General features: G+C 40.0%; 1 protein-coding gene across 1 annotated transcript; it reads right to left on the reverse strand.

Moving 5' to 3' along the window:
* Positions 1 to 17,359: 17,359 nt before the first annotated feature.
* Positions 17,360 to 47,794, reverse strand: LOC115052461 (E3 ubiquitin-protein ligase Midline-1-like). Its single transcript, XM_029516574.1, has 10 exons — positions 47,556 to 47,794; positions 37,335 to 38,128; positions 29,234 to 29,329; positions 25,808 to 25,915; positions 24,030 to 24,178; positions 23,137 to 23,264; positions 21,997 to 22,140; positions 19,579 to 19,740; positions 19,160 to 19,367; positions 17,360 to 19,071 (listed from the first exon to the last, which is right to left on the reverse strand). The coding sequence occupies exons 2-10, from the start codon at positions 38,058 to 38,060 to the stop codon at positions 18,723 to 18,725; spliced, it is 2,070 nt and encodes a 689-aa protein (XP_029372434.1). The 5' UTR covers positions 38,061 to 38,128; positions 47,556 to 47,794; the 3' UTR covers positions 17,360 to 18,722.
* Between the last annotated feature and the right edge of the window lie 15,642 nt (positions 47,795 to 63,436).

Raw genomic sequence — 63,436 nt, forward strand, 5'->3', positions numbered from 1 at the left:
TCAATATTTCTTTATTTATTTTCTATTCTAAGTGTTGGGAGAAATGACCTAGACTTGGGTAGAGAAATTGTAATTACCTTTGGAGCATGACGTTTATCTCATTTTTACACCTTGCCTGCATTATACATCCTTGAGACAAAGCAAATTAAAAATGCATGCTGGTCTGGCACCTACGTACAGTTCAGGAAGATGTTACACAAAACAAACAGTTTGCAGCAGGGGTAGAAATGCAGCCACAGAGGCGGTCTGGTTCACTTCCGTTTTTTTCAGTGTTTTCATCCTAATGATATGATTTCTTACCTGAGGAATTTAACGTACAGCCTGGTTTGTTCATGTGTTTTCGGAGTTTTCACATCATTTGCCTTTTCGATTTACTTGAGATCCGAACAATGTCATCGGAAATGATGGGGCGTGAGTCTTTAAGCTGATGAACTCAGGGAGAAATCCAGGTTTGCTTCTTAGATGTGAAAGAGGCTGAATCAAAATATGATTAAAAGCTAATTAAACACACCATTACATCTGCAATGAATGTGGTTGCTGGTCGTGTACAATGAGGTTCATGCATCACGGTAAGCTGTCCAGCTAAGCGTGGGCTGCTTCATTTGTCTCCGCTGTGTGCTTCAGTGTGGTGTCAGCATTCACAAAAATAGTTTGCTTTGCTGATCCACTTTCTGCACATGTGCAGAACTCTGTTTTTCTGATTCACGACAAAAACCCAACAAAGCAGAAACTGTACACATTGCATGCGTACGTACAGTATATACAATATACAAGTTTAAAACACAGCTGCCCACTGGATGACTGGAATAAAACTTGGAAATAGCTCTCACATTTCACAGTAGAACTCAGCTGTCTTTTGAGCATTTTCAAACTCTCTTGAAAACCCATCTCTTCTCGTTTGTGTTCAGTCCCAGCTAGGCGAGTCTTGGTTTTATTTATTGTCTTTAACTGTATTTTATGAGGCCTTTATTTACTTATTGTTTATATCTACATATAATTATGTCTTAGATTTTAGAAGTGTTTATGGTCCGTAAATCATTTTCTATCGTGAGATTGTACAGTACTTTTGCCAAATAAGGTTGTTTTCTAAAGGGGTGATATACAAAGACTTTGACTTTGATGTTCATGTTGTCTTTCGCCAGTGATTTCCCTTTAATCAGCTGTCTTGGTGAAAGCAACTTTGTTTCTCGTGAAAAGATTGAAATTAACCTTCACTTCACCGCAACATAACTAGATCCTTTCTAAGGCCAAAAAAACTCCTCTGTTCAAGAAATGCCTTTGTAAGAGTGGCTTTGCGGCAGCCTTGAGCCATACACTGTTGATGTGAACGGGCTGTTTTGGGCTGTAATGTCTAACACTGTGGCAAGCTTCCTTTAAAAAAAATTAATAAGATACAGCGCAAGACATTGTACAACCCTCCCTCGATGCATGTAATCAGCATCTTTCCTGCATGAACAAGGGCTACAAGAGACAGCTCCTTTGATGATGTAATAATCTTGCAAAATTGTATCTTTTATGTTATCATACATTTATATTTAGGACTTAATGGAGTCAAACTCGGGCAAAAAAACAAAAAACTGTGTGCAACTACACATCTATTTTTTGAAAAAGTCTAGTTTTAATGATATCTTTCCTCAGAATGCTGTCATATTTTTTTTGTTTTTTCTGCACTTTTGGTACCTTTTTAATCTAGTTTCAAACTTGAGCTGTTGATAAGGAAGCTCTGAATATTTAGAGTAAAAATAAGGTCCACTTACTTACCTTATGTCAGTTCAACGATAGAAAGAGATAGATTGTGGCAAACAAAGCTAAACCGATCTGCAAAAGGCTTTGTTTTTGTATGACCGAGGGTTTTAAATACCTTTGACTGTATTTACTGTACCCGTAAATGTTCTTTTGGTGAGGCATGACACAAATCTGTGGGGTCGGTCAACTCCACCAGTTTCTCAGTTTGTGCTGACCATTTTCTAATCTTCACATAATCTCTGTATCACCATTTCTGTTCCAATAGAGTCATATCTCACAGTATCCAACTGTGACACTTAACCTGTTGAAAGGCAAGATGTTAAAGTCTTTTTATGCTCCTAAATAAATCACTGGAGTGCAGCATATTAACAAAGAAGCAAAAGGTAGACAGAGAAAATTTCCCCTGCATTTAATCTCCCTGAAAAGTGATGTACTTACTTCTTTGCATACTAAAATGGTCACTTCTTCCCTTGATATGCCATGTATCAAATTCACCCTGCCATCCACACATCATTATCGTTCTGGATAGAGTCCTGAGAGCCGTGTCAGTCTGGCTGTGACAATCTGCTTCTTGGAGTGATGTGATGTAAACATCATATTCAGAGCTGGCTAGCCATGACTGCAAACACATTTCTACAGCACATATCAGTGCCCACTGATGTTGTCTGTGGTAGTGGAGGATCTGTGTAACATGCTTACATGGCATGAAGAGAGATAAGATTTTGCTCCATCCATCTCCTACTTTAGGTGGGCAATTACAGGAGGCACCATCAGAAGGATGCTGACATTGTTCCTACAGCAACACATACTGATCGGTAAAATAGTAAATGAAACCGTCATCAATCTAACCCGATTAGAGCAAAGCTTCTCCTGCAGTCCAACTATTGTTTCTGAATGGATTACAATGTCTTAACTTTAATAGATGCTGTAGCCTTCAAATAGTATGTTTATCTGGACGCCCGCTGTATATTAACTACATGGAATTAGATCAATCTGCTGTAGTTGTGCAATTGATCTCCGGTTATTTCCTTTGTGTGGAAGATCACAGCGATCCCTCAACTCATTAGCTTGCAAAAACATGTTTTGGTATACATGATGTTCTTTGTCCAGTTGCTGTCCTGCATCATTTGGGTTGTCTCTCTGGGGGTTAAAAAAAAAAAAAAAAAAAAGGGCAACTAACACACACATGCACTTTTCTTTCATCACATCTGTTAAGGTATATTTAAAAACCATCTATTCTTTACTTCTGTTTTGGAAAAGATACATAATGTATAAGACCAAGTAATGCTAATTAACCGTTATGATGGCCTTTTACAGAATGTATGAATAAAATCAATACTAATGCTAACTCTTGACTCGCACATTCAAGTCATATACACATTATGAATGTTATTAGCTGGTATTTTTGTGTGTGGCTCAGAGGGATCTTGTAATTCACAGCACAGGACTGAATAACAAGTACTCAAGCTCTCTCTGATTGTACTCTGAGGTCTTTCTTCTGCAGTTATACCTTTTGCAAAAAAGAAAAGTGGTAGAGAGAGGGAGGAAATATTTCAAAACTACAAAGAGCTATTTAATGCATCAAGGAAATAATGTTGGTGTCAGCATAATGCCAGAAACTCGTCATAAATCCATCGTAAAGGGTAATGACCTTGACACACCCTTCTGTCAAGCAAAATAAAAGTACCGCTTCATCAGTCTGTTCTTTTTATTATCACTTTTTGGCATCAAGGTGTGTTTACAAGACAGCTCCTTATTGTGTTTCCTGATCTTATCCTCTGTCCCCTTTCATTTCCGTCTGGCGCCTTTCATTTAGACGCCACAACGTAGCACCTCTCTTTGCCAAGTTTTCCCAAAGCCTAGTGCTAAATATGCAGTGGTATCAAAGGTACCCCCCCCCCCCCCCCCCAAAAAAAAAAAAAAAAAAAAAAAAATCACTGCTTCTCTCTTTCGCACTCACTCGTTTCTCCCTATCTTTCCTTTCCCATCGCCTTTTCACTCAAAGCTCAAGAGCAACTGGTGCTCTCTGAGGAAATACAGACCCTGCCAAAGAATTCATTGAATTTGTTGTACAATTGATCCCTTGGAGGCAAGCTGGGGTTGAGAGTGGGATGAGGGGATGCAGGGCTTGAGGAATGGAGGGAGTCAGGAGACCATGGAAGGAGGGTTAATGTGAAGGGCTAGCAGGTGCTCAGGGGAGTCTGATTGAAAATAGCACGGTTTAGTCTCAATTGGAACAGATCCTGTTCAGATTTACTCCACCCTTACCTATGTCCCAGCACTGTGCAGTAAGCAAGACAGAGGCCTGAAACAACGGAGGCAGGTGTGTGTTCTTTTTGTTTTGTTGATCTTTCATTTGTGACCCATTATCAAATCCGTCACAGTGATTGAAGCTGTAATTCTTTCAGAGAACAGAGCATCTATTCATTGTAGTTTTGAGTATTTTGTTCTGGTTGTGTATCTGTCTCATCCTTGTTTTTCTGGGTTTATCACTTTTAATTTGACTTTCCAACAAAAAAAATGTTGCCTTCAGTGCAGCGGCTGAGTGGCACCTTGGGCCCTTTGTCTGTGTCCTCTGTCTGTTCAGTAATACATCAATGGGTTGGCAATATCAGCTAGTCTGTTGGACAACTTTGGTCTAGCTTCTCCGTATTGGATTGATTGATTATGGATTCATTTTAATGTGTTACTACCGACAAACATCATCACCATATGGTAGTTAGCTTGTGAAAAATAAAATGTAATCATATTTTACTTGGATAAATTATCCAGATTCTTAATATTTTGCCCTCTAAATATATCATCATTATGAACAGATACCTTTAAATAAGACTTGTGGCTACAACCTTTTGTATCTCATTCTTATGTATTATAAAATGATGCATGGCTTGTCATGATGAGACTATAAAAGTAGAACTTATAACCAAAATGTATGCACAAAGACATTTCAGCTGTTATCCAATTGTTCAACATGTCTAACCAGAATCAGAGAAATCATATTATTCAGGGGATTGGCAGGGTTTTTAATGGAGTTTCAGTAGAATAGCAGGCTAATGGTTTCCACATAGATTTGATCATTAGAGAGAATGAAGGCTAGCTTTTGAAGGGTGGCGGTGATTATCCACCTGCTCCCTTCTGAGCTGAAGAGAAATTGGACTTCCTATTCCAGGCTGCAAAGCTCACACTTGTGTTGGGATCCACGATGGCATCAAAGAGGGTAGAGTGGTGCTTGTTCTCCTGTGAGGAGATGCAAGAAAGCCAATTGTATTACGACACAAAGCATAATGATAGTAGCTGATGTAAACACAGGTTCTTCATTACAGTGCCATTCATTCATTGGCATCAAATTAGCTCCAGTTTCAAATATTTTCAGATTTCTTTAATGTCGCTAATACATAGAGTGAATACTATCACAATGACCGAACCTGAGAGCGACATGATGGTATTGTATGGTAAAGCCTTGAAATAATACTCAGCATTTTTTTTAAGCATCCCCCCCCCCCCCCCCACCGCCACCCTCCTATTCAGGGAGAAAGAGAAAGCAGGATAAATGATCTATCCCAACAAGAAGTAGATTCCAAAACTTAAGTTCTAAGGCTTCCAAACTCACAGTGGTCTGTGTTTGGAGAATAACCAAGAGCAGTGGCTAGCTTCTTGTCTTCAAAGAAGCAACAAGAAAGGGAGCAGTGAATAAACTCAAATCCAGGCTGTTTGCAGCATTGTTTTCTTTTCTTTTCCTCGTCCTTTTTTTCACATTAATTGTCACATTCTGTGCTTATCGTGTCTCATAAGAATTCTACAGGTAGCATAGTCTGGCAGGTTTTACAAGCTGCGAGGTATCCATGAGGGGCTGAAATCCCTCTGTTTTTCTGGCTCTGTACAGGGGAATATAGCAGCGCCTTCCCATCCGCCAGGCTGATTGGAGTATTGGAGCTGATTCCCCCTGTTTCACTCACAGCCTAACTAGTTCTCAGAGCTCTTTGAAGTGCTTCACCCGGAGCTCTGGCAATCTGCAGGAGACAAATCTCTAGACATGCCGAAGTAGGAGGAGCTGAAGAGCTGAGACGCACGTACGGCACACGCTCACACATTCAGCGTGAAAGCTGTCTGTGCATCCAAGCACATGCCACACTGTATTTATGATTGAATTTCGACACTCAGGTACTTGCAGGTTTCAAATGCAGGTGATTCCTTCAAGCTGAATCCCAGATGTCTAGAAATGTGGAAGAAACTCGGCTTATAATGATGTTGATCATAATGATGACATTATATATGTCATTACGTATTTTCAACTTATTTTAGTTGAATTACCTGAAATGACTTTTAATTGACTTCAGTGTGCTGCATGTAAAATTTTAAAGTGAAGTGAAATTCTTGAATTTCACTTTGAGTTAGCCCGGCTGCAATTTAGCCCCATTTCCCTCAGAAATAATGTTACCACCATTACTCAGATGACTATTCCTTCCACATGCTCTGAAAATCCCCAAACCTTCACCTTGAAATGCACAGAGCTGTGAGCTTTATGCCCCAAGCTACAATCCATCCAGGCAATAATTCCATTTTCATACAGACAATGACATAAGGGCATATGCGTTTCCTTCAAAACACACTGACACTCACCAGACTGATGTGTCCACAGTCTGCAGTACAGCCTCAGCCTCCCATAGGCTGCGCAGACAAACACCAACCACTGCGTTGCGACTTTAACATTTAAATTTACAGAGCAGTTATTATAAATAAATGACTAAGTGTACCATCGAAAATGAACTGAATCTGAGTTTGACATTTTCGGTAGATTTATGTGCATGTGAGACGTGTTTGGGAATTTGAGCGTTATCTTGCTTTTATTTACCGTGACCTTGTTTATGGAGGCAGGTTCCCACCACTTACACCCCTCAGATAGGATCATTTGGCATTAATTGCACACTCGAGTGCTGTCAACAGGTATTGCTTTCATGAGAATTGTTTGCAAAAACAGCTCTATTTGAAATGCCACTTTATTTCTTTATTCGAGCGATCTGATTTCCCCAACTAAAAAAATAATAAAGAAAACCTCCACAAACATTCAGTTTAACCTCAGACTGGAAATCACAAGTAGTACAGGTGGCTCTTTCAATAACCCAATCTACAAAGGACATATAGACTGACAAGTTATCTGTGAATGTTATTTGTGTTTTAAAAAAACAGAGAGAATTCACAGCTGATGGAGGAAAAATATGCTGCATATAAAGCAGAAATACATAAGTGACCATGTTTAGCGTTTGAGCCAAGTTAAAAGGACCATAATTTCAAGAATGCTGTTGTCCATGATAATTTAAAGACGGCTAAGTGCAGAGTAGGAGTCGTTTTGTCGAAAGAACATATTTATCACTAGTTCATGGAAGTGTTGGACGTTTTCATTCCGAGGTTGTGGGTGTATCGGGCAGCAGCAGTGCTTTTTAAAGCTTATGTTTGTATTTAAGTTTGCCAAGAAATCTTGAAATAAGGCCCTGGTCAAAATTGTGCTGTCGCACACGCTGATAAGGCAAATCTAATCGTTGTTGGAAGCAATTATTAACTCAACTGTTCGGCAGAAATGAACTGGAAGACTTTTAACCTTGAGTGTGGCGAGTCCATCTCGCAATGGGCTGCAGTTCCACCTCAAAATTATCCCATCTATACTGAACTCTTTTACTTCCAAATATGACTCTGCTGAAGCTGTAACTTATTTTTTAATCCTGCATGGCAGTATTTTCAAAGTTTCCTGGAGAAATGGCGAGCTGCTGCAACTTCACTCGCACACGTGCCCACGTGCATACATGTATACAAATGTGAACCCAAAAGACGAGCACTTCTGTTCAAGGTGCTGCCAGAGTGCTTACACCCTTCCTCTGGTGTGCAGTTTAAAAATTACTAAGCCAAATGAATGTTTGACTCATAGAACAGCCCTAGGATGTTTATTGTGCACTGCAAAACACATTCAGCTTTAGATCAACCCACAGTAATTGCAGGGTTTAAAAAAAAAAAAAAACTAAACTAAAACAAAACACACATAACAAAACATGACTTGCACTCATAAGCTGCAGCTCAAACAGGGATCATTTGTGGTTGAGATATAAAGGTTTTGATTGTGAGATGATTTGGTAAGAGGATGGTTGGAAAGCTATCTGCGTGGTTACATAAATCCACACCTTGGGCGATATCTTATGTTGGAGGGAGGAAGGGGTGGGTGGTAGGACCAGGGGCTTTGCAAGCTGTTGCACACGGGGACGGGGAAAAGATCCCAGGCATCTTGTTTGCATTGTCTTGCATGGCCATTGTTTGTGAATGTCAGGCAGCAGCTTCCAGCTCTCAGTGTGCTGGAGAGGGTTGAAGCTTAGCACTGTGACAGATACGCACACGTATGGATGTGCGCGAAAACACACAAATTCTCTCTCAATCACAAACACACAGTTCCCAAAAGTGTTGCAGAGGGTAGAGGGGTAGTTTACAGCTTTTCCCTAAAGCTGCAGTCTTAAAAAGCTCCATTGTAGTGTGTGTATCGCTCTCTGCTGGCTCACTGCCTGAACTGCACCCACACAGATACACCAGCTCACTCCCGGTGTACTTTTACTCTTTTTCTACCATTGTCACACATAATGTACACCAAGTTTGGAAAAGTACATCCTTTTTTTTTTTTTTTAAATCAAAAAGTACAAACTCGTGCCTGTATTAATTCATAGTATCAGTCAAACAGAGTAAAAGAAAACAAAAAACATTTCATCCACATGCCTTGTCTCTCCCCAGACTATGCAGCAGGGACTATTAAGCATTAACAGTAGTTTCAAAGTATTCATATATGACTTAACATGAAATAAAATGAAGATGAGAATATATAGATCTTGTGACAGTTTAAAGAGCTTTGCTGCTGTGCAGTTGAATCACTAATGCCCTTGGGTCAATAAAGTAGTCCAAGGGATCTTTTGCCGAAATAGAATAGAATAAAATGCCTTTTATAGTCACTATACAGCTGTACAACGAGATTGGAGAGCTTCTCCCCTTTCAGTGCAAAAAAGGGCATAATTACAAATATAACAAACATAAAAATAGAATTATAAAAGTACAAAATAGAAGGCCAAATGTAATATAAAACAATAGATTAAATATAAAGTGTCGATGTTGGGTGAACCAAAATGTATAATAATAATAAATAAATTGCACAGGTGGCAGTAAACAGTATTTTGCAGATTAAATGTTATATTAATGGTTGAAGTATCTTGTGAGAGTTTATGGTGGTGATGACTCTTCGAAAGAAGCTGTTTCTCAGTCTGTTTGTTCTTGCTTTGACGCACCTGTAGCACCTCCCAGAAGGATGAGAGCCGGGATGAGATGTTCGAGGAATCAATAGAAAGGCTGTGGAATTATCTCCTTCATCTCATGAAAAGATTTGGGAATTTATAAACATAAACCTTATATTTATAATAGGAGTGGCCATTGTTTAAGCAGGCAACTTTGAAGCTATAACAATGAAAAGCCAACACTGTTGTCAGAAACCAGACAAGCACAGTGTAACTGCTTGTAAAAGTACAAGGACCACTGAGTTTTGAGCTGATCCCTGTCACCCCTCATCTGCTTCAGGCACACCATGGTTCAATGCGTTTTGTGTGTAGAAGGGTATGTAATTGAAAGTTACCTATACCTTTCACTGTGCGCAGGGTCAGAGTGAGATTGAAACTCTATCAAATACTCACTCAACAACAGCCTTCTAGGGTCTGAAAGCATCGATGAGTCTAAAGTGAGAGCTGTGTGCTTCACGGATTCATGCGCTAAAGAATGAAAGATGATGAGGTAATTTATATATAAAAATATATTTTCCTGTGTAACAGGTTTCCCTATGTATGCTGTGTATAATTTGACAGCAGGCTCGTTCAACGAGCAAGACTCACAAAACGGGGATTGTTGAGTTTAATACGGGGTCTTTTTACCTGATTGCTTTCAGGTCGATGTCATTGTTTTTGACTGATGCGTCAATTTTAGAAAGATGTTTTTGGAGCGGTTTTCTGAAGGGATTTCTGCCAGAGTGCCTGTGCTTTTATGCTATAATAAAAACATTTGTTCATCACCCTTTCTTTGTCTCAGAAACCACCATTTCAATCTGATTTTTCTCCTCCCCCTCCTCTGTTTATACTGTACACCATGTAAGTCCTGGATTTCTCTTCAGAGTATATTCAAATAAAGGAGGGTTGGTGTTTAATATAATGTGTGACCTCGGGGACAACCTTGGTGAGGAATTACACATTGTCATTCACTTCTTTCTCTTACCTTGCAGTTAAGGTACATTTATTTAAGTCCAGGCAATTACAAGGAAAGTGCTTGCGAGAGGACATATTTCACTATCAAATCAATAAAGTGTTCCTCCAAAGAGGACTTAGACTTTCCACTTTCATACCAATTTGTGTGTGTATCTGTCTCTTTATCTATCCATCTCTATAGATAGATAAAGAGACTATTTCAATCTATCTATCTATATAGATACACACACACACACACACGAGTAGGGACAACTCTCTGCATTACTATGCATGGGGATATTGAAGCAGTTATTGACAGTTAGTCAGAGTTATTGACAGAGGAAACTGTCACTGTTTGAAATCCTAATTTGCAATAAAACGGCAACCAACCTTATCTCCAACTGAGAAAATCATAAAAGACATTATTTTTTTATGTGTTGGATATTTTGGGGTTTTTTTTTCTCCCTCCAATGACCACAAATGACAGTTGTGGTATAGAGAAGCTAAAAATATGTGCTGAATTTGAGCCATTGCTGTAATTTGCTAATATCCATACCCTGAGTGGAAGTCCCTCTATTGTGGATGTCTCCAGGCTTAATGGGACAGCATCATTAAGAATTAATTTATTGCCCAAAGCTAACATCAATGGGTGGAAGAAAAGAGTAGCATAGCATTGTAAAGTTATCCTCAAGAATGATTTTGCTCGTTTTCTTTTAACTAATAGCTTTGCAATTCTCTGCAGACTATTTCAATCAGAGAGAAACATTTGCAGTATGGACTTTGTATCAGTAATTTATCTCTCACGACTACAGCACTAGCTTCAATGAGCTAATTGTGATGCTATTCACTACTTCACTAACTGTCTCAACACTAATAGTAGCCATTGTTTGTTATTTGTCAATTTTAATGATACATGTAAAGCTTTATTGTGTATATTTTCCAGCCAGGCGGACACACTTTTAAGTCAGCTGGCGTGAAAAGCATTTACCCTGACAGCCATTTAAACACACTCATTCTGAAACTGGTGTTACTTCAGTTTGACGCTCAGGGTCTCCTGAAAACAACACAGCAGCCATCTTCCAGGACCCCTGCTCATATCAGACAGGCATTACCTTTCTACCGTGCCCCCTTTGAAAACTTTTGACATTACGTAGACTGATTCAGTGCAGTGTTATTGAACTGTTTCTAGCCTTGATGTACTTTGCTAACGCAGTGGACATGTTGAATATAAACACACTGAAGGGCCAAATATTGTTGTGACTGATGATTGATTTGGAGGAAGTATGTTTTTGGTGCGTGTCTATAAATACCTGTGGTATCTTACTTTTGTTCTCCTTTATGTAATTGCACTTTGGCAAGAACAAGCTCTGCCATGAGTGTGTACACACTTGGCACCTTCTCTTCATCCTCCTCACACATATACATCTTATCTCTATCAAGCACTCTCTTATTGATGCTCATGCAAACATTCAGATCTTCCTTTTCCTCACCTTTTCTCCATGCATACTCACACAGGAATCGCATTCAAATTAATGACATCTGCCCACTGGCCACTTTCATTCCTCTATCACGAACCAAGAAGAGGGTTTTTGACAAAAGAGAGTTTACTTTCCTGAGGGAACCACTTAATGTGTGCAAACAGCCCCAAAATGTCTTCTGTCACTGCAAAGGAAATCCAAGATTCTGTGTTTATGGAATAAGACCAATTACCTCTCGCTGAACTTCAATTCTAAATTCTAGTTCAGTGTGGTCTAATTAAATTAAATCACACACGGTGAAGTAAACATTTGTTTATTCTTCCACCTGAGCAGGTCAGAGACCCTCCCCAGGGCTTTACTTCAGAAAATTAAAGGTGTTGTGTTGCTATACGAGCGACAGTCCCTAGAATTTTGATAAGAGACATGAAACACACCAGCGTCCTTAGACAACCTGAGTTGATAGCTGCCCCACTGGCACTCTTTTAGAAAAACGTCCGCCTCTTAGTTTGGACTAAGTCAAGGGAGAAATGAGCAAAGTGGCTCAAACACCTAACTAACACTCTGCCCGTGTCGGCTACCCTTTAATTCACACCCTTATCGTTTCTCGTCGCTTGGTTGCTCCCCTCTCTTTTCTCCCTTATATATTTTTTTCCAATTACTTGAGTGCACAAAGGCCTTCACCCTTTTGGAGTGCAGTAAATTATCGTCTCTTAATTAGGCAGCGAAACAGTAAAAGCATGTCTGCCAAAGTTTGTTTCAACGTGACTGAAGATTTTATGATTGAGAGGGGCAAACTAATTGGATTCTTCACTGCCTGTCTGGATAAAATTGCTAGTCTATCAAAGAGGGATTGAGTGAGTGATTGAGAGGGTGGGGAAGAATGTAAGGTATAAGTGTGTTTGAAGAGGAGAAACAAGAAAAAGAGAGAAGAGCTGAGCAAGATGGGCTGTGACAAGATAGTGGCTGAAAGGAAGGGGGAGGCAAGAAAGACATTTAATGCAGAACTACAGTCAATATAAAGTGAGATTTCTTCTTTTCAAAATCTGCTTCACACAGATTGTATTGTTTTTAATGGTGCCTTCAGCATTCTGAAGACTGGAGTTTAACTGTAATTCTTCCAAAAGTCTTCAACAGTCCTTAACATTAGTAAACTACCCATTCCTTCCCTTAGCTTAAACTGTGCTTTGGGCTTCGTCTGATCAATAGTCTGAATTGAAAAGCTTCTGGTGTGGTGTGCCACAGATTAGATTTTAAGACAGTAGAGCAGACATAACAAGCTCCTGATTCAAATTAAATAGAAGATGAAATGATGGGTCTAATTTATAATGATATGGAACATATAATAAAATATGCAAACATTCAAAATGGGTTGTGGCAAACAGGGGTAGATAGGTGCTTTATTTGGGAAATAGCTGCAGTCTGTACATCAATTGAAAGCAAAATTATATTGAGTGGAAAGTAAGCCAGAGAGTCTTAACTATTGCTATTAAGTCATAGTCATCAAAAGAAAAAGACAAATTTCTATTTCTAACAATTGTTGACAAAGCCAAGTCGTGCTGAGGGCGAGGATCAACAGGTAACAGTGGAATATGTGCACGCAAATCCCTCAACTGCTGTCCTGCAATTAGCACCGATTGTGGAAAGGCTAATTGCAAGCTATAGGAGTGAACCACCCACCGTCTTAGCTTTCTAACCTCAGTATCTCCAGAGTAAGGCCAGGCAAGAAGCTCTGGGTCGTCTTGAAGAATTTTCCCAAGGTCAGCAGTGTGACTGGCCAGGAAATTCCTGCAGCTACTCCACCTCTGTGCAGGTGGGGAGGAGAACCATTCGAGACCCCGATGAAACCCCAGGGCACCAGCTCTAGAGCCAGGAGCCTGGCCTTCACGGACATTAGCCAAGCTCTCGCTGGCAGCAAACTGTACAGCTTTAGTGGTTTTGAAGTAGCTCTACCAGAAGGTGGAACAGTGTGGCAGAAGCGTATCAACTGAGACGGTCGACTGCCCTCAGCAGTAAATCTCTGCTGAAGTCATATTACCTTCCCTTCGCTGTCAGTTAGACAATAAAAGCCAGGTGGAGAAGCCTGCAGCTGCCCGGTGCTCTCACCGCTCTCACCGCCTGACCTGAAACCTGTTAACCACAATAGCTAATAACCTTCCCATTATGATGGTTATTCTAAACAGTCTATATATTTACCATGTAGTGTTTAATGAAAGTCCAACGATTACCAAAGCATAAACAGCACAAACCATAGAGCAGGATCTGTGGTGACTGCGCTGGTTCAAAAGGCCACTTCCATTGTTGTCGATGGCCATCAGTCTGAGTATGCTTCATTCTGCTGGAAGGACAGGCTGAAAACTATTCTTTCAACCACTGGCTTTCACATCGATGGCAAATAATAATGAAATGAAAAAGAAAGTTCGACCTTAGTGTCACAGAGTTCTCCATTTTTATGAGTTATGATGATGGCAATGACTCCACCACACATTTGCAGTTTGCACATTCATTCAGTACATTCTGTGTCCTGAGGATTTAACAGTGAATAAAGAGTTTAGTAACTCATAACAATGTGCTACTTGGCTATCCATCTGCCTCTTCATGAAAAAAAGGAATAAAGCCATCTTTTATCATACCTTTTTAAGATTTGAAGCAGGTATTTTGTTTACAGCCCTAATTTATCTTTTATTTGTACCAAGAACACCACATGCAGTTATTTATACTGAACTACTGAACATTTTATTTGGGAGGAAAAAAAACATTTTTTAAATTCTTCAATGATCAGGGTTTCTGACTCTTTCACAATGAACTAGACTTTCTTTTTTTTTCAGGAAATACAATATTTTCTTTCCTAAAGTTAGTGTTAAAATTAATACAGACAGGCATTGAATAGTGAAACTGAATCCCCTTTACAAATAAGCCAAATGACTGACAAGCTCCTGATTGCATATCGATCTCTTCAAAGCACTAATGGAACATTTTGACTGAACCTGACTTATTGTTGCACATTTTCTCTGCCTGATCCTTAAAATAGACACCACTGTGCTCCTTAAAAGTACAGTCAGTTGTGAATTATGTCCAAAAAATCTAGCAAATTGAAGATTTCATAGGTGGTGAAAGAGTCGGATAATGGAGATTTTAATAAGTTACAGATACTTCTGATAGTTAATGGATTGCATTTAATTCATGGATTTTTTCCATGAACTGATATGAAGGTGTATAACGATATTGAGATATAATGTGAAAAATGTGCAAAGATGGACCAAAAGCCATTAGTCACTTATGGTTTATAATCCAGTGATAATTTTCTCTTGGCTATGTGCATTAGTTCTCTGAAATCCTAACAGTGACATCTGCTGGATATTTAAAGGATTGAGTTCCCTTCGAAAAAGGACAGAAGAGTTATTTAATTTGCATAAACACCCAAAAATATGGGTGCAGAATTAATAATTGAACAAGTAAAGCACACATTATTCCATTTGAAAGGAGTTATTTCAGTGTCATTGAACTTACATCCACCATGATTAGTTTTCTACACTGCTGGATATGGATTATAACAGCTGATCAGAATTGCATAAATCCAGTGTCTGAAGAGCATGGGCACAGTTTCATCATCCTCTTCTCTAAAACTCAGCTTTATTTCATCTTTGCTCTCTTTGTTTCTGCACCAAAGTCTGTCCCAATTTTCCCCATCTGCTCCTTGGAGGTTTGCTATTATAGCTTCTCTGCTAATGTCTGAAAATACTGCCGTTGCCTGCTTGGTTGAAATGGCAGTTGTCACCAGCAAGCACTTCATCACATACACACCTATATAAACACTGGAATGGTTGGAGTCTATAGAGTACATCCACAGTCCCCCTGGAGAGCAGGGACTGTCTCTTTTGGTGTCTTGTCGCTGTCTGTGCTCTGGCTTGGCTTTTAAAATCCTCCTGGGACTGCAGAGCCCCAAGACTGTTCATACAAGTGCAGTTGTGAGGTAGCAGCCCAAACAGAAACACACTGAACCAACTCTTGGCTAGATGATCTGTGCAAGTGTGGCAGTATTTGCCGAAAGCAGAGTGAAGTGGTCTTTTGAAGGAAGGTCAGAGGTTCAAATCCCAAGGCCAACGGGGAAGAACATTAGTTTCTAGCTAAAGTATACTTAAAGCCTGAGCTGTTGACGATACTGGACCTCAACACCAGGTCTTAAGTGTGAATATAGTGACATCTCACGACTTGGGGCCAAAAAAAAAATAAAAAAATCTACGTGCAACCTCAGCAAATCCTTCCCTTGATAAAGGTTAATAAAATAGGTGGTCCTCAACCTTTGCGCTACATTTCAGCCGAGCAACAAAATCCAGAGACACATTAAGTTACTGTATCGATTGTTTGAAATGTCACATAAAGTCTTGTATGAGAACACAAAAGGGTCAGTACACACATTTAACTGCTGATCTTAGCTCAAATTGTATCAAGCTGGAGGAAAAGGTCAAAATTCACGGCCAGTAAATTTTATTTTTCAAATATTAAATGCAGACAATCTCAAACCCGAGCTCCAGTGCAGGACACTAAATGAATTTTTTGCAGGTAACTACTATCACTTTAAAATAATGGATATGCAGAATTCTCAGAGGCAGGATTTTGGAAGATATTTGCAATATATGGACAAACAGATTTCCAGAAATGGCACAGTTAATGCACAGAAGCACGGATGAACAGATTGTGTCTCATGATTTTTATACTTTTAATATACAGTTGTGTCTTGGATATAACACACTCACTGTAGCCTGCTCACACCAGTTAACCATCTGAATGGCACACAGAAATCAACAACTTTCTTTTCCACGAGAACCTCAAGTGAACTTGATAAGTTAACAGTAAACTTAGGTTTGACGTTAGCATCTACCTAAACGATTCATCTGTACAGATACAGTCATGATCTTTGAATCCTATTGCATCATCTGTTTCTACGGTCAATGTGGCGACCGTTGTGTCGTCAAGAAGATTCAAATAAGTCCAGCTTAATTTAGCCACTGCTGATCGTCATTGTACAATCAGAGCAGTGGTTTCCAATGAAACGTCTCTACTGCACAAAATCAGCCTTTTTGTTTTGCGACTTATCTAAACCTGTTGAAAGTGGGACTACCTGAGTTTGTGTGTACGTCACCCAGAGAGACTGAAATCACTACTGCTATTTCACCTGCTGCTGCTTTATGGAAACTGCTCTTGACATTCTTGCACTGCTATATTTCGTCCTCTGGAGAGAGAAAAATCACTTTATATGTGAAAAGCAACGTTTATTTTTGACCTTTTCATGGACAGATCTTGGATGAGCGTGATGCAAGCGCTCATATCCTGTTGCCCATAAAAATGCCCACAGACACAAAACATATAACAGGTGGAGTTCAAATGGAAACCTTAAATTAAGCTCTATTTATTTTTATGTGATACAATAAAACATAAAGTTCAATTTATTTGCTCAGGAAACACACTATTAAAGAACACATCGTATTTGTCCTCCATATTTTAAGTGTAATTGATTTGAACACATTGTGAAACACATGAACACATGAAAAATACAACCATCATTGCATTTCCACATGGGAGCTCCATTTTTGTCACTTTTAAACATTACAACACATAGAACAGACGATTTAGGATGTAGAACAGACAGTATGCTTCGGACGTTTTGCTGACCTGCTGGCCTTTTCCTTGGAATATCAAAGCGACTCAGCCAGGGGCTGAAATGAAAACGAGTGAACCTTTCTGATAAAACCATTATGGAGTCAGTCCAAGGACAGTCCCAGGTGATGTCTTGTATTGATAAAGAGTAACTGTACTTAATGTATTTAAACAATCTGCTGTGTGTGGATTTGATAAAATAAGACCTCAGTGTGGCATTGATTGTGTTGCTTTTTTTTTTTTTTTTTTTTTAATATAAGATATGTGGGAAGACACTTCATGAAAAGCTATTTAATGGAGTATTGGCACACAAGAACAATAGCTCTCTCTGAACAGCTTGTTTTTGGGAAAAGTGACAAAAATGACATTTTACCCATCAACTCCAATAAATGCATGGGGCTACAACTGCAGCAGGACTCAAAACATATACCACACAAAAGTAACATGTAGGACTTGTCTGGCAGCCACATAGAGGAAAGACAAAAATCAATTATAACACAACACTTTATCAATATGAATGCATGTTAATTGCACCAAAATGATTAAAACTTAGACCGTACAAAACCATAGTATGAACAATGTGCAAAAACACATCTATATTTAGAGGAATTATTTGCTCTTTATATTATCATAATTCTATTTTCTTTTTCACTTTTTGAAAATAGTTCAGCATTTATTAAAAGTAAAATTTTATGCAAAGACTGGAATGGGCAGCAATGGCTACTTTGGGTCCTTTTTAATGAACAAGGGAACAATAAGGGATAAAACCTATGAATTTACAAAATATACCACTTCTGCTCTTGCAGCAAATGTGATTGATTTAAAGTAAAGGTTGCACTGTATGTGTGAATGCACTGATGCTTTGTAGGTGTGTATGTTGTGTTGAACTTGTGTAAAATAGATTTTCAAAGTGCTAAATCTGGTCAAATGGTGTTTAAAAAAAAAAAAAAGCTGATTTGTGGCTTATTTCCTTGTTGCCATGGTACAAATATGCCCAAAGTGCCTTAGAGCAGGATTTTCTGATACAGCAGGGTCCCTTTCATTCCTCTGCATATACACATCCTTATTGTCATTGATTGTGGAATAGTTTTTCTTTTCAATTGAAATGCAACATGAACCAGCATTGTATTTACTTTCAACTAACAATAATTAACATGGGAAATTGCTTTTGAGAAGCTTGATGAAGTTGCACCTCATTTAAATAGTTTACATTTTGTCTTTTCACACTAAAGTTGCATTAAACAACTTTCAACAAATGCTAACAACGTATAATTTGATGAAGGGCGTAACGTACCTCACAGAATTAGCCAGAAAATTTAATGTAAAAAGAAGAACTTGTGAATTTATTTATTTATTTTTTGGAACAAAGTTCTGCTGTTTAGCTGCTGTTTAGGAGGAAATGTGTATTTCACTCTGTGTTTTGCTGCATCAGTGTAATCAGAATTGAATTTGGGCAAGTGCAGCAAATGTTCGTGAGGATGGAACATCTTTCTGTTGTCATGGGAAGCCTGAGTATTTTCACAAATCTTGCCCATTGCAGCTTGAGAATATTGAGGCCAGCTAATGCTGATTCACTTGTGTCGGTCTGGAGCTTTCAGATGTTAGGTTCCAGTCCCTCTAGGTGGTCAGGTATGGGTAGACCAGTAAGCACTGTCAGACACTTATTCCACACATTGAACACAGGACACACAGGCTGGATGAAGGAGACATGAAATGTGTGCAGGTGCTGGGAGCCCACAGCATCATAGAAGGTCAGGTATCCGGCATCGTAGTCCAAAAGGATCCCGACGCGTCGCAGGTGGGGTGAGGGCTCAATGGCCAGCTCTTTGCTGTTGTGGCGAACTACCCAGGAGTTGTTGCAGCGGCAGAGCACCCAGGAGGCCGAGTTCTTACCGATCCACTCATGCTTAGGGGCTGATTTGTAGGCTATACCCACGGCGTACCTGAGTGGGAGTGGATGACTGTTATCTCCAAGTTAACACTGCAAATTTTGAACCTGGAATGAAACAGACAGCAGAAATTGCAACTCACCATGTGCTCCCCCCAATCAGAGCCTCCCAGTAGTGACGCCCGCTGTCGATAAAGACGTTTCCGACCACACCATAGCTGCTCTGGCTGGTGAACCGGTCTTGGCTGTGGCCTTTCTTGGATGTGCTTTCATCCCGCTCCACAGTTAGATTATCGTGGGATACCTTCAGCTTCTTGTGAGCAGATTTTGGGTCCAGTTTGAATGGCTGACCTGGGAGAGCAGCAAGAACAATAAAAAATAAATTTCTAATGATGCACAGAGGGCCACAACTGTCCATTCTTATTTTTAGTTGATTAAATTTTGTGAAATAAAACAATTACTGCAAGCAACATAAAAAAGACAACAAGCTCCTTCTGTGCAAATTCTTCCTGAAAAAATAGGTCTGGTTTGAAGTGCTCAATTTCATTCATCAGGTTCTTACTGTTGGTCTTCAAAGTTCCCGGTTCACTGCTCCTGCTTCCCGCCTGGTTTATGGCCTTGACAACAAAGATATACTTGGTGCCACTCTGCAGGCCATGCACCGTGTAGTGGTTCTGCTTGATGTTGGGAACAATCATCCAGCTCTCCAATGAGTTGCAGAGACCTGGGAGGAGAGGCAATGCAGAGTAAGATAAGGAGGGGAAAGCACAGAGAGAGCGGAATCATTTCATTCAACTACATGCCATTTAAATTTAACTTTGTCTTTGAAACTTGAACGAATTTAAACTTTTACAGATACTCTATGGTGTTATCAAGGGAGAAGGAAATTATATCGGTTTAAATAAACATTTAATTTTCACAGCAGGCACTTTCAACATAGGAAAACAAATCCAAGCAGGAGAAAACTATTCACTTTTAAGTTCCTGTGAGAGCAGTGATGTACAGCTCTGTGAAGAGTGGTGTACTAAATTGCCGGTTGTGTGCGAGCCTGTGGCAGTGGGAAGAGGTAGAAGGGTGTGAAAAGGCACATCAGGAAAGCATTTACACTGAGTCGGCTTCATCGTTCTCAAATGCTGCTCTGCTGTGTGTTTTTTAGTTGAACTTTAGTACTTCACTCATCATAGCTGGGCTCGGTCCATGTAATTTTTCCTTTTTTTTTTTTGAGGAGTTTAGCATAGAAAGTAACTCTTCAGTTCTCTGCAGCACGTTCCAAAGTCAGATCAAGATGACACCATCTCCTGAAAACTGTCACCTTCACCAAAATTATGCATGAGATTAAGACTTTCTGCCTGTCTTCTGTAATCACACCACATATCTTTGTTCCACCTGACCCCAACAATAAGTAAATGTAGGACACAGATAAATCCTATAGAGGACGCTATTATTAAAACCTGACAATCAGAGTAATATACACATTATACACATTGCAAATTAATTTGATCAGGCTCATTGTTACATATTAACCTGAAACAGCAGATGAGAAATTGAGTTACTCTCTATCATATTGACAGCCATTTCCCTCAGGAAGTTCAAACCAGAAGGCTGCATAAAATAATTACATGCGGGAGTTAAAGATGTTTTTTTTTTGTGTGCTGTTATTATATTAACATTACAAGACTGTTTCCCTTCTTGCACAGTGATCAATCTGAATTGGGCCTTGGGACATTTTCTGGCATGTGATTTAGTTTAGACGCCAACAGAAACACCTCTGACATTATTGGATGTGAAAACCAGAGGAGAGAGGAACTGCCCCATGTTGGTGCACAGAAGGATGCTGCGATGTGAGAGCAAAAGAAATAATAAAATAGAGAATTACACTGTCACATTGGTTTATCAGGCTTTGCTGTCCCTTCTAAACATGCTTCTGTAAATTAATGAAAAAGCAAAGACAAGGTGCAACTTTGGGTCGTAACAGCAAATTGAGTTTAAAAGGGAGGAACAGGGAGGAAGAAAAGAAAGCAAGTCGAAAAAATTAAATTTGTTCTCTGGTAGGTACATCTGTAGCTGAAAGACAGAAAAATGCAGTGATTAAAAAGGAGTAGGGGAGCTCAAAGTCAGATGCCTTGACCCCATTTTCTTCCTCATAATTGTTGCACACTTGAGTGTGCTTGGGATTTTCTGGGACTTGTGTGTCTTCAACTGTGTGTGAATGACAGCATGAACAGTGTGCGTTGTCATGTATTAAAAGCTGTATTAAAAGACATTTTGTCACCAAGTGATCATCTGAGATGTTTCCTCAGTGGCCATCTCTCCCCTTACGACATCTTACACCTACTGCACCAGTTAAAGTTCTTACATGTGTCGATGCTGAAATATCTCCAAATGTTGATCCGCTTTGCTGCACTGTTGTCAAATTTCCACTCTTCACATTGTAGTCATTTGAGTGATAGCTGCATAAAGACTTGAGGGTTCACTTCAGGAGATTCCACTTTTCCGCAGTTTTCACAAAAGCACTTCAATGTGCTGTTGCCTAAAGCGAGCTAGAAGCCCCCATGAAGCAGTATGATTGTGTATAGAGCATATTGCAGGTAAATTCTTGAAAGGAAAGAATGCATAATAAGCACTTTGGAAATGTTTGCATGCAGATGTGGGCAAATAGTCAGCACCATAGATAAGATTGGACTGCGCACAACAGCAGTTGAATGTTCCCCCTAAAATTCAAAATTATATTTCCATAGCTGCTTGTTTGATGGCTGAATTCAGCCACTCATCCTGTGGGCTACAACTTGAATCCCAATTTTAGATTATATGTGGGAAGCAGGTACCAAACTTCCCGTTTGCAGCATTTGAATGTATGGACAACTAGCACTGGCTGGACATTTAAAGTCTTGATGATTTTCAGGCACAATAGGAATCCCATATACCTTTTCTCTTTTTTTCTTGTGCAGCATTCTCTATTTTGTATTTTATTGCTACTTACTGGCAATGTTGGACTGTCCAGTGAAGATGGCGTACTGTAGCTCATAGGACACCACTGTGAATTCATCATCAGACGTCCAGTGGACAGTGATGGTGTCGTAGGAGGCCGTGCACAACTCTTCTCTGATGCAGGGAGCACTTGGAGCTAGGTGGGGGGAGAGGAAATACATTTCAAGCACATCATCCCAATGTTAAGTTGCAAATTTATTGATATAATATTCTATCATAACACACTCAAACAGTAACTTCAGTTAATCTGGCATGCTTTGGATTCATGAGTGTAAAGGCACCATTATACGGAGGAGTGAAGATGCTCTTTCCAGCAGAGTGCCAGGCTGAGCGTTAAAAACAATTCAGAGGAGGAATAATAACCCCAAAAGGAAAAAAAAAAAAAAAAAACAGAGCTCAGATTAACGTAGCAAAAAGAGTACATTTTCTTTTTGCAGTAACAAATGTAACTTATTACATAACCACAGATATTGGCTATTTTAAACTCATGCACTTTTATGGGTGAACTTGCTTTTATTCCATGAAAACATAAATAAAATAAAACTCCTTTGTATTCGTGCCATGAAGCCTCGAGTAGAAAGGATGGACTGAGGTACAAAGATAAACAAAGATACAAAGGCACAGCTTAAATTGATTTTAAAGCCATTTCCTCTCTCTTTTTGTGTCACTCTCTCCTTCTCCCAAGCCTTCTGTCATGAGTGGATGCACATAATGGAGTGATTCAGACTGATTCACTTAGTGAAAAGGCCCTCCAGCGAAACTCTCATGCATCGCAGGGAATAAATTTGAGCCAGCCATTTTCACAGAACTTCAAAATCCACGACACATGATGCCTTGTTTTTTGTCCTCAGCGCACTTGTAATTCTCAGGGTGACATTTTGATGGGTCCACACAAAGAAAAAATCTGAAATGGATGTTGAAAACTAATTTTTGAATTAACAGGCTAGGGGGCCCTGTTTCTTCCAAAGCAGTTCCCAGAGAAAGCAGACTTCAAAAGAAGAAAAGAAATTGCAAAAATCACAATTTGCAACTGAAGAAAAGTCATAATTCCAGGAAACTTTGAATTCTGACTCAAAGCTCAAATCCTTTAAACTATGATCCACTGATGATAAAATCCCCAAAGAACATTTACCAGTTAGGTAATCCAGATTCTCCAGCAGCTTCTTCTCTCTGGTGAAGTCCAAGGCGAAAGTGTCGAAGGTGTCAGTTAGGTGTATCTCAGGGATCAGCACTTGGGTTGATGCAGTTGCCATGGAAACCCTAAGTCATTACCAATCAAAATTAAATGTCATTTTCATCTTCTTTATAGCTGCACAAGTGGTTATATTGGGAGAGTAACTAATAAAAATGGATCTCCAGTTTGAAAGGAGACTTTTTAAGATATTTAATTTGGATGTCCTAATTTCTGTGGCATGGATCACTTTCAATAGACTACAAATGTAGCTCTAAAATAGGAGTCATGGGAGCAGCAAAGTGTTTCTCTAAAACAGGAGCTCAGGAGGATATACGACAGTTCAGAAGTTTTACTGCAAGATGTAGAAACAAGAAATTTAAGCAGTTGCACCAGATTAGATTAGTTTATGGGTTAGCACAGAGTTGCATTATTAACACATTGCTCAACAACAATTACTGCTAAATTAAAAAATACAAAGCTTCAAATCTAAATAAAATCAGCCCCATAATTAGCGAAGGTGTGCAGATTAGATTCTAATTGAAACCTTTTTTTTGTTTGATGGACTAAAGGGGAATTGTTTTCTTTTATATTACTCTCTCTCCTAAGGATACACTCATTGGACAGCAGGTTTTGTTCTCATTTACCACATCAATTAGTCAGACAGCTTAAGCAGGAGGAGAATGAGACGGAGCTAAATAAAAGACCCTGCTTTACTTGTTATCAAGGACACAAAGTCTCACTTTCATTTTCCAGATCTTTGTGTGCAGTCTCTAGCATTTCCCTTGCCACAGACATTATGATATCGAGCTGAATAACTCTAGCATGTTTGTTCAGTTTGCGGGTCGTCTAACCTCTCATTGATGCTCTTGGCAGTCTGCAGGAAGCGAGCATGATCAGTTTCTTTCAGGGTCTGATCGGCCTGTGTGATGAGGGCTGAAGACCTCTCGATGCATTGCTTGCAGTTGGAGATCTGTTGGGCGAGCTTCCGAAGCCTTTGTGCCTGAGAACAACAACAAACGCACAGAGGGATCAGAGGATAGTGTCACGAAGATAGAGCATCTGCTCTGATACAGAGCAGATGAGAATGTCCTCATCCAGTGTGACAGATCATTAGGGATGAAAACATAATCACAACAGACAGCTGGACATGACCCAAAACATTGTGCTTTATGGTTACCAGAGAATGACGCGATTTTGAAATTAGTCAAATCTGGTTTCGACCTTTTCATGTCTGACATGGCAGTCATTCATTTCTCGATGACTGCCTTGTCAATAAATTGATGTTATTTTAATTGGCATGAATATGGCAATGGATGGGGGACAGGGGCACAGCGGCATAGTGGTCAGTGCTTATTGTCCCAAAACAATAACGTTGCGGGTTCGGTTCTTGTGTGGGTTTCCTCCCACCGTCCAAAATCATTCATGCTTAGGTTAATTGGTGACTACATTGTCTGTAGGTCTCAGTGTGAGTCGTGAGTCTGTCTCTGTATGTTGGCCCTGCACAATGACACAATGTGAGCTGGGATTGGCTCCAGCAGGCCCTGTGACCTGGAAATGGTTAAGTGCTGGAAGATGAATGAATGAATGGCAGTGGATAAAAAGGAGGAAGATCCTGGTTCCCAGGAGAGAGAGAGGATTTGTTTTATCCTCAGTCATTGTTTCTTGCTTTAAAGGTAAATTTAAACCAAATAAAACAAACTTTGGGTCTGATTTTTACAACTAAGCCTCACGAGGCGGTTAATTTCGAATAAACGGACAAAAATGTTTCAAATGAATGTGATGCTTCTCACATGTCCCTACTGACACTAAATTAGTTCAAAGCTAAGGTCAGTGATTCAATTGCACACAAATCTGCGATTCCATTTACTGTTTGACCGTCAGTGTCGTTCCCTCTGTGTGTGTGCAGAGATTTTAAGAGACAGATTGAGGTCAGTGACTGGATTGAGGTCAAAGGATATTTGATCAGCAGTTGGATTTATAAAAGTCAAGACAGTGTAATCTCAGCCCAGAGCCACAGAAATTTGCTATGTCATCACCATGCGAACAAAAAGGACAGAGGTTAAACAGAGCAACTTGGTCTTTAAGGTGCTACTGGTCGTGATTTATTCCTCCACGAAAAGGCAAGAAATCTGTTGGCCTAAAAATATCTGCACATGCAATCCCTCATGTGTTCCAAGCATCGCGATCTGAAAAACTCTGAGGCTAAAAAAGGGCTTAGAGAAGAAGTAAATGTGCCTGCCCATATGCTCTGGGATCTGCTGCTGGCCAGTTGGACTGTTTTCACCGTCTGTTTGGAATCTGTGAAGGGTTTGTGCTTCAGGCAGATGAACAGTTTACCGTTTTTTCACGGTGTAAGGTTCAAGTCAAGTGGTCATGATCTAGTCCTGCATTTGGCACCAAATGAGGTCGGATGTTCGCTTAAATTGTCTTCATTGTGTTTAAATAGCGTGGAGTAAAGGTGATGGTGTCAGCATTTTGCAGTGGAAGAACGAAATTACAATTGGCTGTAGGCAAAAACTTTTATCTTACTCAGTGCTACTAGAAATGATGTAAGACCAGTGAGAGGAAGGAACACATGCATACAGCACAGCAGAAGAAATCCTCTCTATCGCACTCCTTGGCACCTCACCTTTCCCTCCTTAATTTTGCTGCCAATGATCTGTCTTCGCTGCTGAATAATGTCAATCAGGACATCACACTCCTCCATGAGCTTTCCTTCCTGGTGGGATGCGTTCACCTGAGAACCAAATCACACACAGTATGAGATAAACAAAGGCAGTGATGGAGGGTAGGAGGGGCAGGCTATTTAAAGGGATATATGATAAGTGACTGCACATAATGCCAACTGTGAGACATGATGTTATTTTCATCCATCAGCCGGTGCTCCTCTGTGGAAGCAAACACTTCAGGGAGATGAAGCTTATTCCGGCAATTTCCTTCTTGCAAGGTTGAGAGCTGAGTGACAAGTAAAATAAGCAAGAAGCCTTGTGGTCATTAGGTAGACATGACACTCCAGGCCCAAGGGCCTTGTCCAGAATCAGTCCCTTTTTACTATGTAGTGCACACTGTTTTCTTTCTGCTGTGATAAATACATCTTCAAATTGTGAGTGCAATTTATTATATGTGCAGTATATTACATACGGAATCACATTATCAAGACACTGCCAAGAAGAGGCCTTCATTCTCTGCATGGCAGCCATTAGAAAGGTTATAAATATTATCAGACAATATGGAAAGCAGACATTTAATGTAGGTCACATTTCCAGGCTGAACCACCTCCTGTGTAGTAAATTTGTAACAAAACTGGAGAGGCAGTGGCAAAGACAAAAAACATGCCAGTTCTTTCATCAGGGTCTGATTTTGTGTGCTTCAGAGGCACAATTGGTCATGCTTGACCGACACTAAATGGGGCAAAATTACTGATTGTTGTGCCAGGGCGCTCATTTTGTTCATCAAATCAGGACATTTTGGGGCTGATGTCATGTAGCCTGATCTGTGCTTGAAAGATGCCCAGATATAAAAGTTCAAACCAAGTGCAAGCGTGCCCTTAACATCTTGCACAGATAATCTTCCTTTGTTTTAAACCACCAGTCTGTGCGACACTTGGGTTGGAAGGCGTGAAAGAAGGTCTGTGTAATTTATGTAGGTTGCATTGTGGAGTTGCTGTGTGTCATGACTTTATATACACACATTTATGTGGCAGAAATTTTAAAGATCTGCAATTCAGCTGGAGAATAATGACTTCAGTGGGCATATAGTACGACTGGAAACTTCTGCTGATTTCTTTCAGGGTTGTTCTGCCATTAGACGTCCAGCTCCTTTCTCTCTCCTTTTTTATACACTTTGCTCTTGTACTAGTTACATTCTCAGCAGGCTATAAAAGTTGTCCATTTCTAGGACTGGAGGTTCAACATTCTGTGTAATTTCTCATTGTGGTAATTTCCTTGTGTTGCTTTCGCACCTTGTAAAGTGTTTTCTGGCCGCAGCAAAGCGATAGCACAGGGACTAATGAAAAGGAAGTCTGTGTTGAGTTATTCATACACACATAGATGCAGACTTACACATACAGACTGACAGGTATTTTAGCAATGACATCATGGAAAGTCAGTTGCCTTTCCTCTGTAGAGCCAAACAAAGCTGGAAAGGACTTTCTCAATATCCTCAATGTCACTTCCTAAATAGCATTTATGTGATTTTTTTCAGGGATCACGCTGCCAACAGAAACAATTTGCCACCTGGACTACATCTTAGAGTTTATGTGAAACATGCCGAGTTGAACACTTCAGCAGTGCCGCCTAGTGTTGCTTCACCTGGTGCTGTCATTTCAACACTAATTGTTTTTTGTTATTTTGTTTGTTTGTTTGTTTGTTTTTCACATCAGTGTGACAGCTCAGGGGACGCTTAAGGTTTCAGGCTGTTGACGCAGAGAAAAGCATGTATCCTGGATGTTATCTCGTTCTGGTATTCTCTACACCAATTAGTGGAGCTTTGTGAATGAAAACACAATGAGATTTCTTTGTGTAAGAAGCCTCTTTCCATCTAATCACCCCCCCACCTAGCATTTAATGACAGTTGTTTAAATGCAATATTTGGGCTCACTATTTTATTAGCAAAAAATAATATGAACCAGATGGCAAATTATGTTGCGAGATCATTGATGAGGGAAGGTTTAGGAAGTTTCATACCACTTCCTCTGCAGAACATAAACTTTTAAGTATGCTTGTACAGTACATGTACCGTGTACAGTCTCTCCACAACATCACTGTCTCAAAGATGTCTCTCCGGAAAGCTGCAGAATGAATTCAGCTAATGTGAAATACTCAAAGCTTTATTAATGGCTTAATTCACAGTGGTTTTCCTCTCTGACCATTTTATTTTATTTATTATCTTCATGATGTGTTCATTCTTCTCATACCAACTTTATACATGAGTATCTGCATTTACTTCTGGTTCATTATCACCCACTTAGCACATATTTAATGTGAATTTACATCTTCTGGGTGTGTATTATAACCCTGTATTGAAACCCCCCATATGCATTAGTGCAGCAGTAACCATAAGACTCAGTGGAAAAATAGGTCAATCCTTTTTTTGCGCTTTATATGTATCATTTATGAATTTCAGATTTTTAGAGTGGAATGGTTGCCTTTTTTTGGTCCTTTTATGTTGATTGAATGGGTCAAATGTGGATTTTTGCTGTTTCTGCATCAGCAAAATTTGCCCTCCAGCTTAAATCTTGATGATACTAACAATCGAAACTTCCAAAATATCCACTCAGCACTGAAGAAAAAAAGTCCCAGTCCATCTTAATAAATCCCATTTCATTCCCTCGTAGTTTGTGTAGGTCTTACCAGACAGAGGCTGTTCTTTGCTAACCTAAGATGTCACTGCCTTTAACCCTCTGGCATTTCTCCATTCAGAGCTTCATAGCGTGCCAGCGTAACATGGACAGGCAGCTTAGCACAGATTTGCCTTCTTTAGAGCTAAACTCAGACATTCAAATAGTTGGCTCTTACAATGTGATACACATATTAGACAAAACAGATGTTATTAAGACAACTCAGAGGCTGTGCTGTTCAATCCACTAAAGCCTTTAAACTTAGACACATTCATTTCAAGACAGTTTTTCTCAAAACCCTATTTTTCTCTTTTCTTTCTCCTGAATTGACACCTTAAGATGAGAAACTGCGATAGAAAACAGACAAAATATAAAGTCATAAAACCTCTTAAATTTTTGCCAAATGACTTACATGATTACTGATTTACTTTCAGTTAGATTTATTCAGCTCTTTGTATTAAGTTTACATGCTTGCAACGGGACATTTTCTTCCTGTATAGTGTCTTCTCATGTCACAATGGACACGGCTCAGCAGCAGAGAAAACTACTTTTTATTTATTTATTTATTTTTTATTTATTTTTTTAAGAAAAAAAAGTACAAATCATCTTAAACTTATCGCATATTAGAATAGGAATGGGCAGCTCAACAAATATTGCATTCAAATTGAAGTACTTACTTGGCAGTATGACACACATCCCAAAGACCAGAGGACTCACCTCGACATGTTGACAGGTCTGGATTAGTTTCCCCATAAGTGACTCAAGTTCATTGTTCCTCTTGATCAAATTACTCAGGTTGGAGTCCAGGGCTTGCTGTAGCAAACACAACAAAGACACAGCAGAGTGAACACATGAAAATAATGTCTGGGCCAAAAACAAAGAAACTGAAATGCCCAGCAGAGCTGGGAATGAGGGCAAGATAAAAGCATGTAATAGATATTTCCGCTTTCTTTTGTCTGCTTCCAGGAGCCACAACATAATTAAGACAACCTCAGGCGCTGCAACTAAAAACTAAAAAGTATCCAAAAAAAAAAAAAAAATCAAGAAAATGCAAGAGCAAGGGAACAAAAATTCCTTAGTGTGAGCCACCAAAGAAAAGCAAAGAGAAGCAGTTTTCTTATCTTCTGTACTAACATCCCCAAGTATTGCACAGGCTTCTCTTTGAAGGGGTGTGTTTACCCTCCACGAACCTCTGAGCGAGGGTGATACCTCTCATCCCTGTACTGCCTTCTCATCCTGCCCAGCCTGAGCCTCTGACAGAGGAGTCTACACTAGGAGAGGATGTGAGTGGGACAGCCACTCCACTGAGCACCAACCCATGCGCAAACTCAGCCAAGCGACAAATTAGGCATCAAAAGCTTTCCCTATGAGAGCACACAGCAGCGCTCTTGGCTAACGAACCGGCAAACAGGTGACAGCACGTCAGTGCTGCCCCTCAACGCTCCTCCCTTTTTTTTTAATCTTCTTCCCTCCCCATTTTCCCTTTTTTATCTTGTGCTGCTTTTTATCCTCTCTGGCACAAGCTGACTCCTTTCCTTCTAAGACTGTCATGTTTTAGCCAAACGGAGTCTGCTTAAGCTGTTCTGATGTCATGTCTCCGCTGTCTCCTTCTCCAGTTCTCCAGATGAATTTAGGCTCAGACTTGGTAAATGCTGAGATTATCTTCAATGTCTGAAACATTTTTGCATTGGTGCATTACAGCTGCAAGGCCCGGGCAGCAAAATATCAAAGATAGCTTTGCTGGGACACAGGTATTGGAATATATTTTAGATTTGGATAAATCCTTTTTTGCTTCTTTTTGAAATGCAAATTAAAAAAAATTCAGCTTTAAACCAGGAAATGAGCTAGCCGCTACATTGCAAAATAAATTTGTTTAACCTTTAACCACTTTTGAGTGGCAGTGTAAACAAAGCAGGGTTCTGATATTGTGTTGAGGATTAAAAAGAAGTTATGCCAGAGGGAATAAACAGCAACAGTAAATACAGACAGAGATGGTGGGATTTGTGTGTGTGCGTGCACTGTAGTGACACTGGTGGGGGGTTGGCCTTAATACGCCGGTGACACACAAAAGCAAAGGATGCATAACGGTCTACTCATGAGGAATATGATGATGTGGTCGTATTATTGTCCATGGAGAGAAAAATAAACTGAACCTCTTAAAGGATGATAAGGAACAATAAGTCAGCATCTGCATCATGTGTAGTGTACGTATGTAGCAGCAATGCACACGTGTATGCATATCTTTTTAACCTTGCATGCACACATACAAAGCTTAGTACATGAAATTAACTGTGACATGAACACAAGGGAACAACAGTCAGCATGAGCCAACATTTAAAGAATCAAACCGTTTCCATGCCTCCGTGTACGAATGTGTCTGTATCTCATACCGTTTTTTAACAGTATTGTTGATGTATTGGTCGTTGAGATAGCAGGCTTTCTTGTTGATGTTTAGAAATAAAAAATTTTGTTATTCCAGAGAGAAAATAATTTTTCTAATGAACAGCACAATAATTAGGTGAAGTTTGGTCTCATCAGAGTGCCAGGCCAGTTTTCTCATAAATCCAGCTTTACTGTCATTATATTTACAAAGAATCAATCATTCTCTTGTTATTCTAACTTCCGAAAACAATTTAATACAATACGTCATTTGTAATTAACAAGAAATAATAAAAGTGAATTTTGTGAAAAAGCAGAAATTGGTATTGCATGCCAAGTGTGGCCAGTTAGAAGTTGGTTTTATCGTTTCGTTACTTGTAATGTGCAAATGTTTCATCATCTGGCCTCCAAAGAAGCAGAACAGTTTGTAGCCAGGTGCATGGCCTCTATCGATGCTAGGTGGCATGAATAATGAATTATTCGTGAACACCTATGTCATGTTGTGCATTTGTAGTACGCACAATGCAGAGCTGAAAAAGAATGTCATGATGCACCTCTCTATCACTACCCATCAGCATATAAAGTATTCTCAATATAACACTTAGCCAACCAATATTACAGCATGCATTATACAGTACAAGCAATAAATATCAAGTATACAGAACAAACACAACAAAGCAGAACCAATAAAACAGTCATAAAGGAAGTTAATAAGATGTGTAGCATATATAACAAAAGAACAGCCAGCAGGCACTTAGCTGGAAAATTGTTTAGGGGACAGCAACTTTAAAACTAGAATATGGAGCCCTGAGACGCTATAAAGTCTTTGGATGCAATCGACTCAATCTTAACTTCTACTGTGAATTAAAAGGGAAGTAAAGTCATGTGAACTTTTGGCAGGTTTGTTTTTCAGTGCCCATCATGTCTCACTTATTCATCCACAAAGGATCCAAACTTTGGTGGACAGGTGGGGAAACTAACTTTAGATGACCAAATCTCTTTGACATTTTTCTTCTTTGTTCAAATGTGTGTGTTCGAGGGAGATCAGAGAACACTTTGTCACACATGAAACTTGAGAAGTACAAAGGTGGACAGTTGAATAGCGAGATAAAAATTAAAGCAGCAGATGTGAGACAGGGATTGAGAGGCTTCATCGCTTGTTTGCATTTATGACTTACTGCCATCATCGTCTTGGGTGTTCTGTATTTGATGGAGGTCACTCGTGTCTTTGCTGGACACCCACCTTTGTAGTAATAAGCTCTTCTGTAATTTGGAAGCTGTGTTTGTATCTCTGTGTTAGTATCAGTCTCAGAAACAGTCAGGTGAGTTGCAGGAAAAAAGCAAAGCACAACAGAGGGGGAAAAAAAGAAAACACAGCAGGGAAGGAACATTGCACTGGGGGAAATTGGGAAAGGATGGAGAGTGTGATTGTGTTTGAGAGACAAGAAGGCCCCAAGCAAAGGTAGCATTCGACAGATTGTAAAAAAAATTGAATCTACGAAACACAGTAAATCCTCAAATAATGGCTTTCATTTATTTCTACTGAAGAGACGGCTTTTTTCGAAACTGGCTTTTATTACAGACAAGGGACTGAGACTACTGAGTCTTGTAGGAAGCCTACAGAACATAGCTCAGCCTCAGAGAAACAAAATCAATGGTGCATTTAGGGGATCCTCAGAATGTTATCAATAGTTGGTCAAAAAGCCAACAGCTGCTAATGTGACTTTACAATTATGCTCTGCAGAGCTATCTACTTAAATTTGCATGTAAAATAGTGAGCCCCCACCTGGTCCATTTAGTAATACCACTCTGGGCCTGAAGAGACAACCGTCCAGCAAGGAGCCACTTCCTGTGACATTCCTCCAACATTTCCATGAGCTCAGCATTTGATTTGATTTGTTACGTAGGGATGAACTTTTGAACTTACTGGGGATATGCTGTGAGTTCATTGATGAATTCATCACGCCCAAATACGATGTTAAATATGATCCGAGGTCATTTGGAAAGCAGAAGAGCTGCTTTTACAGTTTAATGATTCACTGTTGGGGTAGTTTGATGAAGCTGAGAGAGGAAATCAGGGTATAAGTGTCTCCACAATAATAAAAGGTGAATGAAACAGTTAGAGGACATGGAGGTAAATATTGTGCTTATCAGCAAAGACCAGAGTCAGCGGTAATGTTTCGTGTCTGTGCGTGTTTTATTCTGCATTTTGATAACCCAAAGTGTGTTGTTTCAACACAAAAGGGCAACTGATTAAAGGAAAAGGATTACTACATAAATGCAGCAAATGTATGATTTAAAAGCAGAGCTGGCACACACACACCCACACCCACAGAGCATCCATCTTTTATCCTCAAGGTTTTTTCTCCTCAGACCCAAAGCCAAGGACTTTAAAAGCTATTTTCAGCTGCCTTCTTCGTCAATTTCCTGTGACAGGGGTAATTTTATATCTGAAAAAGGATGGGTGTTCCCACAATAACCTCCATGGCTACACAGTACCACCGAAAAAAGTATTCCAATCATCTGATATTCATTTTTTTTTTTCTTTTTCTGTGCATAGTGGAGCTATCTCAAAATATTGGAGATCTGAGTAAAAAGTGATATGCATGAAATTGTCTGGAAAATAGGACCAAAGCTGTTTCAACTTGCCAGACTACCAAATGAAAGAAAACCATCACAACTGAGGGGAAGCAGAAAGAGGGAAAAGGGACTGCCTCTGACATCTTAAGTTATTCAAGTTTAACCACTATAAGGTTTCGATGCATTTGCTGTATTTTTATGTCTGTCTTTATGAATTAGAAATATTACAATGCTGTTGCTTTGTTTCCCATGGCATTCGCAAAGGTTGAGATCTTGAGTTGCAAAAGTTTCAATTCATCAATTTTTAAACGAAATCAGATGCATTTGCCTCGACCTAAAAGATATAAAAGTTGCAATTGTTAACATTACTTGTTACATAATCATCATTAAAGATGCCAACATTTGCATACACAGTTGAGTGGGTTTCGTTAATGTGAGCTACACATGGTGAAAAATAGGACATTTTGTTCACTAAATCAGTTAGTGTACTAACATGCACAGAATGTAACTTTCTACTTAGAAACACAATTTTGCTCCAAGCTGAGATACATTTAGAGATCTGCATAATTGAAGATGGTGTACAACAGATCAGTGGTTTGAAAAGAAGTAGTGATGTGGTTTAGTATAATGTTGCTTTAACTTCACTGAGATATATATATATATATATAATATCCCACAAAGGATATATTATATCCTTCGTGGGAAACCTTTCACTACACTTGAATGCATGTTTGTAAAATTAACAGCTCATTTATAGCTTTTAACAGCTTGAAAATTTAATCTGATGGAGGCAGGGAAGTAAAATGAACGACATTATTAATGCATCATGATACTCAATTTTTCTTCCAACATTTTTTATTTTTTAATTTATTTTAACTGGTTTGTTTGATGAAAAAAGCTACCAAAAGGTGCCATATTTTCCCCTCCTCTGTTATGCTGCGGCTCCAGCCACAGGGTCTAAACCCTGTATCAAGCTCACGTTGTGTGCCAGCTGGCTGACAGGAGGGTTTTGAGGGCTGAACAGGTGGTCAAATCCCCTCCAACTTTTGGCAAAAAAGCAGCATGTGTTGTCTGTGGGGGTGCAAGAGTTCCTGCCTGTGCTTTTTCAGATTAGTGTGAGGCTACAGGGCATGGGGGGGGCCTCCTGTGAATGTGAGCGCAGACATGCAAGCTTTGTTATGTAGTATGGCAGTGTGCGTGTTGGAACAGAGAACAAGTTAATGAAGAAGTCATCCATGCTTTGTTTACCCCTGTGTTCTAGATGTCGTCGAATATTGTGACTTGTGTCAAACAGCAGCACATGATTTATTTATTTGGCAGATGATGGACCAATATTTCATGTGGATAAATCCAGGCAGGACTATGATACAATGCACTCTTTGTCACTCTCTAAGGCTCAGACTGGGAATGTCAGAGTCACGAGATATCCAGTCTTGGTTGTTCAGAGTGTGTATTGATAACCTTAACTTTGATCCTGTTTTAGTCAGTCGAGGTTAAAAGAAACCCAAGTTGACTGTTGGAAAGTAACATGATAGTAAGTTGTCTCTGAAGGCAGTAAAAGCAACTGTAAGTCTTTCTTTCAATATTCCAGAATAATAAACATATGTTGACTTCTCTCCTGAAGCTGTTAACTCTGAGCTTCTGTGTTTCTAATTTAGGCCCCATCTTCGTTCTGTACAGCAGAAACCACCAGGGAGGAAAAGTGTGTGTGCACATGAGATCCTCAGGCAACTCATTTAAATTCAAACGTATGAAGTAACACAAAGCAAATTAAGCCATTTTCACATGTGCTTTACTTCTTAAGCCTCTCGTGCAATCTTCAAATATTTCTGTTGGGCTGGGAATACACATGTACAATATGTGTATGGCATAAATATGTAAGACTTGTTATCGAGCATTTCAGCAGAATCATAGTCCAGCTTTTTCTTTGCCTTCGCTGGTTATACCTGTGAGTGTGGTAGACCAAAGAGATTTCTGCCATAGTTGTTTTGTTTTTTTTGTTTTTCTTTGTGTGTGTGTGTGTTTCATCACATAATTATAATAACTGCTTGGTGCACTGACCTGTGCTATGTTACGCTACCTCTCTGGATGAAGTGAGTGAGAGGGATAATAATTAGAAACAGAAGCATAATAATGAGATGATGAACTGACCTGTAGCTTTTCTGCTAATTATTCTCCTCTGCTCAAATGTGCTGAAACATGCAAGATGAAACGACATCAATGCACACAGCAAATTCTGATGTCTGAGGACATCAAGCCCATTATCTGAGGCAGAATGGCTTGAACAATAAATGGTGCCAACCAGCAGAGGGCTCATAATAGCAGACGGCCTGGTGCATGAGCAGCTGAAGATGACCTCAGGGAAATAATCAGCAATGAGGTGTTTTGTTTTTTTTTTTAAATTAAAAAAAAAAAAATTCCAGAGGAAGAAAAAACAGATTGAATTTGTGTTGTTATAATACCTTATTTTAGTTGATTAAATGTTATAATGTTTCCACTGAGTCGTAGACTGCATTATGCAAACACTGTGAGTTTCTTCCATTACATCAGTTAATTTGTGCCGTACTTCACACCTGAACAAAATGTTTCTCATCATAGTCACACCCCTGTCCAAGTGAGCATGGATTACGTTATTCCTGGAAATGCTCCCTGGGTAAAAGGGGCTGCAGAAATGTTACATGTTGTTCCTTGTCCATTGTTCTGTGAAAAAAATCTGTGCAACTCATGAAAGATGAACAGCTTGGAAGAAAAATGTTTTTGTTGGATGGATCAACAGAAAAGACTCAAGTCGAACCGCTACGAAACATGAATCTGCTGAACAATTTTGCTGTCAGGGATTGGTTTTCAAATAGCTTGTTTTGTGCAATCAACTGCCCAAAACTGAAATTCCATTCACAGTGAGACAAAAACAGAGAACAGTTTCTCGCCACATGGTGGATGCAGGAACTGAAATGGCACCTTCTTTGGTATTGCTTCGCAAAGGTGATTGGTATAATTAATTAAATATCAAAATTGCTGTCCACCAATTTTCTGTCACTCTGCAAAACATTTCTAACTAAAGAAACTTTTGAGGGAATTTACTTGGGAAACGGTTGAATTCAGGCTTGAGATATGAACAGCAGTAAAACCTTTCCAGCTGTATTTTGGGAATCAAAATGCAGAATATTATAAAATTGTATACCGAACAGGATGAAAGTTTTGGCTTTTTCAGGCCAAACTGTATTGGCACACAAAATTGAATCAGTGAAGTAGCCCTTGAAGAAAAGTGTTACATTATTAGAAGGCAGGTAATGAGGTCATTAGCAGCATCCTGTGGACATTTTCCTCCTTGTGTGTCCTCTGGTGTACACATGCTGACTCCATAGACACACACATACCGTCTCCATGGTCATTACCAGCAGACTCTAATAGCCACGCTCAATTAAGCACACCTACATCCAGCAGACAGTTGTCGCTTGTTAACCTGCAACCTCACTGAAGACACCATGCCTCGTCAGTAATGACGTTCCCCATAGTCTCTGTGTGTGCGTGCCTCTGAATATCCTCTTGGCACACAGGCATGGTGCAGTGATTATGCTAATGGTTTAATTATTCAGGAGAAAAAATAACTCAGCATGAGATGATAAAATCTAACTTGATAATTGAGATACCTGGATAAGGATAAAAGGAATTTTCACACTGCAGAGAAAGTTGAAATTAAACTTTAAGATTCCTCACTTGTTAGATAAGCAATGGACACATTTGTAACCTGAATCATTCATCAACATGAATGTATAAAAATGGCAGCTGGTTTTAATAGTCATTGTTAATCTGCATTTCTCCCAACCCCCCAAAAATAATAAAAAACTTGTGTGCTTACCCTGAGTTTTTCATAGCGGTCACTCAGAGCTGCCACCTGGTGGTCCCTGTGCCTTCCAACCAGTTTGCACAGTGAGCAGATCAACTGATCGTCAGTGACACAGTACATGTTCACCTTCTCCTCCTCATGCTCCAGACACTGAAGCCCTCTTAGGTGGGAGTCTGGCATGGGCTCAATTAGCCGGTGGCCGGTGAACGGCTTCTTGTTTGGGTGTGTCGCTCGAAGGCATTCCTCGCAGTAAGACACCTCACATGTCACACATGTCTTGACAGCATCCTGAGGTGGGTCCTGCTCGCAGAACTGGCACTGGACCGGTTCAGGAGGTGTGTCTGGGCTTGACATGGCAGCACTGACAGGGACCAGTGCTAACCGGTTGCTCCCTTCCTCACAGGGAGAGTTGGGCCCACTGTGGGGCACAGGTAGCGGCAGCTGCAAAGGGAGCCCAGCTGACGATGAGGCCCGCTGAACTCTGTCAATAATGTTCTGCAAGGTCACGTTTCTCTTCAGCCCTTCTAATCCACGCTCTGGACTCAGAGAAATGACATATCTACAGGTTGGGCACTGGAAGGCGCTGATGCTCTGAATAGATTCGTTGGTGGTGCAGTGGGAGACGAGAATGCGGTGGGCGCAGCCGAAGCACAGGCTATGGGCACAGGGGAGCAGAAGTGGGTCTTCAAAGAGCTCCAGGCAGATTGGGCAGGTTAGCTCTGACTCCAGAGTGTCCATTCTGCTCAGAGGAGGCCAGGCGGGACCAGGCGCGGCGTCAGCGAAATCCAGAAGAGCTTCTCAGCTGTCTGTAGACCAGACACAGAGTGGTGGACATAGGAAACAGGAAGAGAGAGAGAGAAAGGAAAGCACAGGGATTTGTGATTAAATGGTGTGAAACAGCTTACTCCTCACTGCTTTCTTGGGAGGGCTTAAATCTCAAAGGAACAGACCACTGAGTGGTCTTGAAGAATGGCAATGTTAAGTGGCTTTTCTCAGTGTGTGTCAATACTCAGAACTGATATCTGCATAGACCAGGCAAACAGAAACTGCTTCGTCCATCAGATATTAAAACCTGATAACATTCTGTCTGAAACCTCCACAGATGCATGTGGCATTTAAGTTCTCCTCAGTCGAAGCTGTTGATAGCATATAAAATAACAAAATAAGGGCAGTGCACTGCAGTAGGCAGGAGATGGTGAAATGACCACTGAGTGAGTAAAACAATGATGGATCTGTGATGATCTTTGATTTGTGGTGCAGCAGCAGACACAGCTATCCTCAGGTGGTAATTAGTGCACACGACCTTGAATCCTGTCACCTGTGAATAGGTCAGATATTTTGTGTGTGCATGTGTGTTTATGTTGCTGTAATTACAGACCAGACAGGAAATATTTACCTTGTTACAAATAGTTTCTAATGTAAAGAAGAATTGGAAATATAGAAATTAGTTATGCAGTTAACTTAACGTTAAAAACTCAGTGTTGTGTCATCTTCATTCATGAATTTAGCCAATGTGCTGTAAATTAAACAACTGCCAGTTGAAGATTATATACCGGGATCACTGCGGACACAAGTGGAACTTGATAATACTACACAGAATTGTTGCAATCCTCCAATTAATTGTAATCCGGACAGTAAATCCAGTACAAGTCATAGAAATTATGACTATGTTGGCAGCTTGTTTCGGAGAAGAGAGAGGCGAACTCTCTCCTCCCCACAGTGTGCTATTTTCAGCAGATGTCACTGTTTACTGAGCTAAAAGGCTCATGTGCATCTGAGTGGATTAGGATTTCCTTCCAATCCATTGTTTTCTTTCATCCAAAGTAAAAAAACAAAAAGATACTGCTGGTGATAAACAATCCAGATCCATACGCTTTAGTTGGCCCTTATATTTGAGGCCTGTTAACATTAATTTAGCAATGCAGGAGGTGGGAGAGCAAATAGAAAAGATATTTTTAATTTGAAAACATAAAGATATCACTCGATACAATTTTGTGGCTTATTTCTAAACAAGAAAAGGACCTAGCATTGAAACTATGGGAGGATGTACTGCAGAGTATACTGAGTGAGTAGGATGAATATGATTCACATTCTCACACTGAAGGGGCTTATAAACACAACAAACCCTTAAAGAGAGACACACACTCACATTTTCACTTCACTTCTGAATCCCAGCATGTCCATACACATTGATACACTCACATTTCCACCAATATAGCTGCACTATCGAGGCTCCCTCGGGTGTTTATTTTTCCTGAGAGATTTTGTCAGTGAAGATTGAAGCTTGTTGACAGTCCAGTAAAACTTGGAGGGGTGTTAGGAATTCAGTACATCGTGTTATTTTTCCCCTGCTGGTCAGTTCACCTTTTGTCCCTGGACTAGCAGGTCTTGCATGAAACGTAGGCGGAGGAAAAAGTAGTTCTCAGTAACTCAGTACTGTTGTTTTTTCAGGAGAGTGACTGCTGAAATAATGGACGAGCACATTAGCATCATTCATCGCATGCGGTCTTTGTAATTCTTTTGCTGGTCAACATCTTGTAAAAGCAGCTGTTTTTCACAAGACTATCCACTCTGTCATGCAGCCTGCAACTTGGCAACTTTTTTCTGAGAAGCTGGTTGAGAAAAGTGGAGTGAATAAAGGACTATGATATCTTATGTGCATGCTTCAGGCACTTGTCATTGATGTCTGCTAGGTAGATAAAAAGATTTTTGGTTGTCAGAGGCTGCATAAACCTTTTCCACAGATTTATTTGGTCTTAATATGTCACAAAGCAATTGAAACACCAATTATAGGCTAAAAACTTGTCACTGATTGGACAGAATTTCCTGACCCAAACAGTAGACAACTTTACAAGTTGGTCTCTGATGGAGCTCTGACAGGTTCACACTTGGCAGGAGAGAAACCTGGAGGCACCAAAGGATAAAGAGGAGAAAAAAAAATCCACCGCATTCTGACAAAGACAACCACACACAAACTGAAATTTGTGCTAGACATACGTTGTTGCACAAATCTAGATTGGCAGGTGAGACCGGGTGAAATGCCTCTCAGCATACCATAGGTGACACTGTTGAACCATTCACAGAGGTGACAGCACAGAGCAGGGGACCGTGTGACATGGAGTGAGAGGAGGACGGAGCAGCAGGGAAATGGGAATAGCTGGAGGAGAAGAATAGGCGGGGGTGATAAAATTCAAAGTTGTTTATTTTTCCCCCCGTCACTTTGTGCTTCCTGATTGTCAGAGCTGCTACTTTGTGTGAAAGGCTTATCATTTGTGCTGACACCACGGAAACATCAGTACCAACACTCTTCAGCGGGGGGAAATACAAAGCTGAAGGATCCTGAAGAATTAGTTTTCTGTGGGCATTTACGACCGTGCATGGTTTGTAAATATCAAATCAAATCAGATTTATTTAAAAAACGCCAAATCATAACAAAGTTACATCAAGGCACTTTACACACAGAGCAGGTCAAGACCCAACATATCCAAATAGCCCACATAATGTAAAGGCTGTTCCTTTTAAGTGCAATGGAAAATAGTGTTGAGCTGATTTCAAGGCATCTTTGACTGCCATCTTCAGTTTCTTTTGTTCCACACCTTGTCACTCTGTGCCCAAAACTAAAAACAAAAGACCAAACTGTGAGGGAGAACAGAGTAAACAGTGCATCTGTCTTCTCAAAGAAAAACAGCTTGTAACATTGAATAACAGGAAAAAGTCACAGCTTTGTTATATTTGGATGAAGGAGCTGCACACAGTCATAAAATGGCAAAGAGCAACTACTCCTTGTCTACAGACATGGAGTAAAAAAAAGTCAGATTGACCATCCTTGATCTGTCTTGTCTGTCTTTCAATGGCATTTTCCATTTCTCAAACTCTGGCTGTGTAACAGGAGTTAAATGTTACGTTTCTCATTTCCAGGGTTATAAAGGTCATTTCCCTGATGTCCTTAAAAGGCCTGATGTTTTTATTTTCAAAGAAAACCCTCCAGACTATCTCTGATCTGTAAATGTCAGTAAATGACCTTTTGTGACTGACCGTAATTCAATGTTATAGCAGCATAAAATCTAACCTCACTTTGAATATTTTAAAGGAACCACGAAATAAGCATGTCTAGAAGATATATAATGATAAATCCCATGAAAACCTGAAACTTTTGATCTCTTTTCCTGTTTATATTTGGTCCATCCCACCCCCAGTCGTCTGTGCTCAACTTCTAAATTTTTCATTAACGTTGGGTCCAGGGAGGTTGCTACTTTTTTCCACGCTCATAGTTTAAGCTATTAAAATTTTCATAAGAGCTCTTTCTATCCATTTTCTAAAAATTGATTTGCAAAAATAAACAACAAAAAAAAAACAATAATATAGATAAAAGGGTTTTTGAAATTGGAGAAGCCTGAGAAAGATTCTGGCTGCACTCCATAATATATGGAGCTGCACATTCTGCTAATAATGATAAATAATGGTGGATCTGCTCACTTCCTTGTTCCAATGTTTTAACAATAAAAATCTTTAGCTTTGTTCTCTTTCAACTCTGCTTCAGGGGAATTTAATTTCACTTCTGTTTTAGCAAAATTAATATTTTAACCACCCCATTGCTCAACGAATCAGGCTGTTTTCTCTGTGCCATTGGCGATTCACTCTAAAAAAAAAAAAATAATATATATATATATATAAATAAAATAAAAAAAAAAGACATGAAACCGCAAAAAAATAATCAGTGACCTGCTGAAAGCAATTTAATCACCTCAAAATAGCATTTGGCTGGATGTAGGGGTGAATTTGGTGAGTTGACGTAAGCGGCTGTGGCAGTTCGTGGAGTAGAAGCGAGAAGTAGGTCATCCTCGTTGACCTGGCTCACATAATCACCACTCTCTTTGTGTGTTACTTTACTTCATGATTGTACTGTTTCAGCTCTTTCACTCACAAGCAGAAAATAGCAAACAGTGAAATGCTGGAACTGGGCAAAGGAGGACAAGCCATCTGAGAGTGAGCTTTTATGAAGACACATTTTTATAACAGTTGGGTTGAATTTTGTGCGAAATATGATCCGTTGCCGACTTAACAAGGGCGTTTGGGTGTTTTGTGTTTCGCCATGTTTTGCGTTACACTATTTGCAAATTTGCCACCCAACATTTAAGCACTTTTTAAGTTAGATCTGTCTACACACATCCTCCATGTGCCATCATTCATATTTTAGGAAAAAGAAATGAACATTTCGGTGTATTATGGAATATAATCACTGCCTTATTTTTTTGCCTTTTGAATCTCTTCACCTTCAGTGTGTTGTAGAATTGTTTAGATCTTTTAACTGCTGATGAGATTTCTGATTCACAAAAAAATATAATCTGCTTACACAGCAGCAATGGAGAGCATTTTTGACAGATTAACTCTTGACCCAGCACAGTTGACGAGAACAAGTTGCATTTTCAGGGTCAGGCTTTCTTCACCAAGGTTGTTGTAAATTTCCTCTTCAAATTGATTTTTTCTCGTCTTTCATTTTTCTTCTTCTCTCAATTTTTTTTAATCTTCCATACAATATCTAGTAGCAGGGAAGTAGAAAGAGTGCTGATATGCTCCCCTGCCATGTGACACAAGGGTGAAATACTGTACGACAGCATTACAGCACTTCCCAGAAAAACATTTGTCTTGCATGGAGGAAATAAGTGACAGATCTTGCCATGCTTGTGCACACCACACTGGCTCAGAGGTGCAGATACTATCAGGCCAATCAGGAGAGAAGAAGGAAATGTAAACTTGACTGTGTTCAGAGGTACAGCTAAAGAAATTCAAATTCCTCCTTTACGTGAGTTATAGAAGACTAAGAGCTTTATACAACAAATTCAAAGGAGAATTATATTTACAGATCTATATCATCTCTTCTTGTCTCCTCTAACACCCTATCAGCTTCCTCCTTCTCCCTGTACTGTATGAAGCTGCATTTTCTGGATCATTAACATAAATACATCATGCCATTATCTGATTGCTGCCGCCATATCATGTTGATTCCTAATCCACTTCCTACAACACCAGCCGTGACCAATCACAGCCTTTCTTTTTCTAAAGCAGTCAGTCACAGCTAACAGGATTGGCTGGTTGTAGTCTGAGAAGGCGAGGCTATTAGTGACTATGATAGATGGTGACGTTTTGATTGGGGTGTGTGTGTGTGTGTGTGTGTGTGTGTGTGGTGGGGGTCCATCTGGGATCTCGCTTGTGTGACCTAGATTTGGGACAGTGCTGCAAGTGAAATTAAAATTGATGTTTTGGGGGCCAGAGATTAAAGGGGACAAAAACAAGCCTGGTGTTGTCAAGGACACATTTCATCAGGTTGAATGAGTTTCACACCTGTCACTTACATCCCTTCACACAAACACACAGTGACGGAGGTGGCCAGTGAAGAAATTTGGATATACTGAATGGGAAATTTGGAAATGTTTAGGAGGAGAAGTGGTGAGCAAGCTTTTCTTGTTAAAAATAAAAACATATCCTTCCTTGGGGATATAATATAGTCTTTAAACTCTTTTCCGTTATCTGAAAAAAATATCTAAATTTAGTTTGAATTGTTATAACTCATTGAATCACACACCTTATGACCTTCTCTTTCCTAAAAGAATCCCAGGAGCTTTCCTCGATCAACAGTCATTATTGTAATACACTCTGCCTTTTCTGACCTCCTCTGTTTCCCTAATCATTTGTGTGCAGTCCCTCAATGCTCAGTGTAGTTTGAATAATGTACCTGGCTGGTGCAATTCAGTTATTGTAGCAGAATATTAAAGCTTACTGTGATTCACTTCCTTCCTTCACTGTGCTGCTTCACATCTCTGCCTTTTTCTTGAAAGTGCAATCCTGTTCATGGTATCCTATTTAATACTTAGCGCATGTGTTAATTTAATCTCATTGGTGTGGTAAAAAACATGAAATTCATGTGGGCTGATGAACCATTCATAGATGAGTACATCCTTCAAGGACTGCTTTCTTACATTATCAGTTACTCAATAATGCATTTATGTTGCCTCAAAATATGTGCTTAGGATCCCCAAGTGGAGATGAAAGTGATTAAATAGTGGTTATTCCCCAGAGTGTGAAATTATCATTGCCTCTTTGAGTGGATAAGGAGATGTTTTTAACATGAAAACAGCCCCACAGAGCTGAGGTAAGCTGCTGCATGCATGTATGACCACAGCATGTGGAATAAGCCCAAAGCCTGCAGCATCTGCATGGCTTATGGAGGGCAGCTGCAGGGGGAGTCATGTGACGGATTGAGATTGTGTCGTTTGAAGTAAACTTTTGTGAGCATTGACATGTAACTGGATGCTCTGTATCATTTCTTATCAAGAAACTCTGACTTCTTGATCCCATTTTGAACAGTTTTTCTTTCTTCTCATTTAAATATGCAGCCAATGTTTGAAGTTCCCGAGATATGATATGATACACTTTTTATTTGAAGTGGGTTTAAGGTTGTTATGTGTCTGCACATTCCCAAAGAGTCTGTGCACATGTGAAAACCCAGAGCATACCTAAAATGTTCCCGCTAGCTTATGTCACAGAAGACGGTGTTGATAATACTTCACATATGGAATTTGTGGGAATATGTTTTCAATTACATATTATTTTGAGCCCTTTGCGACATCATTGGTCATACATATAAAATGCAATCTGACACTTTTCCTGATTTGTTTACATTGATAAAGGCAGGGAGGAATTAAAAAACATGACATTAGACCTTCAAGAGCTCTCTCTCACAGATACTTCAAAATCAGGTGACCTGACTTTTAACATCTCGGTCTGCAGCAGATTATGTAGAACCCCCTGATGCATATCAAATAGCCATGACCATTTCACACTGGAACCAAGTGGTGGCTGACACCTGTGAAGCTCAGTTATCGAGCTGCACTCTAGGAGCTTCGATTTAGTCACTTTTGTGGATATTTACACATCCTCAAGTTGTCAGGGATGACCAAGAGAGTCATACGATCGAAGGAATATCATGTGAAGCAACCTATATAGTCCCTCTGCATTCAAAACTAATATTTGGAAACTTGTGCAAATATGGCAAGTTGCCATGGATACATTAATAAAAGGAAATCTGGTGTTTTGCCACTTAATCTCCAAAGTCTCATTACACGTTAAGTGGACCAGGCCACAGTGTTACATGCTGCAGTACAGCTGATCTTGATATTTGAAGAGCTAAAAATTTTGAGTAAGGCCACACTTCGGATTTATCCTGTTACAGAGCTTCCTGACAACTGGTAAAAAAAAAGTTTTAGGAACCACTTATCCCCTCCACAGGACTCCACAAGCTGCCAAGTCTCACTGAACCAATTCTGCTCATTGTCACAATTTCTGAAGTTCCCATGGCAACATTGCACTCTCATCTTATTCAGTTGGTGATTAAAGAAAGCACTGGGGTGAATAAAATGAACTCAACTGGGGTGGAAATAAGGGGAAGATGTGATCAAGAGAAAAAAAAGTATTCCAGTCTGTCTTTGTCCTTTTTGAAGGATGTTTAGATAGCAATTAGTAGTTTGCCCCTCAAGCATCTGAAGTGAGCGACTGCTGACGCTTTGAAGATCAAATTAACCAATTAAGGAGAGAGAGATAACTCTCATGAGTTATACCTCCCCATTTATTATCTAAGCCACAAACTGGTGAGATCACAGGATATTTTGAGGGCAATATAGGTCACTAATGCTATCAGCAACAGGCAACAAAGTTTTATATTAAAAGCTTTTGTTTCTCTGATTAAATGCAGCAGCATTCAAAGTTGATATCTGAGAGTTAGCATGTTTTTCTAAAGCTCCCTCAGCTGACAACACCACTGCAGCATGTCAAGGGAAACAGGAAAAGAAACAGCAACAATTCTATTGTTGCTATATTGGTCGGCATCGTGACGACCATAAACAGACCAAGCCGTAGTGTCCACTCGTCAAAGCAAAAGTAGGATATGGAAAAGTGCAGGGTTATATGGATTAGTTGAAGTAAACACAAGAACTTGCTGTCACATGTTTCTGTTTAATTCATTACTCAAACTAGCAATATTTTACCAACTTCCCTTCCTTAAGTCCCCAGTGTTTTGTAGATCAAATACTGAACCTGGATTTTCTTGATCCGTGTGATACATGGCAGGTGAACAGGATCAGTTTGAGAGCCCAGGCTGTGGCAGCCAGCTGTCACACACACACACACACACACACACACACACACGTGCACATACATAATTTCTCAGCATCTCCTGTGTGCCGAGGTATAAGTAACCTGACCTCTGAACGAAGTTGGACAATAACAGACTTGAATGGAAACGTATAGTGGCATGACATACTTGTGTAGGAATTGTTAATAATATATGTCACAGTTAAATAAACGGACAAAATTAAGGAAAAATGCCATCTGGCTAAATGGCCCCCTGCCCTCTAACCGTTAAATTAACACTGTCAAACCTGCTCTTTCCTGTGCACAAACAAGATCAAACATCCAGGACCTTTCAGAGCGACTCACACACTCCCAGCTCTCAAGTACACAGACATTTTAAGCATCCCTTAAGGCACTGTCTCCTGTCTTTATGTGTCCTGGGCTTCAAGCGACCACCACAACACGCAGTGGCTTCTTGAAATTGGGTCAAACAAAACAGACTCTCACAAGCAGCATAACCCCACTCACACACACAATTTAATGAGCTTTTCTGGTCAGCAATCAAAAAGCTGGGGTCAACACCCGTGAACCTGTTAGGTATGCCTATTTTTAAAAAAAGCCATAAAATGCTGCACTGGCTTTACTCTTAAAGCCATTTCACTTTTATTTGCTGTACATTTTAAGAGACAAAATCAAACTTTTGGTGAAGCCAAAGTTGTGCAATGCACAAAGAATAACATATTTATACCTACTGACAATAAGCAGCTCATTCATAATTATACAGATCATTAAAAAAAACAAGCTCTTTGTTTAGAAAAATAAAGTTTCTGCTTGACCATCACGCAGATGGCTCCATGACATCCATTGGCTGAGTCCTGAAGCCACTGCTCTATCATTATCATTCCTGTAATGCTGGCACTCAATTCTTCCACTCCTCATTCCCACTGAGAATATTTTCTGAGCTGAGATACCAGGTCAATGCATGCGGGAATCCCCCAGAGATTCTCACAGATGTAACTAAACCAAGAGCACAAACTGAGAGAGGCCAATTTTAAAATGTGCAAAAGAAAATGAAACAAGCTCCCTCGCCTCCTTCTCTTCTCTTACCTTCCACATGATTAAAATCCCATCATCCACAAACAAAGTGAAAAAGAGGGTAAGAAGGAGAGTTGGGGAGAGAGAAAGGAGGCTATCTTTGGCTCCCTCTCTTCTCTGTGGGAAGCAGAAACAGCGGCGGCAGCAGCAGTGGGCAGTGAAGTTGGGAGTCTCTGAGGATGTGGATACGTCTCTGTGGCTGTGTCATCACCTCTCATGACATGTTTCCTCCCCTGCCTGTGTAAGCCTTTCCATCCTGACCCGGCATAGAAAGAGAGAAAGAGAGAGAGAGAGAGAGCAGGGACAAACTAATGCACCGCCTCCCTCTTTATCTCCCCGCCCCTCCACCACCTCCTCCTTCTCTCTGCCCATCCCTCCCCCTCTGTTTCCCTCTATTCAAATATGCCAGTGGGCTGCCTTGCCTCTAAGTAGGCCAATCAGTGAACTAGTAGGGGTGGAGTTTGGCCTTCCTGTGTCTAAGTGTGACTGTGCAGTCAGATGCGTCATACACAGACACATATGCATGTGTGTATGCATATGGGTAGTTGTGTTTGCTTATTTGCAAACATGCAAACTTCCTTTGGGTGAGAAGGCCTTTATGTGCTCTGGTGGAGTTTTAATGAGCAGCTTTTCTTTCACGGTACATTTTTTTAATTTATTTTTTTTATATACATGCATAGTAACAGGAACATGCATTTGAGTCAAATTCATTTGTGAAGAAGAGAAGCAAAACGCACAATTCACAAAGTAAAATTTGATAAACAGCTTTTTTTTTTATGTTATGTATATGTCCTAACTGTATTATCCTTAATCCTTTTGGTCATGATTTACACAAATCTGACTTGGCAACAGCATTTGTCTCACATATTTGAGGGAACAGATATAAACTCAGTGTTCATCGTAAAATGGGTGCAAAAACTTTTTGTTTTTTCACACATTCCCACTTAAAACCTCTGGAATTCATGAACATTTGGTCCATTATGACCCAAAATGTTTGGTTTAAGGATCCATGTCCAGAGTTTTGAGATTCCTTTGCTCCTACCCTAAAACATACAGCAGGAATAATAGGTCTGCTTTGACAGCGCACACCCCATCTAGAGTGATTTAAAATGAGAGGAAGCCAGGAAATGGGAGGAAATCTGATATATAAGCCAGCATGCATCTGTTATCGGGATCTTTCAAATGGGACCTTTTTATGCATCATATTAAGTTTTCATCTATCGCCACATTTGCATCCATGACACATCCTTAGCTGCAGCTCACCCTTTTTTATGTCTCCCTGCTCTCTTTCTGTCTCTATCCACCTTCAAACTTCAGCTGTTTTGGCCTCTACTCATAAAAACAACACCCTCTTTTATGCGACCCACAAGGAAAGCAGCTTAAATTAATCTCCAAGATGCAAGTCAGTCATTCACCCTCCCACACAAGGCACATCGTGATGCCATAACAGCAATCTTTGATCAGCATTCATCAGCTGTCTCATTGGAAACTGTCTGCTACGCTGTCAGCAGGGCTCTCAGTCCTGGAGTTTGAGAATAAGCAATAGCAGAATAAAGCCTAAAATGGAAGCCAGACTAAAACATCATTTTGATTTCTACAGTCCATGCGACGTGAAAGCTTTGAGAGTTGGCTGCTCATTGGTCGTTCTCCACACCAAATAATCCTTTACATTTGGCCTTAGGGCAGTGAGCCATGTGGTCAAAAACATGCTTCTTATTCTGAGTGTGTTTAATTTATTCCTCTTTGTGGTGCCAGAAATTGTATTTTGGCAAAAAAAAATTAAAATAGTTTTATGCATCACATGAAACAGTTTGTTTGGGTCTGATAAGCTCCAGAGATGTAGAAAACTTAATGCACTGTTGAAACACTAACTGCTGACAGAGATGACGATAAGATAAAACGCTTTGGAATTTCAGTTTGGTCACTTAAAATGTGTTTTTTACAGCTTTGGTTGAGAGATCTCAAGTGGAGGGTGGGTAGTCGATGTAGGGAAACATTTCAACACCAAAAGATCCACTGAAATCTAGCCCATTTACAAATTCCACTGATTATGGAGATAAATTACATTACGGCTAAGAAGCACTGTGTGCAACGGCATTTTTTCATGAAACATCTCCTCCATATGCTATGCCTCCAAGAAACTAATGGATAATATTTGGATTCCATCTGTGTTTTGTGTGTGTGTGTGCTTTGGAGGGGATTCTGGCTGTGTGTTTGGAGTGGGATCAGTCGAGGTGAGGCGGCTGCTAAGGAATGTTCCTCTGGAATAGGACGAGGAAAGAGTTTCCATCTTGGGTCAGTTCTTAGCAACAGAAGGACCACAAACTTTTCACTCTCTACCAGAACATTAGGAAATGAAATGTTCCCTCAGCAGCGCAAAAATAGGAAAATATATATCCTCCACAGTGATATTGTACTCTTTGCAGCTCCCCTATTTCATAAACTATTGCTGTCGGAAAATATATCCAATACAGTGAGTCACCTAGGTCATAAACGTAACCATTAAATTTTAGGTTAAGAAAACATTTATTTTGTCTGATAGTGGTTATACCGAGACGAGCCACACTTTAAAATGAATGAGCCATGGAAAGGAGCAAGATATCATCATCATAAAAATTGACAAATAGTTTTGAAAAAAATAAAATAAAATAAATAAAGAAACAGAAGCATTTAGAGAGGGCTGTCTATGTTTCTCATTCCTCTCCAGTGTTTGTGTGAGGGCGCTGTAAATGATTACTGGTCTTTGCCATATTCTAAAGTGAAACATTGCAGGTAGTGATCACTCCAGATTCCTCATTACTGCTGACCACTAAATATGGAGCGTGTTCCTGCTGTAGTTTATTTAAGTTACACAACTTTTGTATCTATGAGTGTTAATATTTGTTTTAGTTTTGGTGGTGTTGCTGCTGCACATTGTACTGTGAGCGTCTTTTGTTGGAGTCAGTGCACCAGTCTCTCTGCAGTTCCCTAAAAAGTCTCTTAATTATCTGCAAGAAGATTCTCGACTGGCACTGATGCAAAATGCTGAGATACCGTGCAGTCATTGCATTTCACAGTACTTCTGTGTTATTTTTTTATTGTTGTCTTCTTCTTTTTTGCCCTGAGAGGTTATATAATCGCACTGTTTGGAAATACAGCGCAGACACAAGGACCCCTCTTGCATTCAAATCTCCCAGCAGAATTTGTAACTGAAGCTTTGTGATGTGTCCTCTGTCACAATACTGCAAAGTCAAGTGGCAGTTTTCACCTTGAACTATATGTTCCCAGCTTGCCCCTGGTGGTATTCCAGAGCTTCTAATGACATTGTGCAAATAGAAATGGAGGGTATTGAGTTCATTCATAATGACTTGAATTGCCCGGCTCAGTGGACATGTAAAATGTGCCAAAGATTCGCCTTGTATGTAAGATCGAAAATAAGAAAAACGACACTGAATGAGCAAATTGAATTAACTAAAGTACAGTCAAAGGAAATAATGTGCACTTTTATGTTAATTGCCAGATTTTTTTCCTCATCCCATCGTAGGAATTAAGGAAAGAGGAAATAAGAGATTGTGACAGTCAAATCTCAATATCTTTTAATCTTGTTTTTCATTGTATGCTTCACATGATACTGCATTTCCTGTAAAATGAAAGGCAGCCAAAAAAAAAAAAAAAAAAAACTTTTTTTCTGCCCCTCTGTTTCCAACCCGCTCAGAACAACTCTCCCTTTTGAAAAGCCGACTTCTACTTTGAGTTTAGAGAGGTTTTATTTTTAACAACCAAGAATGAGCGGAATGTGGTGGAGTCTGTCTTTGCTCTCGGGGTGAGACCATTACAGGGATAAAGCATGACAGGGTTATGACCAAGACCTTTTTCAGAGGGCACCATCGCTGTGGGTAGCCCAAGGTTAGTAGGATTTATAGCACACGTGTACATACACAGATGACCATAACTCTTTGATATTTGAATGGCTCCATTCAACCTCCCAGGTAACATAAATGCAAACAGACATTTGTTGTAGGCTATCCAACATTGCAGGTCAACCTCAATCCATTCAGGCACTCACATATACATAAAAATATCCATACAAACATGAGCTTTATCAGCATATTATCTTTCAGAGGCATCTTTACGACTTTGATGTACAGTGTCTTAAAAACTCCCCACTTATTGATCACTAGCTTGGATAGTACATTAGAAATGATCCATCATCCATTTATTTAGAAATGCAACCATGTCTACATTTTTGAACACCTTCATAGTCACAGTTAAGGCAGTTTTGGAAAATGTCAAACACATTTCCCCTCAAACTGACCTCTGACTTTGAAAGCAAGTTCAAATGCGGCTAGTCAAAGACTGCTTTCAATTAGTGAGGAGAAGACATACAGCTGGTACCAGCTGAGTGGAGGCTAAGGCACGGAAACGCTCTGGAAACAGATTTTAGGGGGGGAGGTGCAAGACACACAGACAGATTAAGTGATGTGGAAGAAGAGTGTTCGGGAGCAGAGAAGATAAAGAAGTCGAGGTGACGCATGTTAAAATGTCGCCGCCACATGCAGAGTAGTCAGAAATGGAGAGGGAAAGAGGAGGTGAAAATTGAAACAGTCTGGATAGATAAAAGCACAACGAGGGGTAACTTTTTGTTCTTGTGTTTTGGACTAAGTTACCCTAGAGCTGTCATCTTAAATCACTCATTTACAGCATAAATATGCATTAGTAAAACATAGATGCAGGGAATGTGTGTGTTTTTATTCATCTGTGCACATTCATGTCTATATGTGTGTGCGATCTGACGTAAAAATATTTCCTCAGGTGCTTGAGGAGATGGAAGTCGATGAGATTCACTCAGAAAACAGGACAGGGAACTGCTGTTGCTGCTTTCCAACTCCAACTTTGTGAGTTTCAGAGATATTTGATTCACTGTTGTTTGTCCCAATCTAAGTCCAAGGCAACTGAGGTCAATGCTGAATGATAAAGTCTGAATCTGCTGTAGTTTTGAACATCTTTTCCCCTGCTGGCTCCTTTCAAATGAGTTAGACTAAAAACAGTATCATCATTCTCAGATTTTAGGGTCTAGATGAAGGTATGAGCATCCTTTAGTGGTGCTGCACATTATGTATGCACACCACACGCAAACATCTAGATCTGTTACCAGAATCTGACACATTTACCAGCGGCAACAGCTCAAGGTCATTCTGTGTCACACTGAAGAGATTCACAACAACATCATCCAGGCTAAAGCAAATGTAACCACACATACATGCATCCCTGAGAGCACACACATAAATCCAAGCGGATGGACACACATTTACCCACAAACATAAACACACACACAGATGTACTCTCACGCATACACGAGCATATACGGGTGTCAGGCAGCATCATCATTAGTTGTCAGCGGACCCAGCGTGTCCTCAAACTGTCACAAAGGGAGTCGTATCCCTGGCTGCTCACCCTCAACCCAAACCAGCACCAGCTGGCTCAGTGGGAGAGCACATTATCCCACGGAAAACACTCAATCAGTCTGCAAAAACATGAGCATAAAAGCCAGAGTCTGGGATGAAATCATTGATAGATATATAACTTTATTTTCAAGTCCATTCAATTATTCTCAGATAAAGCTTTTTATAGTTAACAGGTGCCAATAACTCATCCTGTGCGATCATTAAACATCCTCACGAAGCCAAATCTTTGAGAGACAGAGACACAGCCAGTAAGACACCTTGAGTCTTTTATGTTAAGTACATACCTCCCTCCAGGCAGCTTCCTTTTTAAAGAGCCTCCTATCAGTGCCCTTTCCCAGCAACAGCAGGCAACTGTGGTGACTGAAAAAGCTGTCGTGTGGCAGACAAAATGATCAACTAGTGCCAAAGACATGGATAAATACAGGAACAAGTCAAAGAGGCGGCCTTGATGTTATATTGACTTTAGTTTGTAACCTTCTTGAAAGAAGCTTTGAATGCTGAAAGAAAAATATTGTCGGTGTTAGATTTCTCCTTCCACTTTTCCTTTTAATCAGTGTATTTTCCAGAATAATGCACCATTTATTAAAGCCAGTTCGCTATCAAGGCCAACAAATCCAGAACCAGATCATCTGTTGAGCAACAATCATATTGATTGGACTTAATAGGTTATTGAATATCATGCATCACTTGGTGAGCATCAACTGGTTCCCAGAGGTTCATCAGGGAGGCAGGTTTGTCTTTAAGCTAGTGTGCTCTTTCAGGCAGTATAGTACTTTCTATATTAAAGTTCTCTCACATAGAGAGTACAGTATATCTGCCAATTAATGTTGAGTGAAATGAGGATGTGATGAGGCATAAAAAATCTCCTCACTTCTCTCCCTTTAAGCCCAGGGTAAAGCTCATTTCATTTGAAATGGATATTTGATGGCAGGAAGAAGATCATTATGTTGCCCTTATTTTCCAGTGACTTCCAGTTCTCTCACTCACACTGAAGTCATATTTATGTCTAATATTATTCCCCTATTTAGTTCATCAACAGTCAACAGCAGTCCTGCTCCACACTGCCTGCATGGATTTTTCACTACACTCCTAGAGAGTTAAATCCAAAGTGCTTCAACCTCAACTGGAATAAAACATGGTCGTATGTCCAAGGCGATGAAATAGCTTAATGGACAGACCATAACCATTTGGCCAAATCAGCATCAGCGAGTCAACCAGACATGCCTGGAATCACTCCAGCAGGGACACGGATTCCTACTGTGGACCGAAAAACCACAGTGGCAATACTTTTGCAGCAGCCTGGGTGGAGTGTAAAGTGCAACTCCGTCGTCTGATCCCTTAGAGGCGGAGGTAATAGGAAATTGTATGTGAAGGCATTTGAAGTAACTTGTTATTTTAAAGTCATATAGTTCTGATGAGGCTGCCCCACTGTGAGAGAAATTGACTTTTTCCCAGGTGTGCCAAATGACAGCATGGAGCATGAATAAGTTATAAGTGAAAGTCAGCCTCTCCGATCTCCCCTGCTCTTGTCCCTGCAGTGTACTGCACCTCAGTGTGTGTGTGTGTGTGTGTGTGTGTGTGTGTGTGCGCTTGTGGAAATGTAATGCAAGGGTTTGTTGTGAGAAAAATATTCTGATATGTGGGTCTGTCATCACTATGACAGTGAGTGTACACATGCTGTACACACACATACTAAGCAAAAAGTGGGAACATCTCACTTTGTTTCTTGTGCATATAAAATGTAATGCATCTCCTGCAGCCATAAAAAGACTCTTGCAGGATGGTGGCCAGGGATGCAGATGCCGGCTAAATGGAGCGCAGTCAGTGAAAAATTGAACATTAATCAAACGACATGTATTTTGTATGAAGGTGGGGAGGGGTCTTCACACAGTGTGGCTACACCATAGGATGGCAATGAATTATAAATGGTGGGCTCAGTTGGATCATCAATGTTTTCAATTACTTAAAAAATCTACCGGGCTTTACTATAATTTTTAATAATTGTAAATTATCAATTTAATGGCCTCAGTCGAAGATTAACACACAAAAAAATGTTCTCTGTGACTTGAACATGTCAGTTATGTGTGTTTGTGAATATATATCAAAGTGGCCATAAAACTGCACTGATTATATATTGTGAAATTAGTTAATTTTATTTTTATTATTCCATTTCAGCTGTGCTGTTGAATGACAAAAAGAGGGCATATCGCTATAATTACACCCTGATGCAATGGAATGGCAGGGAAAGCTCCAGCAGAATCTAAATCAATTTGATCAATTTGAATTTGAGTTGCATATCAGCATATGCAACTCTGTCTGCTGAAGTTTATATTTATATTCTCCTAGTTTGATGTGTCAGAGACATTTTGCTGATATTTTCAGTGTCAGTGTTTCGTTCTCGTGTTCTTGCATTTCATTTTCATCAACTCCTCCATGATCTATTCCTGTCTATCCTGTGTGAGGTCATTAGAAGCTTGAACCTGTACCAGTCCTCACTGGGTGTGATACATTTTACACCCAAGCCATGTCATGTGTCGAGAGAGCAGCCATTTGCTATCAGCACGTGCAATTTTGAGGAGAACCTGTGAACTTCTGAATCTGACTTTTGAGTTGTTTGATATCTCTCTATCATGATTCAGTTCAGCTCCAAGTCCTTGGCAAATCTTGGTGCAGGAGACTCTCCAGGCAGAAAATGAATGACTTGTCATATTTAGAAGTAGATTGACAGACAGGTGAGCATGCAGATCGACGGGTCGTTTCCCACGGGGCAAAGCCTCTGAAAGTGAATGCCATTAGATGCCAAACTGGTTCCTAGCTCTCTCTGCATGTCCCTTGTCTCCATAAAGTTGAAGCTGTCCCCTCAGGCCGGGCCAAGATCTCATCTGTCGCCCTCTTACATCAGCCAGATAAATACTGCAAGCCACAAGCACACATGACCAACACACGCACATCTGACACACAACAGGCAAACACTCTGACCTTAGAAGTTCAATCAATAAACCACCCACGGGACCTTTTGAAAATCTTAGCCAGACATGTTGGTTACTGCCTGGCCTTGTGTGTGTGTGTGTGTGTGTGTGTGTGTTTTGGTACTGCTATCCAAAACAAACAAGAAAATCCATAAGACCATTAGTGATATTGCATTACTCTCCCTTGGAATGTACAGCTTTATACATCTCAGAACACATTATCTCTCTGCACAAAGGGATCTATTCTCACACAGCCCTGGTACGTCCTTAGAAAATGCATCGCCACCTTTTTAACACACCTAAAAGTTGCAGATGCAGAAGCTTGAAAAAGATATGAGCAGTGGATGCATAAATCAAAGTGAGCACAGAGGTGGAGATAAGCACTCTATGACCCACAAGTTTACTGTCTCACTACGCTGTTAGAGATCTAATTGAGAAGCCTCCTTCCATCTGAAGTTTCTCTGCAGTAGACCAGCAGTCTTCATCCAGTGACGCAGCTCTGGGTTTGATTAATATTAAAACATAGATACACTAAGTTAGAGCAAGAAGAACAATTTATGAGGCTGGCAGCTCGAGCAGTCTCCCTTTTGTTTCACACCCCTAACATGGATTTTCACATTTCATATGTTCAAAGGAATAATCTAAATACTTCTTGAGACAGGAAGGGGAACGTGAAGCTGTCCAGGCAGGGACGGGCAAGATTCAGCATCGAGGAGATATTTGCTCCTGCAACTGTCATGCTACTGTCATGGGGTTTTTCTGGTGAGGGATTTTTTTTTTTTTTTAAGGCATCGCAGGCATAGCGTAATTCTGTTTTATAAGAGCAAAAGAGTGGGGACACATTCCTCTTGGGGCTTTCCCTCCAGACCAATCTGAACACAAAGAGATCAAAACCCCAGTAAAGTGTCAGACTGTTGTCCTTTTTTCAGACATCCAATATTTTTTTTTTTTTTTTATTAGCGATCATAAAGGCTGACTTGTTCAATCCGCCATTAGATTTGTGTTGGGACAATATGCGCTTACAGTGCTTTTGTAAAAGATCTCCTTTTGTACATTTTCCTGACAATAATAGCTGGGTGTGTTTGGATTTCATTGGATTTATTGGGGGCTGCATTGTGAGACGTGGCATAATACATAACTCTGTCTCCATTTGTGCTCTGGCTGGCCCTTGTGTTTGTTGACTTGTGGTTTGTTTTAGAAAGATCAGATTCTCTTTCTCTTTGAGGTGAACATGTTCGAGCATAGTTTGAATCTTTGTCAGAACCCTTCAGTGTATAGTTAAAAGAATGACGGTGCACTGGAATACTTGCTGCACAGAGAAACCTGCTCTCTATAATTAGTTGGCAGCGTTTCCTGGAGTCACATGTGGGGGGGGTTGCCATGATGTAATGTCATGATACAGGGATAAAACTAAACTCGACTCCACCAGCTTTGGGATTCGCTCTCCCCACGCTGCTTTCCCAGTTTATGAAGTCTCCACGAGGACACATCGATCCACTTCTGCTTGTAGGCCATACGCTGACTCTACCGAGCTTCACAGGCACAAAGATTCTGGAAACTCGATGAGTCAATATCAGCTTCTGTTTATGCTGCCGTTCTGCAGGTGTTGTTGTACCTGTAACGTGATAAATCATCATCAAATAGTGATGATTTTGATCCCGCTCACTCCCTGTGGTCTGTATCTGCCGTCTGAATAATCATATATCTATATATATATATAATAATTGCTCATTGTTCCAGCTCTAACAGGTTTTCAGGTTTCTAGTATGGGTATAGAGTTATGGGGGAAAGATATTAAATAATACGTTTTGGAACCAAGTAAAGGTGATAAATTTGCTTCCGGTCTTCTCAGTGACCCCCTCCCCTCCACAAAATGGCTTTGTCTGTCCCTAAAAGTTCATTCTGGCTCATCATTAGCTGCAACATAATGAATCATACAGTAAATTATTGCCACTGTGATAACCTTTCAGAAAGCACTGTTACTACTATACTACTATACTACTATTTTGGCAGCTGGTTTAAACTGTTGAATTTATGAAAACACATTTTTCAATGTTTTATTCAAAAGTTTGGTGTTCAGGTTATCAGCTTTACCTGCTTACTGTACGCCTGTGTTACAATCTCATGGCAAAGAATGAAAAGATTTCATCATTACTGGGAACATTTGTGACGTGTAATAACAAACCAATTAAATAGCCAATATGAAACTTAAATTGGCAATTCAATATTTGAAAGCAATTACCTGCTTTCAAAAAATTTAATAACCTCATTATTTATTGCTGTGCAACTTAGTTTTATGCCAATCTGAGTGCAAGTTCTCATTGAGGAAGTTATCTGTACAAGTTTCCCAGCTCATTTAACCGTAGAAAGACTCGGCTATTATCCTGTCAAAGCTGGCACAAATGCCGGCTTCAAACGTATAGAAAGAAGTTGGATCACCAACCTCGCCAAATCTGCAGGCGAGCAAAAGCTGCGTGTGTTCAGCAGAGACTGAAGAGAACAGGACACTTGATTATAGTTCATGGGCCATCCCACCACCAAGTGTCTTTGGCTTTCTCAGGCTTTGTTGTTGTGCAGATAAACATTCAAGTGCCATGTTTGGTCACCCGTAGAACAAACCAGTTCATTCATACAGTCTAATACCCCCAGGGTGGATGAAAGGGGGCCATTGCAAATAAAATGCCTCTACTTCCATTTACCCCACTTTCTTTTCACCAAACTCAACCCCCTGTATTTTCTCTCCATTCAAATTCATTTTCTTGAGCTTTGGTATTAGACAGGGATTTGGCAAAGAGCCAGATTGCATCTGTTGGGGAGCTAAGACTTGAATGCCAAGCTCTTGAGACCTCAGCAGAGAGATGGGAATTTATAGCTGGAAACTCGTGGGGGTTTGGCTGGGCATGAGAAAGATTGCGCACACTGGCAGTAGATGATGCCAATGCCTCCAAGCTTGAGACCCTGCTGGGCTTCAAATACGGTGAAGCTGGTGTTAGAATTGAACACAATTTTAACATAGTGCAGAAATTTAGTATGTGAAAGGACAATGGATTTATACACACATGGATCTTTAGGTTGATAATAGTGTAGGTACACTATCTGTATTATTCATTGGTCGTGTCAGTTGAAATTCTTTTAAGATCCATTGTTTTGCAGTGAAGCATGGAAGGTGTTTGTCAATGGAACTGCACAGAATTTCATGCAGGCCAGAAGTCAGAAGCAAGCTGAACAGAGTCAAATCTTGAATAGTGAGTGAACATTTGTATGCATTAAACTGAGCCGAGAATGGATAATATTTGGATTGGAGGCGTTTTAGAGCACAAACTAAAGGTAGAAACAAATCATTTCACAGAAATCATCAAGAAATATACCATGTCAGTCAGTTACTGACTTTTATAGACAATGGATGAGGCAATGGACAAGCAACGGATATGTTTGTTTTTTTTTACCGTTTGCATATTTTTGACAACTCAAGGGAGAAGCTAGCAGACTCAAAGTGTATCTATTTATAGTAGTCTAAAAAAAATCCAAACATGAACACTCAGTTTTAGATGTACACTAAATATTAGATTTGATCTTGCATGATTGATTCTCATGATTTAAATATTCTGAGCTCACCACAGCAACTAACAGTCCCAACAAACAAGGCCCATTATACAGAGCAGCAGAGGATTGAGCCTTATGACATCTGCGCAAATGTGGAGTACTGCCTTCCAGAAAATGAACGAAAGTCCAAACAACCAATTTGTCTATTGAATTATGTATGTAGGGAACAGAGGCTAAATTGGATGATACTCTGGTATAAATAAACAAATAAACTAACAAGCCAGTGGGAAAACACAGACCAAGCATTGTGTGGCTTTGTCATATAATACAGAAGAAATATTTCTAGTCCTCTACTGTGGAAATGAAATATAACCACAATTAAATAATAGTAATAAATCACTCAAGTCCGTAATTTGTAGGAATTTTGTCATATTTGAACAATAGACTGTATTTACATTGTTTACTTATGAGAAATTGCTGTTTTGCGTTGTGATTTAACTGTTTCCACTGAAATCTAAAGCACTGTCAACTAAATGTCAATCCGAGGCGCTTATAGTTCGATAACAAAGCATTTTGAAGTACAAACAATACAAAGCAGAACAAAAGTAAAAGCCGATCACACGTTCACACACACACATTCATGTGGAAAACTAAAGACAAAGCTGCGCACAAGCTACCCTCAGACAATGACAGTAACATACACGTGCATTGAGCTCCCACGCTTGGACCACATGGGCATTCAAGCCCCCTAAACACCCCCACCCCATCACAACCCACGCCACCCCCACAATGTATGACATCCCTTTGTGCATGTGCGACAAGGGAAAAAAAGCTAAACCTATTGCCTCTAAAGGAATGGTCCCAAGGAGAGTGAATTAAGCAACAAAGGAGGCACTTACATTGAAGAGCCTCACATGGTCCTCCGACAGAAAGGGAGAGAAGCGTGCAGTGATTCCGGTGGAAAAACAATAGTGAGTAACCTTGAACAGTGTGTGTGAGGGAGAGAGAGAGGGAGGGAAAGTGAGGGAGAGAGTTAGAGAGATGAAAAAAGGTGTGAGAGAGAGGACGTAGATTCGTGCATCCACACACCCAGCGTACAAGCAAATCAAAACACTAGGATCTCTTCTTGCATCTCCCCTCCTCCTCCTCCCCCTCCCAGTCTTCAGCCACCCCCCACCCCAGTGCCTTCGGGTTTACTTGTCATGTGTTCAGGCTCAGGCGAGCGTGAAGTGAGCTGAGGAAACCAGCACTCCAAGTGCTTTGTCCAGCAGTTGGGAAACTTGTGCTTCCATTACGTGGAACATTGAGCTTCTTGGCTCCTTTTGCTTGTTTGATCTGGAGCAGATGGATTTCGAGGCAGGAGATGGCATCCAGCACCTTGGCTCATTTATCACACCTTACTGGGATCTCATCCTGAAATGAAAAACTATGCTATTGAAATAATGATGTGGAAAATATTGATAAATGTCTTTCGAAGCTCTGTTGGCTATAACCGCACATTTCAGTTCAGCAAGTCCAACAAGGATGATCAAAAGTCTGACAACTGTCTCCAAATGTACACGTACTCACATCACCTCAGTGCACTTACTGAGGGCACTGAGGCTTTTTTTGTACAGCTCTTTCCTAATTATTGTGTGTGGGGAATATATACTCCTTTTTATTTTCTTTGTTTTTCTGCTTGTTTTTGTTTGCTCAAAAGAAGAGCTGATGCGAATGTGTTTGCATCAGTGTTTGTTCATGTTTGCAGTTTTGCACAGCTTTGCTTTGCTTTTAACTTGAAGTGGATATCACCCAAGGGTGCCTCAGCACAGAGCAGCATGTGTATTTATGTTCAAACTCCACAGTTTAACTATGAAAGGCTTATGCTAAAACTGGCTTTTTAAACACTAATAGCCTTCGTACTTGGTTTGCAAAAATTCCCATTTTATTGCAATAAAACTCTTGGAATTAGCATGTTGGCCACTTCTGAAGAACAAAGGTTTGTACAAAATTTCATACCATTTTATCAATTGGTTGAATGCATATTTTATACAAACCACAATATCATCTTCATGATGGCACACTCCATGCTCCAGTGTACCAGCAGGACATTTTTGAGCAGCCAGCAACCATTTCTGAACATTTAAGCCACTTTAAAGAATTTAAAGAGGTTTTTAAAATGTTAAATTCCAATTCGAACCAAAAAGTGAAGAACGCAAACCCGTATGTCTGAAAATATGATATCCAATTAATGTTTCAGTGATGTTGCTTCTTATAGAACAGTGGCAGGTGTGCAAAACTATCAAACTCAGCTGAGTTGTCTATCTCTAATTCCAGCACCAGCCAATATTTGGGCTGTTTTGGTTCTATCATTCATCATCTGAAAGCAATAGTGAAAACAAGACAAACCCAGGTCCAACTTTTGGACCATTTAAATCTTGTCAAATATCAAAATGTTAAAACACTTCTCTGCTGTCTATGGCATAACCTTTTCTGTTTTGCTTTGTTTTTTTTTTTTCATCTCTGCCCTCCATCTGATGTCTCAGACGACAAGAGTTCTAAGGTTGGAAACGAGGCAGGTTTGTTAATTAATTTATCCACTGAAACCAAGCTCACGGCATCAGGCGAATTTCAACACAAGGAATTTCAAACAAGTCCAAGGAGGACTGTAATTTTACAGTCAGCACAAACACTTCTGGAGAAGCTAAATCATACAGATTCATCCATTGCCCATATTCTGTTTAAGGAAAGCAACTTGGACTTCACCCTGCTGACTGCAGTCAGCAACTGAATGACCTAAGATGTTCCATCAGCCCTCACAACATGATCAGCAGCTAAGCTGAGCTCCTCCAGGGAGCATTAGACCTGCTGATGAGGCCAGACATGCCTAATCATCTCTTTCAGCACAGGAGAAAACAGATTAAAGTGAATATTGAATGTGCTGTGCTTTTCAGTGAGGGCTATTTCATAGTGTCTAAAGATTACAGAGAATGTAGAGCTGATTTTTCATGTCTGTAATTTCTCTCCCTCATGCTCATAGACACGTAGGGAGATAATCTTGAGATGTGTTGGCTTGCCCGCAAAGTGCTAGGATAATCTTCGAAGCCACCCAGGAGAAGGCCTTAGGTTCTCCATCTGGATTATCCAAATCAGATTATGCAAGTGCATCTATTTTTGTGTTTGTTCTTAAAGTGTAACTAACAGAAATGGTTCTCTTACTGCACATTGCTTTCAAGAGGGCTGTTGTGCGCTCTAAACAATGCTCCAGGAGTATGAATGATCTTTGGGGGAGGACTACACAATGCTCAGTGTCTCCCATGAGAAATTTCAAAGCTGTACTGCTTTTGCATCGTTGCAGGTTGCAGCTGTTTCAATATCTCCCCGGATCTCAAAGGTCATTCTGAATGTGTTCCATACAATCCTCTGGCACTTTCTAATGTGTCCATCGTTTCTTTGTTGGACATATTATAAAAGATCTTTTGTCTTTTATGTTCCCTCCAAACAGAGGCGTGCGGGACATTTTATTACCACTGTGCCAGCTGTGGAAACATGTTTATATGACTGGGTAAAACTGGGTAAATAAAGTACACATCATAATCATAAATTGTTCACGTCAAATGAAAAGTGGCTGTTGCAATGCTGTAGTAAAGTAATTTGCACATAAATTGAATCAGGATTCAGTCATCAAAAATATCCCCACCGATTTTGGTAACAGTTGCTGGAAAGGTCATTAAAATATTTCAATCCGAAATCCATTTAAAGCTCAGTCTGGAGCTGGAGGAAGTCATTGGAACTGATCAGGCAAAATGCATCATTTTTAATATAAAAATTAGATGAACCTTTACCACATTAATTGCTACTTTTGACAAATGAGAAACATGGAAGGAGAATAAAATGAAAGTTTAATTTCAAAGTAAGTTGTTATTTCTGATTGAGATCAACATGTTAGGTGAAAAAA

Source organism: Echeneis naucrates, chromosome 2 (assembly GCF_900963305.1).
Source record: "Echeneis naucrates chromosome 2, fEcheNa1.1, whole genome shotgun sequence".
NCBI lineage: Eukaryota > Metazoa > Chordata > Actinopteri > Carangiformes > Echeneidae > Echeneis > Echeneis naucrates.

Excerpts from the sequence above, each read along its gene's own strand:
- LOC115052461 (XM_029516574.1), bottom strand. The coding sequence starts at position 38,060 with ATGGACACTCTGGAGTCAGAGCTAACCTGCCCAATCTGCCTGGAGCTC. Across the intron at positions 19,741-21,996 it reads TGGACAGTCCAACATTGCCA|GTCTCTGCAACTCATTGGAG; the intron begins GTAAGTAGCAAT and ends CTCTCCTCCCAG. Across the intron at positions 19,368-19,578 it reads GGGAACTTTGAAGACCAACA|GTCAGCCATTCAAACTGGAC; the intron begins GTAAGAACCTGA and ends CTGCTCTCCCAG.